The sequence below is a fragment of the Staurois parvus genome, unplaced genomic scaffold (assembly GCF_062004578.1).
Source record: "Staurois parvus isolate SC_StPar_1 unplaced genomic scaffold, SC_StPar_1.0 ptg002002l, whole genome shotgun sequence".
NCBI lineage: Eukaryota > Metazoa > Chordata > Amphibia > Anura > Ranidae > Staurois > Staurois parvus.
This window is the reverse complement of record NW_028319798.1, coordinates 30,488-102,576: the sequence shown is the minus strand read 5'-3', so window position 1 is coordinate 102,576 and position 72,089 is coordinate 30,488. Positions and strand designations below refer to the sequence as shown.

Genomic DNA, 72,089 nt, shown 5'->3' with positions numbered 1-72,089 from the left:
CTTTCTCACATTTAAGGGTTGTCCTAGCCACCATGCCAGACCTCCTGCCTGGGGATTGGCCAGGTTCCCTCAAACATGCAAATCTAGGCCTCCTTCCCTCTTTCTAGAAAGTGGCAGATGCTTCTAGAAGAGTGGAAGTGCTCCAGAAGCCAGGACCTGTAGAGCCTTCCAGCCTGTCCTGAAGTGACCTCGCTTACTAACTCCCTGGCTGACTCATACCCAGGCTTCTAATGAACCACAAAAAAAAAGCTAAGCTAGAGGGCGCTACATAAGTTCATCCTGATCGCCTGGACAAATGTCCCAGAACACTCTTACTAAACACTATGGGGTCTATTTATTAAAAAAAATAAATGTTAGGCAAATACCACAAGAATTCATCTATCTGGAACAATTGTTTCCGGTATTTTGTCCAGTAGGTTTAGTTCCTATGACCGTCAGTTCCATCTAGTGGCCATAATGCAGTATTTTCCTGATTGAGGCACTTCAGGTAAAAACCGCATTATTGATCGCTAGACGTTACTGACAATCATAGGAAATAAACATACAAGACAAAATATGGGGAAAATTTGTTACGGCTGGGCGCATGCTTATGACATTCATCCAGAGAGTATTTTACAAATGGAATCCCTTAAGCTCTGCAAACACCTAAATGGGCCTGTAACCCTTATCTATCCAAGGTCCACCTACAATTGTCCTGGTCCTGGTATTCAAGAGGTTAAAGCAAACTTAGCTGTGAGCTTTCTATTGATTTCTTTAAAGCTGGTGAAGGACTTTCAGGTAAAAGTGATCGGGGTGGATCTAGAGCCGCTCAGTCACTTTTACTTTCGTTCCCTGACTCCTTCTGCAATTGATGAGCCTGGAACCAGTGTTGGGACAAGGTAATCTAGCACTCAGGGCAAAAACGACAAATTATGCCGCCCCCCCCCCAAGATGTGAGTCTCATCAAACCCCCCGCCCCAATAAAAAAAAAAAGAAAGCCATTATTTTCACATATAAAAATGAAAAAATTCCCCTCCTCCCAACTCATATCCCACCCAACCCCTTCCCAATTTCCTCTTACAGCGCAGATCCCCTCCAATACCCACCCCGCCTAGCACAAATCCTCTACCTTTTAAATTCCCCTCCCAGCACAAATCCTCCCCCTCCTAATACAAACTGACTTGTCACTGCTGTCAAACACCTCAAAACCAACCCCCCTCCCCATTGTGTCCTCATTATAATCCCCCTTCCCTCCCTGAAACATACAGACTTAAGATGCTACAGGGGTTCCGGGAACTCGCCATGCGGCTCCCCCTTCCCCCACATGAGTTCACTGTGCCAGCCGCCCCTCCTGCCCACCCCTTGTCCCGGCCCTGCCTGGAATCGCCATGTAATACATCTGTATTTGATTGGCTGCAGTAGAGACATTGGAGGTCTAATACACTCCTGACGTCTCCATAAAGAATATCTGAGCAACACTATGACATAGTAGGCTTGTTAGCCCCCTTGTGATAGCAATAAAGTTAAAAAAAAAATTGCAAAAAAAATTCAATTGTATTAAAAAAAAAAAAAAAGAAAAAGAAAAAGGAAAGCAACCTGCATACATGTGAATGCAAATATGGACATGGGTCACACCTATATACAGGTGAAACTTGAAAAATGAGAATATGGTGCAAAAGTTCATTTATTTCAGTGCAGCAACTTAAAAGGTGAAACTAATATATGAGACTCATTCCATGCAAAGCAAGATAGTTCCAGCCGTGATTTGTCATCATTGTGATGATTATGGCTTACAGCTCATGAAAACCCCAAATCCACAATCTCAGAAAATGAGAATATTCCATGCAATCAATAAAACACGGATTGTACATAGAACAATATCGCACCTCTGAGAAGTAGAAGCTGCATATGTACTCAGTACTTGGTTGGGGCCCCTTTTGCAGCAATTACTGCCTCAATGTGGTGTGGCATGGAAGCTATCAGCCTGTGGCACTGCTGAGGTGTTATGGAAGACCAGGATGCTTCAATAGCGGCCTTCAGCTCTTCTACATTGTTCGGTCTCATGTCTCTCATCTTTCTCTTGGCAATGCCCCATAGATTCTCTATGGGGTTCAGCTCAGGCCAGTTTGCTGGCCAATCAAGCACAGTAATCCCACGGTCATGGAACTAGGTTTTGGTGCTTTTGGCAGTGTGAGCGGGTGCCAACGTTTCACCTGTATGTAAACAGCAATTGCGGCACACGTTAGTTACATAGTTAGTTTGGCTGAACAAAGACAAAAGTCCATCCAGTTCAACCATTAAAAAAAAAAAAAGTTATAATCCTCCACCCACAGTTAGGTATTGCCACGAACGTCGGAGTGACAGCGATAATTCTGGAGCCACGATTTACTTTAGTGTCGCCTATGGAGAATTCTGGCTAGAGAAATTTTCCGCCAGTTTCAAGGCTTGACGCGTCTGGTATCTATTTACTCTACATAAACCTATCATTTACATTACACCAAAAAAATGGGTAATATAACTTCAGAGTATTTTTTTTCCCTAAAAATTTGTGTTTTGATAAACATTAGCGCCAACATCGTGCGAAATAAAAAAAAAATTGAAACTGCCCCCATTTTATTCTCCAGGGTCCCTGCCTTCAGACAACCTATCATTGTTTAAAGGTTTAAAGTGATTTTCTAGCAAAAAAAAAAAACTGCTGATTTTAACAATTAGATAGACGAGGGATTAAACCAGATCTGATGATTGTTGATACACACATGCATAGAAAGATCTAGAAATCGATAATGATTTGGAGAGGAAATTCTAGAAATTGTAATAACCCCGGATTTGTTTTTTTGCTTTGGTTTTTTTTTCTAGCCTGGTTTGTGATCAGTTCCATCCCCCACTTTGCTCGTCTTTCTATTATCAGGAATAATATTTGCTCTGCTCCGTGTGATCTGCGTTCAGACACGTTTCAGGTCCTCGGCCAATGAGGAAGTGCTCAGGTTTTAATGTGATCGTTCAAAATTAATTATTTTTTTAGTCCAGGATATAGTGAATGCGGGGTCCAGAGAGAGCGGATATAGTGAATGCGGGGTCCAGAGAGAGCGGATATAGTGAATGCGGGGTCCGGGGAGAGCGGATATAGTGAATGCGGGGTCCGGGGAGAGCGGATATAGTGAATGCGGGGTCCGGGGAGAGCGGATATAGTGAATGCGGGGTCCGGGGAGAGCGGATATAGTGAATGCGGGGTCCGGGGAGAGCGGATATAGTGAATGCGGGGTCCGGGGAGAGCGGATATAGTGAATGCGGGGTCCGGGGAGAGCGGATATAGTGAATGCGGGGTCCGGGGAGAGCGGATATAGTGAATGCGGGGTCCGGGGAGAGCGGATATAGTGAATGCGGGGTCCGGGGAGAGCGGATATAGTGAATGCGGGGTCCAGGGAGAGCGGATATAGTGAATGCGGGGTCCGGGGAGAGCGGATATAGTGAATGCGGGGTCCGGGGAGAGCGGATATAGTGAATGCGGGGTCCGGGGAGAGCGGATATAGTGAATGCGGGGTCCAGAGAGAGCGGATATAGTGAATGCGGGGTCCGGGGAGAGCGGATATAGTGAATGCGGGGTCCGGGGAGAGCGGATATAGTGAATGCGGGGTCCGGGGAGAGCGGATATAGTGAATGCGGGGTCCGGGGAGAGCGGATATAGTGAATGCGGGGTCCGGAGAGAGCGGATATAGTGAATGCGGGGTCCGGGGAGAGCGGATATAGTGAATGCGGGGTCCGGGGAGAGCGGATATAGTGAATGCGGGGTCCGGGGAGAGCGGATATAGTGAATGCGGGGTCCGGGGAGAGCGGATATAGTGAATGCGGGGTCCGGGGAGAGCGGATATAGTGAATGCGGGGTCCGGGGAGAGCGGACATAGTGAATGCGGGGTCCGGGGAGAGCGGACATAGTGAATGCGGGGTCCGGGGAGAGCGGACATAGTGAATGCGGGGTCCGGGGAGAGCGGACATAGTGAATGCGGGGTCCGGGGAGAGCGGACATAGTGAATGCGGGGTCCGGGGAGAGCGGATATAGTGAATGCGGGGTCCGGGGAGAGCGGACATAGTGAATGCGGGGTCCGGGGAGAGCGGATATAGTGAATGCGGGGTCCGGGGAGAGCGGATATAGCGAATGCGGGGCCCGGGGAGAGCGGATATAGCGAATGCGGGGTCTGGGGAGAGCGGATACAGTGAATGCGGGGTCCGGGGAGAGCGGATATAGCAAATGCGGGGCCCGGGGAGAGCGGATATAGCGAATGCGGGGTCCGGGGAGACCGGATATAGCGAATGCGGGGTCCGGGGAGACCGGATATAGCGAATGCGGGGTCCTGGGAGAGCGGATATAGTGAATGCGGGGTCCGGGGAAAGCGGATATAGTGAATGCGGGGCCCGGGGAGAGCGGATATAGTGAATGCGGGGTCCGGGGAGACCAGATATAGTGAATGCGGGGTCCGGGGAGACCGGATATAGTGAATGCGGGGTCCGGGGAGACCGGATATAGTGAATGCGGGGTCCGGGGAGAGCGGATATAGTGAATGCGGGGTCCGGGGAGAGCGGATATAGTGAATGCGGGGTCCGGGGAGAGCGGATATAGTGAATGCGGGGTCCGGGGAGAGCGGATATAGTGAATGCGGGGTCCGGGGAGAGCGGATATAGTGAATGCGGGGTCCGGGGAGAGCGGATATAGTGAATGCGGGGTCCGGGGAGAGCGGATATAGTGAATGCGGGGTCCGGGGAGAGCGGATATAGTGAATGCGGGGTCCGGGGAGAGCGGATATAGTGAATGCGGGGTCCAGGGAGAGCGGATATAGTGAATGCGGGGTCCGGGGAGAGCGGATATAGTGAATGCGGGGTCCGGGGAGAGCGGATATAGTGAATGCGGGGTCCGGGGAGAGCGGATATAGTGAATGCGGGGTCCAGAGAGAGCGGATATAGTGAATGCGGGGTCCGGGGAGAGCGGATATAGTGAATGCGGGGTCCGGGGAGAGCGGATATAGTGAATGCGGGGTCCGGGGAGAGCGGATATAGTGAATGCGGGGTCCGGGGAGAGCGGATATAGTGAATGCGGGGTCCGGAGAGAGCGGATATAGTGAATGCGGGGTCCGGGGAGAGCGGATATAGTGAATGCGGGGTCCGGGGAGAGCGGATATAGTGAATGCGGGGTCCGGGGAGAGCGGATATAGTGAATGCGGGGTCCGGGGAGAGCGGATATAGTGAATGCGGGGTCCGGGGAGAGCGGATATAGTGAATGCGGGGTCCGGGGAGAGCGGATATAGTGAATGCGGGGTCCGGGGAGAGCGGACATAGTGAATGCGGGGTCCGGGGAGAGCGGACATAGTGAATGCGGGGTCCGGGGAGAGCGGACATAGTGAATGCGGGGTCCGGGGAGAGCGGACATAGTGAATGCGGGGTCCGGGGAGAGCGGACATAGTGAATGCGGGGTCCGGGGAGAGCGGACATAGTGAATGCGGGGTCCGGGGAGAGCGGACATAGTGAATGCGGGGTCCGGGGAGAGCGGATATAGTGAATGCGGGGTCCGGGGAGAGCGGATATAGCGAATGCGGGGCCCGGGGAGAGCGGATATAGCGAATGCGGGGTCTGGGGAGAGCGGATACAGCGAATGCGGGGTCCGGGGAGAGCGGATATAGCAAATGCGGGGCCCGGGGAGAGCGGATATAGCGAATGCGGGGTCCGGGGAGACCGGATATAGCGAATGCGGGGTCCGGGGAGACCGGATATAGCGAATGCGGGGTCCTGGGAGAGCGGATATAGTGAATGCGGGGTCCGGGGAAAGCGGATATAGTGAATGCGGGGCCCGGGGAGAGCGGATATAGTGAATGCGGGGTCCGGGGAGACCAGATATAGTGAATGCGGGGTCCGGGGAGACCGGATATAGTGAATGCGGGGTCCGGGGAGACCGGATATAGTGAATGCGGGGTCCGGGGAGACCGGATATAGTGAATGCGGGGTCCGGGGAGACCGGATATAGTGAATGCGGGGTCCGGGGAGACCGGATATAGTGAATGCGGGGTCCGGGGAGACCGGATATAGTGAATGCGGGGTCCGGGGAGACCGGATATAGTGAATGCGGGGTCCGGGGAGACCGGATATAGTGAATGCGGGGTCCGGGGAGAGCGGATATAGTGAATGCGGGGCCCGGGGAGAGCGGATATAGTGAATGCGGGACCCGGGGAGAGCGGATATAGTGAATGCGGGACCCGGGGAGAGCGGATATAGTGAATGCGGGGTCCGGGGAGAGCGGATATAGTGAATGCGGGGTCCGGGGAGAGCGGATATAGTGAATGCGGGGTCCGGGGAGAGCGGATATAGTGAATGCGGGGTCCAGGGAGAGCGGATATAGTGAATGCGGGGTCCGGGGAGAGCGGATATAGTGAATGCGGGGCAGGGGCGGACTGACAACTCATGGGGCCCCCGGGCAATAGGGGATCATGGGGTCCCTGTGCCCTTGCCCAAACTCAAAAAAGCCTATGAAAAAGGTACCAGGGGCATCTCATGGGGCCCCCTACTGACCCCGAGCCCTCGGGCAGTGCCTGAGTTTCCAAATGGTCAGTCCGCCCCTGATGCAGGGTCTGGGGAGAGCAGATATAGTGAATGTGGGGTCCGTGGTTTAGTAGCTTGTAGCTCTAAATGCCCAGCGAGGCAAATCCCATTCATTTCAATAGACCCTGTTCACACCTGAGCGATTTTCTGCTTGAGGCTTGTAGCTTTAATGCGCTCAGCGAAGCAAATCCCATTAATTTTAATGGCCCTTGTTCACACCTCAGCATTGTCACCAGAAGCAAAACACCTAAAAAAAAGCACATGAGCTTCTTTTAGGCAGATTGGCGTATTTTTGGCCCAGTGGACTTCAATGGGAACACCCGAAAAATGTGTGACATGAGAGTTTTGTCACTTGTTTTCTGGCCAAATTGAAGCTCTCCACCCCTCGTCTCCTCCCCCTAGTGCTTTCTATTGGTGAAAATAACACCTGAAACATGAATACACATTAGAGCGCCTGGAATACATTTAGAGAACATTTGTATACAGCTGCAAAACTCTGAAATGAAAGGGAAAAAAAAGCCTGAAAAATTGCGCTGCCGCAGCCTAAAGGTGATCAGACTCGCTCCAATCTCATCATACAATCTCTGTACAATACTTCGTATGGATCGTATATGACATGTAATTGTTATACAGAAAAGGACAGTGCAAAGGTATACTGTGAAATATTATGGATACATCGCATACAATACTGCCCGCTGTGCGCACACTTATATATATATAGGGAGAGAGAGATCATTGAATCATTACTCGTTAACCATTAATTGAATCATTACAGATCTGTTGAATACTCCCAGCTGTTTACAATCATATATATAGATAGATATACACACATAGGGAGAACTATTACAGATATATGTGTATATATATATATAGCTAGGAGCACTGTATACACATATATCTGTAATTGTTCTCCCTAGAGAGAGAAAAAGAGAATGAATTGATACATTGTATTCAGTATTAGTCTTGGTTCACACCAGGGGCGGACTGACAACTCATGGGGCCCCCGGGCAATAGGGGATCATGGGGCCTGTGTCCTTGCCCACACTCAAAAAAGCCTATGAAAAAGGTGGCAGGGGCATTTCATGGGGCCCCCCTACTGCCCCCGGGCCCTCAGGCAGTGCCCGAGTTTCCAAATGGTCAGTCCGCCCCTGGTTCACACTACCGCGACCTGAAAGTCGCGCAACTTTGCCAGACGACTTGAGTACTGCTTTGTAGCAACTTTTAAGGAATGCTGGGTAATCTTCCTGTAATGTTGGATCCAAATCACAATACTGATGAGGATCCGACTCGGAGGCGACTTCCTTTAAATTCTATGGGCACAAGTTGGATAGAAGTCGCTTTGAAGGAGTACGGGAACCTTCAGGAGTGCTAATTAAGATGGATCTCATTGACTAACATGGGATTTCACAGGTCATGTGACTTGGGGTCTCACAAGTCGGATCCCAAGTCCCGACAGTGTGAACTGAGCCTTATAAGTACATTGTAGTCGGTATTACATAGATACATTGTAGTCGGTATTATATAGATACATTGTAGTCGGTATTACATAGATACATTGTATTCAGTATTACATAGATACATTGTAGTCGGTATTATATAGATACATTGTATTCAGTATTATATAGATACATTGTAGTCGGTATTACATAGATACATTGTATTCAGTATTATATAGATACATTGTAGTCGGTATTACATAGATACATTGTATTCAGTATTACATAGATACATTGTAGTCGGTATTATATAGATACATTGTATTCAGTATTATATAGATACATTGTATTCAGTATTATATAGATACATTGTAGTCGGTATTATAGATTCATTGTAGTCGGTATTACATAGATACATTGTAGTCGGTATTATATAGATACATTGTAGTCGGTATTATATAGATACATTGTAGTCGGTATTATATAGATACATTGTAGTCGGTATTATATAGATACATTGTAGTCGGTATTATATAGATACATTGTAGTCGGTATTATATAGATACATTGTAGTCAGTATTACATAGATACATTGTAGTCAGTATTATATAGCTACATTGTCAGTATTGTAGATACATTGTAGTCGGTATTATATAGATACATTGTAGTCGGTATTATATAGATACATTGTAGTCGGTGTTATATAGATACATTGTAGTCAGTATTGATGCATTGCAGTTGGTATTATAGATACATTGTAGTCTGTAATATGTAGATACCAGGGGCAGACTGACTATTTGGAAACGTGGGCACTGCCCGAGGGCCCGGGGTCAGTAGGGGGCCCCATGAGATGCCCCTGGTACCTTTTTCATAGGCTTTTTTGAGTTTGGGCAAGGACACAGGGGCCCCATGAGTTGTCAGTCCGCCCCTGATAGATACATTGTAGTCGGTATTATATAGATACATTGTAGTCAGTAATATTGATACATTGTAGTCGGTATTATATAGATACATTGTAGTCGGTATTAATGATACATTGTAGTCGGTATTATATAGATACATTGTAGTCGGTATTGATGCATTGTAGTTGGTATTATAGATACATTGTAGTCCGTAATATGTAGATACCAGGGGCAGACTGACTATTTGGAAACGCGGGCACTGCCCGAGGGCCCGGGGTCAGTAGGGGGCCCCATGAGATGCCCCTGGTACCTTTTTCATAGGCTTTTTTGAGTTTGGGCAAGGACACAGGGGCCCCATGACCCCCTATTGCCCAGGGGCCCCATGAGTTGTCAGTCCGCCCCTGATAGATACATTGTAGTCGGCATTATATAGATACATTGTAGTCAGTAATATTGATACATTGTAGTCAGTATTATTGATACATTGTAGTCGGTATTATATAGATACATTGTAGTCGGTATTAATGATACATTGTAGTCGGTATTAATGATACATTGTAGTCAGTATTGTTGATAAATTGTAGTCGGTATTATATAGATACATTGTAGTCAGTATTGTTGATACATTGTAGTCGGTATTATATAGATACATTGTAGTCGGTATTAATGATACATTGTAGTCGGTATTAATGATACATTGTAGTCAGTATTGTTGATAAATTGTAGTCGGTATTATATAGATACATTGTAGTCAGTATTGTTGATACATTGTAGTCGGTATTATATAGATACATTGTAGTCGGTATTGTTGATAAATTGTAGTCGGTATTATATAGATACATTGTAGTCAGTATTGTTGATACATTGTAGTCGGTATTATATAGATACATTGTAGTCAGTATTGTTGATACATTGTAGTCGGTATTATATAGATACATTGTAGTCGGTATTGTTGATAAATTGTAGTCGGTATTATATAGATACATTGTAGTCAGTATTGTTGATACATTGTAGTCGGTATTATATAGATACATTGTAGTCGGTATTGTTGATACATTGTAGTCAGTATTGTTGATACATTGTAGTCGGTATTATATAGACACTAGGTATTCAGTACTCACATTCAGTCGCAGACATGGGTTCTGCACACTCTGAACTCATGTGGGGGGAGGAGGAGGAAGTGGAATTGTCCAATCAGCTGTCTCCACCCTGTATGGAGGCGGGGCTCTTCAGATTACAGATCAGCTGACTGGGTGACAATGACAGTTCTAGGATATGGAGGGCTCAGCCCCGCCCCCATCAGTGACATTATTAGACTTCTCTTCCTCCCCAGACAAGGATGAGATCTCTGCTTGTTTGTTTGTTTGTTTGTTTGTTTGTTTGTTTGTTTGTTTTCTCTGGATGGACTCATGTTGTATGCTGTGTCTGGTATTGGTTGTTCAGTATTTTGTATATTATTGCTGTGGGTGGAGTGATGATGTTGTGCATACAATGTAAGGAAGATGCAGAGCACAGTCCTAGTGCCCAGGTAGCAGCATGCAGCCAGTGTGGAACTACCAGTCCCAGCAGTCCTAGTGCCCAGGTGGCAGCATGCAGCCAGTGTGGAACTACCAGTCCCAGCAGTCCTAGTGCCCAGGTGGCAGCATGCAGCCAGTGTGGAACTACAAGTCCCAGCAGTCCCAGTGCCCAGGTGGCAGCATGCAGCCAGTGTGGAACTACCAGTCCCAGCAGTCCCAGTGCCCAGGTGGCAGCATGCAGCCAGTGTGGAACTACCAGTCCCAGCAGTCCCAGTGCCCAGGTGGCAGCATGCAGCCAGTGTGGAACTACAAGTCCCAGCAGTCCCAATGCCCAGGCGGCAGCATGCAGCCAGTGTGGATCTACAAGTCCCAGTGCCCAGACAGCAGCATGCCGTCAGTGTGGAACTACAAGTCCCAGCAGTCCCAGTGCCCAGATAGCAGAATGCAGCTGATGTGGAACTACAAGTCCCAGCAGTTCAAGTGTCGATACCAGCATGCAGCTGATGTGGAACTACAAGTCCCAGTGTCCAGAGAGAAGCATGCAGCCAATGTAGAACTAAAAGTCCCAGCAGTTCAAGTTTCCAGATAGCAGAATGTAGTCAATGTGGAACTACAGGTCCCAACAGTCACAGTGTCCAGATAGCAGCATGCAGCTAATACATGTAGAGGGGAGTAATGTCACAGAGCTTCCACTAGAGGTCACCCTCAGGGAGGTAAAGACCTGGGAATGGGATCATGTCTGTGCATTGGCAGATACCAGCATTTAGGTAATATGGAACTATTATCCCCCTCAGCTCCTCCTGTACCACTACCCCCTCCCTCCTAGATTGTAAGCTCCAAGGAGCGGGGCCCTCGATCCCCTCATGTATTGTATTGTTATTGTACTGTCGCATGTACTGTCTCCCATTGTAATGTACAGCACTGAGCGAACTATTGGCGCTTTATAAATCCTGTATAATAATAATAATATGGAACTACAAGTCCCAGCAATCCCGACGTCTAGATATCAGCACTTAGCTAATGTGGAACTACAAGTCCCAGCGATCCCAGCCTCCAGATAGCAGTGTGCACCCAACACTTGTAGGGGAGTGTAGGATGCATTAATAAATACAAAGTAATCTGGTGGTGATAGTCCTGGTCCTGCACTAGATGTCGCCTGAAGATGGCAATGTCCTGGGCATTAGTAGGGTAGGGAGCCCTCCCCCCCCCCCCATGTATTACAGTTTGGGGTCATGTGTGCATCCGGTATAAAACCGTAGGTTAGATTTGGATCCAGACAGGCCTGGAATGGGATAAAAAATAGGCCCGGGCGGGAGGCAAGGCCATTCGTGGGGGCAGTTGGTGATGGAATATTCATGCAGCCAGTCCTCCGCACTGTAATATAAAGGGGCACTGTGATATAAAGGGGACTGCACTGTAATGGGGCACTGTATTGATTACAGTACCCCTTTATATCACAGTGCCCCTTTACATTACAGTGCCCCTAGAGATCTAATCACAGTGCCCCCTATATATTCAAAGAGATGGCCCAATCCAACAAAGAGACATCCCCATATAGCAAAGACGGAATGCCTCTTTGCTGGACAGGGATGCCTCTTTGCTGGATGGGGATGTCCCTTCTTGCACTTGGCTGTCTCTTTGCTGGATTGAAATGTCTTTGCTGGACAGGGATGTCTCTTTGTTGGATGGAGATGTCCCTTCTTGGACTGGGCTGTATCTTTGCTGGATTGGGATGTCTCTTTGCTGGACCCAACTGGGGAAAGAGATAGCCCAGTCCAGCAAAGAGACAGATCGTCCAGCAAAGAGACAGCCCATCCAGCAAAGAGACACCCCCATATAGCAAAGACAGGATGTCTCTTTGCTGGACAGGGATGTCTCTTTGCTGGATGGGGCTGTCCCTTCTTGGACTTGGCTGTCTTATGCTGGATTGGAATGTCTCTTTGCTGGACAGGGATGTCTCTTTGTTGGATGGGGATGTCCCTTCTTGGACTGGGCTGTCTCTTTGCTGGATTGCTATGTCTCTTTGCTGGACCCAACTGTGCAAAAAGACAGCCCAGTCTGGAAAGAGACAGCCCATCCAGCAAAGAGACAGCCCATCCAGCAGAGACAGCCATCCAGCAAAGAGACAGCCTATCCAGTAAAGAGACAGCTCATCCAGCAAAGAGACAGCCCATCCAGCAGAGACAGCCCCATCCACCGCTGCAACAGACCTGTCACAGTATGCCGGCAGCCACGGGTGAAGAAGAGTGGCTGCCGTTCTCCATTCAGTGCAGCAGCCGGCCGAGGAGGTATCCCTGTGCCTGCTTGTCTTCAGGAGCTGTCACTGCCGCTCCACCTGTAGGCCCTGCTTTGGACATAGCTGCACAGCGGGTGGTGAGCGGCAGCCGCGATCTGTATTAGCCTCATCAATACTGCGGTTGCCGCTTACCTACCGCTGTGTGGCCCGGTCATCTTAAGCACGGTTGCCCTGGCCCACTGGGCAAATGCCTGGTGTGCCCCATGGCCAGTCCGGGCCTGGAGCCAGAAGTTAGTAGTTGGGTCAATAGATGGTCCCTTGAGACGGGACACTATTCTCTGGGTCAAGGACCCCTATTCAGGAGAATGTAGTCAGCGGGACATTGCATGTAGACGTTCCTCCTAGAGAAAGATGGGAGTCTGGAGTCTGGAGGAATGCAGGGACTGGGTGCAGGTCTCAGCTCTGCTCTTGCATTGCTGAATTTATAGATTTTGTCATCTTCAACAAGCTGTGTGTCACCATACATGCAGGGCCGGCGCTACCACTAGGCAAAAGAGGCAGTCGCCTACGGCGCAGCCGCCCTCAGGGCCACCAATAGGGTAGTACGGCCGGCCCTGCTGTAACATTACCCAGTTGCCCGACACCCTATAGCATAAATTATGTTACAGAGCGGCAGGTCTGTGCAAACTCACATATATATACTTGATTTGCATCTCCGGGTAGGGGGTGCCCTACCCACGCCGTCATTAGCGGCTACGGATGTCAAGCACCGGGTCCCGGCCAGGGATTTTCAGCCGGTCCCCGGCAATCGCTGAGTAATACTGACAGGGGAGAGACCTGTGTGTGAACGCATGTCTCTCTCCTGCCAGCAAGGACATGCTGCTGTGTATTTCTCTACACAGCACAGTGATACAAAGCAGCATGTCTCCCTAGTAAAACAGCACACAGTTAACCCTTTGATTGCCCAAACGTTAACCCCTTACTGCCCAGTGCCATTAGTACAGTGTCAGTGCTTTTTATTAGCACTGATCACTGTATTGGTGTCACTGGGGATGCCAGTGACACCAAGTCAGTTCCCCCTCCCAGTGTCAAATTGCCCGCCACAGTCCTGCAGTCCTGTAGTCCTGTAATAAGTCGCTGATCAACGTCATTACTAGAATAAAGAATAAATAAAAATCCCAGTATATATATATATATATATACTGCCATTTGTAGACGCTATAACTTTCACGTAAACCGATTAATTTACACGTTTTGGGTTTTTTTTTTAAGCAAAGACACGGAGCAGAATACATTTTGGCCTAATTTTATGACAAAATTTGACTTTTACATTTTTTTGCTGGACATGTTTAATAGCAAAAAGTAAAAAAAAAAAAAATATATATATATATATATATATACAGTCAGGTCCATAAATATTGGGAGTGACAGCTCTTTGGATCTCATCTTGAGAGTTGACAGCAACAGATTCCAAATGCAAATAGCACACTTGAAATGAACTCTGGACCTTTTATCTGCTCATTGTAATTGGGATAATGAGGGAATAACACACACCTGGCCATGGAACAGCTGAGAAGCCAATTGTCCCATTGCTTTTGGTCCCTTAACAAGTGGGAGGCACATATGCAAACTGTTGTAATTCCTACACTGTTCACCTGATTTGGATGTAAATACCCTGAAATTAAAGCTGACAGTCTGCAGTTAAAGCACATCTTGTTCGTTTCATTTCAAATCCATTGTGGTGTATAGAGCCAAAAATGTTAGAATTGTGTCCATGTCCCAATATTTATGGACCTGACTGTATATATATATATATATATATATTTTTAATTGTCTGTTTTTTTTTTATAGTGCAAAAAATAAAATACGCACAGGTGATCAAATACCACCGAAAGAAAGCTCAATTCGTGGGAAAAAAAGGATGTAAATGTCATTTGGGTGCAGTGTTGCATGACCGCGCAATTGTCAGTTAAAGTAACACAGCGCCGTATCGCAAAAAATGGCCTGGTCAGGAAGGGGGGTAAATCCTCAAGAGGGCGAGGGGTAATTATATTTTCCTTGGGCCCCATCAGTTCACCAGGGGGGCCCAAGAGGTGGGGAGCAGAGAGGGACTCTTTCTTCTTTTTTTTAATTTCGGGAGCTGCGATTTGCAATGCCGTACATTGGCGGCCGGCCGTAGCTGCTCTCATCCTTTCACTGGCGGAGTGACTATCTCCTCCTCCGCTGAGGATGTTAGTGTTGCCTGGGGAAGCAGAAGGGGTAAATACCCCACTGCCCCCCATTTGCCCTGCCATGCTTCCCAGGCTCTGCGCTCCCATCGGCGGACCTGGGACCTGCATAGCGGAGGGGAGAGAGATCAGCGAACTCCTGTTTACTGATCTCCCCTTCCTGTTAATGACGTGTAAAACGTCACTTCTGGGTCCCGGTGTCACCGTCCCCAGATGGGATTGGATGATGTTTGCTGGCGACAAAGCCGTCTCCTGCAATCTTCAGCCAATCCATGAAGAAGAGGTCTTGAGATGATGCGCAAGCTGCGCTTCCCAGTCAGTCTTTTTGGCAAGGATCAGCTCCGTGTGGAGTTTTATTCTTTTTTATTTATTTTAGGTGCAGGGGGTGCAAGTAGCTGGTCTTACCCAGGGGGCACAAAATCGTCTAGCGCCGGCCCTGCATACATGCCAAGATGGTCGTTTGCTCCATTTACCAATAAAGAAAAGTAATTTTTTGTGAGGATGAATGATTCTGCTTCACTGGGGACTCTCCTGGACATGGATCATTGCAGGGGAGAGCAAGGCAGGCATAGAAAGGGGCCAGCATAGGCAGGGGAAGGAACTGGACTCTGGCTATGCTGGGTTACCCCCCACAGGGTCCCTTACAGCCGAACTTCACTTCGCAGATTGTCTTCAGGTCCATCCCCGGCTGAGTCTGGCGCAGGGGTGGACTGACAACTCATGGGGCCCCTGGGCAACAGGGGATCATGAGGCTCCTGTGTCCTCGCCCACACTCAAACCACACCCAAAAAAGCCTATGAAAAGGTACCAGGGGCATCTCATGGGGCCCCCTACTGACCCCGGGCCCTCGGGCAGTGCCCAAGTTCCCAAATGGTCAGTCCGCCCCTGGTCTGGCCTCTTCATTTTGACCTGGGATGGACCTGAGGACCAGGAATGCCCAAACTACACGATCAAAACATTTTCTTTTGTTACATTATGTATTTGTTTTGTTTCAGCGTGTTCATTATGCTATGATAATTCGTTTTTGGAATTCGTTTTGTTTATTCGTTATTTTCAGATCAATTAAAAAAGACGGCTATATACATTCTATTTGTTCTGTTCTATTCTTTACAATTCTGCTCTCATTTTCTATTCTATTCAATTCCATTCTTTTCTTTTCTATCATATTGTATTGTTTTCTTTTCTAATCTATTCTTTTATATTCTATTCCTTTCTATTCTAATCTATTATTTTATATTCAATTCCTTTCTATTGTAATCTATTCTTTTATATTCTATTCAATTCCATTCTTTTCTATTCTATTGTATTGTATCGTTTTCTTTTCTAATCTATTCTTTTATATTGTATTCCTTTCTATTCTAATCTATTCTTTAATATATTATAGTCCTTTCTATTCTAATCTATTCTTTTATATTCTATTCAATTCCATTCTTTTCTATTCTATTGTATTGTATTGTTTTCTTTTCTAATCTATTCTTTTATATTGTATTCCTTTCTATTCTAATCTATTCTTTAATATATTATAGTCCTTTCTATTCTAATCTATTCTTTTATATTCTATTCAATTCCATTCTTTTCTTTTCTATCATATTGTATTGTTTTCTTTTCTAATCTATTATTTTATATTCTATTCCTTTCTATTCTAATCTATTCTTTTCTATTCTATTCAATTCCATTCTTTTCTATTCTATTGTATTGTATCGTTTTCTTTTCTAATCTATTCTTTTATCTTGTATTCCTTTCTATTCTTCTGGAGGAAAAGAAATGTAATCTCCAAACACGGAAAGGTTTCTTCACAGTAAGAGCTGTGAGAATGTGGAATAGACTCCCTCCAGAGTTGGTTGTGGCCGGCTCAGTGGATTGCTGTAGGAAAGTCCTGGATTCTTTCTTGGATACACAGAATATAACTGGATATAACATTTATAGGGAACGTTGATCCAGGGAATATCCGATTGCCTCTCGGGGGATCAGGAAGGATTTTTTTTCCCTGCAGGAGCAGATTGGATCGTGCTTTGCTGGGTTTTTTGCCTTCCTCTGGATCAACTGTGGGTGGAGGATTATAACTTTTTTTTTTAATGGTTGAACTGGATGGACTTTTGTCTTTTTTCAGCCAGACTAACTATGTAACTATGTAACTAATTTATCTTTTGAGTCTAAAACCCAAGGTGCTTAAAGCGCAGTTCATGTAGATGGGTGTTCCAGTGTTTAGCACTGGGAACATTAACCCCTAAGACCCTGTTCACACCTGAGCGATTTTCTGCTTAAAGTGTTACTAAACCCACAACAGTACAATCAGTCTGTAGATGCAGCAAAGCATGCTTGTTATACTCACTGTGGAACCTAAGGGGTTAATCCTCTGCATTGTGTAAAAAGGCCATTTGATCCTGTCTTCTCTGATCCTCCCCTTCTTCAAGTGACCACCTCCTATCTCCTGATAAGACAAACTGAACTGTAGGCATTTTACACATACTCGGTTTACTGTTTATTGCTAGAGAGTTTTTTTCCTTGGGAGAGTGCATGTGATCAGCACAGGGCCAATAAGCACTGTCCAGACAGAGGTCAGGGGTCCTGCATTTTCCTAAAGCAGAATGAAAACTCCTACAAATTTGAGCTAGTGCTGGACTGGACACTTTTGCATTTCCATGTTCTGTGTCCTGTGGGAGACCAGATATAGTGAATGCGGGGTCTGGGGAGAGCGGATATAGTGAATGCGGGGTCCGGAGAGAGCGGATATAGTGAATGCGGGGTCCAGGGAAACCAGATATAGTGAATGCAGGGTCCGTGGAGAGCAGATATAGTGCATGCGGGGTCCGGGGAGAGCGGATATAGTGAATGCGGGGTCCGGGGAGAGCGGATATAGTGAATGCGGGGTCCAGGGAAACCAGATATAGTGAATGCAGGGTCCGTGGAGAGCAGATATAGTGCATGCGGGGTCTGGGGAGAGCGGATATAGTGAATGCGGGGTCCGGGGAGAGCAGATATAGTGAATGCGGGGTCCGGGGAGAGCGGATATAGTGAATGCGGGGTCCGGGGAGAGCAGATATAGTGAATGCGGGGTCCGGGGAGAGCGGATATAGTGAATGCAGGGTCCGGGGAGAGCGGATATAGTGAATGCGGGGTCCGGGGAGAGCGGATATAGTGAATGTAGGGTCCGGGGAGAGCGGATATAGTGAATGCGGGGTCCGGGGAGAGCGGATATAGTGAATGCGGGGTCCGGGGAGAGCGGATATAGTGAATGCGGGGTCCGGGGAGAGCGGATATAGTGAATGCGGGTTCCGGGGAGAACGGATATAGTGAATGCAGGGTCCGGGGAGAGCGGATATAGTGAATGCAGGGTCCGGCGAGAGCACATATAGTGAATGCGGGGTCCGGGGAGAGCGGATATAGTGAATGCGGGGTCTGGGGAGAGCGGATATAGTGAATGCGGGGTCCGGGGAGAGCGGATATAGTGAATGCGGGGTCCAGGGAAACCAGATATAGTGAATGCGGGGTCCGGGGAGAGTGGATATAGTGAATGCGGGGTCTGGGGAGAGCGGATATAGTGAATGCGGGGTCCGGAGAGAGCGGATATAGTGAATGCGGGGTCCAGGGAAACCAGATATAGTGAATGCAGGGTCCGTGGAGAGCAGATATAGTGCATGCGGGGTCCGGGGAGAGCGGATATAGTGAATGCGGGGTCCGGGGAGAGCGGATATAGTGAATGCGGGGTCCAGGGAAACCAGATATAGTGAATGCAGGGTCCGTGGAGAGCAGATATAGTGCATGCGGGGTCCGGGGAGAGCGGATATAGTGAATGCGGGGTCCGGGGAGAGCAGATATAGTGAATGCGGGGTCCGGGGAGAGCGGATATAGTGAATGCAGGGTCCGGGGAGAGCGGATATAGTGAATGCGGGGTCCGGGGAGAGCGGATATAGTGAATGTAGGGTCCGGGGAGAGCGGATATAGTGAATGCGGGGTCCGGGGAGAGCGGATATAGTGAATGCGGGGTCCGGGGAGAGCGGATATAGTGAATGCGGGGTCCGGGGAGAGCGGATATAGTGAATGCGGGTTCCGGGGAGAACGGATATAGTGAATGCAGGGTCCGGGGAGAGCGGATATAGTGAATGCAGGGTCCGGCGAGAGCACATATAGTGAATGCGGGGTCCGGGGAGAGCGGATATAGTGAATGCGGGGTCCGAGGAGAGCGGATATAGTGAATGTAGGGTCTGGGGAGGGCGGATATAGTGAATGCGGGGTCCGGGGAGAGCGGATATAGTGAATGCGGGGTCCGGGGAGAGCGGATATAGTGAATGCGGAGTCCGGGGAGAGAGGATATAGTGAATGCGGGGTCCGGGGAGAGCGGATATAGTGAATGCGGGGTCCGGGGAGAGAGGATATAGTGAATGCGGGGTCCAGGAAGAGCGGATATAGTGAATGCAGGGTCCGGGGAGAGCGGATATAGTGAATGCGGGGTCCGGGGAGAGCGGATATAGTGAATGCGGGGTCCGGGGAGAGCGGATATAGTGAATGCGGGGTCCGCGGAGAGCGGATATAGTGAATGCGGGGTCCGTGGAGAGCGGATATAGTGAATGCGGGGTCCGGGGAGAGCGGATATAGTGAATGCGGGGTCCGGGGAGAGCGGATATAGTGAATGCGGGGTCCAGGGAAACCAGATATAGTGAATGCAGGGTCCGTGGAGAGCAGATATAGTGCATGCGGGGTCCGGGGAGAGCGGATATAGTGAATGCGGGGTCCGGGGAGAGCAGATATAGTGAATGCGGGGTCCGGGGAGAGCGGATATAGTGAATGCAGGGTCCGGGGAGAGCGGATATAGTGAATGCGGGGTCCGGGGAGAGCGGATATAGTGAATGTAGGGTCCGGGGAGAGCGGATATAGTGAATGCGGGGTCCGGGGAGAGCGGATATAGTGAATGCGGGGTCCGGGGAGAGCGGATATAGTGAATGCGGGGTCCGGGGAGAGCGGATATAGTGAATGCGGGTTCCGGGGAGAACGGATATAGTGAATGCAGGGTCCGGGGAGAGCGGATATAGTGAATGCAGGGTCCGGCGAGAGCACATATAGTGAATGCGGGGTCCGGGGAGAGCGGATATAGTGAATGCGGGGTCCGAGGAGAGCGGATATAGTGAATGTAGGGTCTGGGGAGGGCGGATATAGTGAATGCGGGGTCCGGGGAGAGCGGATATAGTGAATGCGGGGTCCGGGGAGAGGGGATATAGTGAATGCGGAGTCCGGGGAGAGAGGATATAGTGAATGCGGGGTCCGGGGAGAGCGGATATAGTGAATGCGGGGTCCGGGGAGAGAGGATATAGTGAATGCGGGGTCCGGGAAGAGCGGATATAGTGAATGCAGGGTCCGGGGAGAGCGGATATAGTGAATGCGGGGTCCGGGGAGAGCGGATATAGTGAATGCGGGGTCCGGGGAGAGCGGATATAGTGAATGCGGGGTCCGCGGAGAGCGGATATAGTGAATGCGGGGTCCGTGGAGAGCGGATATAGTGAATGCGGGGTCCGGGGAGAGCGGATATAGTGAATGCGGGGTCCGGGGAGAGCGGATATAGTGAATGCGGGTTCCGGGGAGAACGGATATAGTGAATGCAGGGTCCGGGGAGAGCGGATATAGTGAATGCAGGGTCCGGCGAGAGCACATATAGTGAATGCGGGGTCCGGGGAGAGCGGATATAGTGAATGCGGGGTCCGAGGAGAGCGGATATAGTGAATGTAGGGTCTGGGGAGGGCGGATATAGTGAATGCGGGGTCCGGGGAGAGCGGATATAGTGAATGCGGGGTCCGGGGAGAGCGGATATAGTGAATGCGGAGTCCGGGGAGAGAGGATATAGTGAATGCGGGGTCCGGGGAGAGCGGATATAGTGAATGCGGGGTCCGGGGAGAGAGGATATAGTGAATGCGGGGTCCGGGAAGAGCGGATATAGTGAATGCAGGGTCCGGGGAGAGCGGATATAGTGAATGCGGGGTCCGGGGAGAGCGGATATAGTGAATGCGGGGTCCGGGGAGAGCGGATATAGTGAATGCGGGGTCCGCGGAGAGCGGATATAGTGAATGCGGGGTCCGTGGAGAGCGGATATAGTGAATGCGGGGTCCGGGGAGAGCGGATATAGTGAATGCGGGGTCCGCGGAGAGCGGATATAGTGAATGCGGGGTCCGTGGAGAGCGGATATAGTGAATGCGGGGTCCGGGGAGAGCGGATATAGTGAATGCGGGATCCGAGGAGAGCGGATATAGTGAATGCGGGGTCCGGGGAGAGCGGATATAGTGAATGCAGGGTCCGGCGAGAGCGGATATAGTGAATGCGGGGTCCGGGGAGAGCGGATATAGTGAATGCAGGGTCCGGGGAGAGCGGATATAGTGAATGCGGAGTCCGGGGAGAGAGGATATAGTGAATGCGGGGACCGGGGAGAGCGGATATAGTGAATGCGGGGTCCGTGGAGAGCGGATATAGTGAATGCGGGGTCCGGGGAGAGCGGATATAGTGAATGCGGGGTCCGGGGAGAGCGGATATAGTGAATGCGGGTTCCGGGGAGAACGGATATAGTGAATGCAGGGTCCGGCGAGAGCACATATAGTGAATGCGGGGTCCGGGGAGAGCGGATATAGTGAATGCGGGGTCCGAGGAGAGCGGATATAGTGAATGTAGGGTCTGGGGAGGGCGGATATAGTGAATGCGGGGTCCGGGGAGAGCGGATATAGTGAATGCGGGGTCCGGGGAGAGCGGATATAGTGAATGCGGAGTCCGGGGAGAGAGGATATAGTGAATGCGGGGTCCGGGGAGAGCGGATATAGTGAATGCGGGGTCCGGGGAGAGAGGATATAGTGAATGCGGGGTCCGGGAAGAGCGGATATAGTGAATGCAGGGTCCGGGGAGAGCGGATATAGTGAATGCGGGGTCCGGGGAGAGCGGATATAGTGAATGCGGGGTCCGGGGAGAGCGGATATAGTGAATGCGGGGTCCGCGGAGAGCGGATATAGTGAATGCGGGGTCCGTGGAGAGCGGATATAGTGAATGCGGGGTCCGGGGAGAGCGGATATAGTGAATGCGGGGTCCGCGGAGAGCGGATATAGTGAATGCGGGGTCCGTGGAGAGCGGATATAGTGAATGCGGGGTCCGGGGAGAGCGGATATAGTGAATGCGGGATCCGAGGAGAGCGGATATAGTGAATGCGGGGTCCGGGGAGAGCGGATATAGTGAATGCAGGGTCCGGCGAGAGCGGATATAGTGAATGCGGGGTCCGGGGAGAGCGGATATAGTGAATGCAGGGTCCGGGGAGAGCGGATATAGTGAATGCGGAGTCCGGGGAGAGAGGATATAGTGAATGCGGGGACCGGGGAGAGCGGATATAGTGAATGCGGGGTCCGGGGAGAGCGGATATAGTGCATGCGGGGTCTGGGGAGAGCGGATATAGTGAATGCGGGGTCCGGGGAGAGCGGATATAGTGAATGCGGGGTCCAGGGAAACCAGATATAGTGAATGCAGGGTCCGTGGAGAGCAGGTATAGTGAATGCGGGGTCCGGGGAGAGCGGATATAGTGAATGCAGGGTCCAGGGAAACCAGATATAGTGAATGCGGGGTCCGGCGAGAGCGGATATAGTGAATGCGGGGTCCGGGGAGAGCGGATATAGTGAATGTGGAGTTAGAGGAGAGTGGACATAGTGAATGCGGGGTCCGGGGAGAGCGGATATAGTGAATGCGGGGTCCAGGGAAACCAGATATAGTGAATGCAGGGTCCGTGGAGAGCAGGTATAGTGAATGCGGGGTCCGGGGAGAGCGGATATAGTGAATGCAGGGTCCGGCGAGAGCGGATATAGTGAATGCGGGGTCCGGGGAGAGCGGATATAGTGAATGTGGAGTTAGAGGAGAGTGGACATAGTGAATGCGGGGTCCGGGGAGAGCGGATATAGTGAATGCGGGGTCCGGGGAGAGCGGATATAGTGAATGCAGGGTCCGGGGAGACTGGATATAGTGAATGCGGGGTCCGGGGAGAGCGGATATAGTGAATGCAGGGTCCGGGGAGAGCGGATATAGTGAATGCGGGGTCCGGGGAGAGCGGATATAGTGAATGCAGGGTCGGGGGAGAGCGGATATAGTGAATGTGGAGTTAGAGGAGAGTGGACATAGTGAATGCGGGGTCCGGGGAGAGCGGATATAGTGAATGCGGGGTCCGGGGAGAGCAGATATAGTGAATGCAGGGTCCGGGGAGACCAGATATAGTGAATGCGGGGTCCGGGGAGAGCGGATATAGTGAATGCAGGGTGTGGCAAGAGCGGATATAGTGAATGCGGGGTCCGGGGAGAATGGATATAGTGAATGCAGGGTCCGGGGAGAGCGGATATAGTGAATGCGGAGTCCGGGGAGAGAGGATATAGTGAATGCGGGGACCGGGGAGAGCGGATATAGTGAATGCGGGGTCCGGGGAGAGAGGATATAGTGAATGCGGGGTCCGGGGAGAGCGGATATAGTGAATGCGGGGTCCGGGGAGAGCGGATATAGTGCATGCGGGGTCCAGGGAAACCAGATATAGTGAATGCGGGGTCCGGGGAGAGCGGATATAGTGAATGCGGGGTCCGTGGAAAGCAGATATAGTGCATGCGGGGTCCGGGAAGAGCGGATATAGTGAATGCAGGGTCCGGGGAGAGCGGATATAGTGAATGTGGGGTCCGGGGAGAGCGGATATAGTGAATGCGGGGTCCGCGGAGAGCGGATATAGTGAATGCGGGGTCCGGGGAGAGAGGATATAGTGAATGCGGGGTCCGGGGAGAGCGGATATAGTGAATGCAGGGTCCGGCGAGAGCGGATATAGTGAATGCGGGGTCCGGGGAGAGCGGATATAGTGAATGCGGGGTCCGGGGAGAGCGGATATAGTGAATGCAGGGTCCGCAGAGAGCGGATATAGTGAATGCGGAGTCCGGGGAGAGCGGATATAGTGAATGCAGGGTCCGGGGAGAGCGGATACAGTGAATGCAGGGTCCGGGGAGAGGGGATATAGTGAATGCGGGGTCCGCAGAGAGCGGATATAGTGAATGCGGAGTCCGGGGAGAGCGGATATAGTGAATGCGGGGACCGGGGAGAGCGGATATAGTGAATGCGGGGTCCGGCGAGAGCAGATATAGTGAATGCAGGGTCCGGGGAGAGCGGATATAGTGAATGCGGGGTCCGGGGAGAGCGGATATAGTGAATGCGGAGTCCGGGGAGAGCAGATATAGTGAATGCGGGGACCGGGGAGAGCGGATATAGTGAATGCGGGGTCCAGGGAAACCAGATATAGTGATTGCAGGGTCCGTGGAGAGCGGATATAGTAAATGCGAGGTCTGGGGAGAGCGGATATAGTGAATGCGGGGTCCGGGGAGAGCGGATATAGTGAATGCGGGGTCCAGGGAAACCAGATATAGTGATTGCAGGGTCCGTGGAGAGCGGATATAGTAAATGCGAGGTCTGGGGAGAGCGGATATAGTGAATGTGGGGTCCGGGGAGAACGGATATAGTGAATGCAGGGTCCGGGGAGAGCGGATATAGTGAATGCGGGGTCCGGGGAGAACGGATATAGTGAATGTGGGGTCTGTGGAGAGCGGATATAGTGAATGCGGGGTCCGGGGAGAGCGGATATAGTGAATGCGGGGTCCGGGGAGAGCGGATATAGTGAATGCGGGGTCCGGGGAGACCAGATATAGTGAATGTGGGGTCTGTGGAGAGCGGATATAGTGAATGCGGGGTTCGAGGAGAACGGATATAGTGAATGCAGGGTCTGGGGTTTATTAACACTTTAAAGTGGAGTTATGCCCCCCCCCACAAAATAACACCCCCTATGATTATGTGCGGTTAGCACAAAACGCGTCAAGGAGAGCTAAAGCGTTCTGATGTCACGCCGCCGGCACCACGTGGGTCCCGGTGGCCATCTTGCAATTTATCTTATAGTCAATGATTCTGTCTTTTCCCTTATTTTACTGCTTTACTGGAATCAATATACACCTTATGCAAAACGGTATCACGCTATTGGCCTCCTCTTTCTTGTACTCCTTGTGAGCTATCGCCAACCCACAGAGCTGCATGTAAGGGGAGACTGAGCCACAATACCAGTAGGAGAGAGCAGAGAGGGGTATACCTGACCAGACCTGATCCATCCATACAGGAGTCTTCAGAGATTATTGGCTCTAAATGCGCAGATAAATTGTGCATCTGGTGAGTGCGCAGCTTTTACACACTATTGGGCATTTCACCACAGTTTGGATGGAGCACTTTTTATTTGAGATAATTTGATCTCCCATACTCTTCATTGGGACTATTACTCTAGCATTGTATTATCACCATTGGTCACTCTAACAGTGGACTACATGAGATCACGAAAGTCACAGTGTATATATATGTAATTTTGGTACTCGGTCACAAGTCACTTTATTCTTATGATGAATTTTTGGTTTTATTTGGCATATTTTATATAATGCGTATAATAATTAATTGAACCATTTAGCGCTGCACCTTATACAGTGGGGCAAAAAAGTATTTAGTCCCCACCAATTGTACAAGTTCTCCCACTTACAAAGATGAGAGAGGCCTGTAATTGGCATCATAGGGAGACCTCAACTATGAGAGACAAAATGAGAAAACAAATCCAGACAATCACATTGGCTGATCTGGAAAGAATTTATTTGCAAATTATGGTGGAAAATAAGTATTTGGTGAATATGAAAAGTTCATGTCAATACTTTGTTATATATCCTTTGTTGGCAATGACAGAGGTCAGATGTTTCCTGGAAGTCTTCACAAGGTTGGCACACACTGTTGCTGGTATGTTGGCCCATCCTCCATGCAGATCTCCTCCTCCATGCAGATCTCCTCTAGAGCAGTGATGTTTTGGGGCTGTCGCTGGACAACACGGACTTTCAACTCCCTCCAAAGGTTTTCTATGGGGTTGAGATCTGGAGACTGGCTAGGCCACTCCAGGACCTTGAAATGCTTCTTACGAAGCCACTCCTTCGTTGCCCGGGCGGTATGTTTGGGATCATTGTCATGTTGGAAGACCCAGCCACGTTTCATCTTCAATGCCCTTGCTGATGGAAGGAGGTTTGCACTCAAAATCTCACGATACATGGCCCCATTTATTCTGTCCTGTACATGGATCAGTCGTCCTGGTCCCTTTGTGGAGAAACAGCCCCAAAGCATGATGTTGCCACCCCCATGCTTCACAGTAGGTATGGTGTTCCTTGGATGCAACTAAGCATTCTCTCTCCTCCAAACACGACGAGTTGTGTTTCTACAAAACAGTTCTATTTTGGTTTCATCTGACCATATGACATTCTCCCAATCCTCTTCTGGATCATCCAAATGCTCTCTAGCAAACTTCAGAGGGGCCCCGACATGTACTGGCTTAAGCAGGGGGACACGTCTGGCACTGCAGGATCTGAGTCCCTGGCGGCGTAGTGTGTTACTGATGGTAGCCTTTGTTACGTTGGTCCCAGCTCTCTGCAGGTCATTCACTAGGTCCCCCCGTGTGGTCCTGGGATTTTTGCTCACCGTTCTTGTGATCATTTTGACCCCAGGGGGTGAGATCTTGCGTGGAGCCCCAGATCCAGGGAGATTATCAGTGGTCTTGTATGTCTTCCATTTTCTAATTATTGCTCCCACAGTTGATTTGTTCACACCAAGCTGCTTGCCTATTGCAGATTCAGTCTTCCCAGCCTGGTGCAGGTCTACAATTTTGTTTCTGGTGTCCTTGGACAGCTCTTTGGTCTTCACCATAGTGGAGTTTGGAGTGTGACTGTTTGAGGTTGTGGACAGGTGTCTTTTATACTGATAACAAGTTCAAACAGGTGCCATTGATACAGGTAATGAGTGCAGGACAGAGGAGCCTCTTAAAGAAGAAGGTCCAGGTCTGTGAGAGCCAGAAATCTTGCTTGTTTGTAGGTGACCAAATACTTATTTTCCACCATAATTTGCAAATAAATTCTTTCCAGATCAGCCAATGTGATTGTCTGGATTTGTTTCCTCATTTTGTCTCTCATAGTTGAGGTCTCCCTATGATGCCAATTACAGGCCTCTCTCATCTTTGTAAGTGGGAGAACTTGCACAATTGGTGGCTGACTACATACTTTTTTGCCCCACTGTATATATATATTTGGTTTTGAGAAGCCAAATTTTAGTTGACACTTTATAATCAGTTACAGCAAACCATTTTTTTTTTAAGTTTTTACATAAATAAATAAAAGCTGATCATGGTAAGCACCCCTGTCAGTGGTAAATGGTTTGTCTCATCCCTGTAAACTGTTACATTCTACTGGAGAGCTCCAACAGTTCCATTGACACAATAGGCTGGCCTTTGGGCACAAAGGAATAATTAGAACGGGAACACACTGGGGTTGATTTTCTACACCTGGAGGGTGCAAAATCTGGTGCAGTTCTGCATAGAAACCAATCAGCTTCCAGGTTTTATTGTCGAAGCTTCATTGAACAAGCTGAAGGTAGATGCTGATTGGCTGCCATGCACAGCTGCCCCAGATTTTGCACTCTCCGGTTTTAGTAAATTTCCCTCGTTGCTGGCAGATGAGGCTCTGAGGTCGGGGGGATAACGACCCGTAGTTTGTAAATGAATAGCAGACAGCAGAGTTCTTCATCAGATTTATTATTATATGCAGCATTCAGATCATTACATTGTCATGCAGAGTTGTTACATTGTAATACAGTATTGGGAACACCAGCAAGGCGCTCATACCTTTGTACATGTCATGTGTACGGCTTCCTATGCACAGAAATACAATATAATATTAATTAATATAATGATTACTGAATTATTTATTTGGGACATTGTAAAGAGCCGCATGAACGTGGTTTTGCATTATAATTTGCACCCGCAATTATTATTGATTTAAAGCGGTATTAAACCCAAAACCAAACATGTTATATATTGCAGCTTACCGGTCATTAGACGTGGTGGCTGCATTAGTTTTCTTTTCTTTTGGCTTTTTTTCGCTGTTTGTACCTGGTGTTCTGACTGGTAACAGACATCCTGTATTAGAGCTCCCCCCACTCTGAAGGATTGGGCATAGGAGGCACAGCAGACAGCAGAATGCTCAGTCTGGGAGGGGGGGAGGGGAGTGTTAGATGGACTAGCAGATTTAGATACACTAACAAATTGAAGCCAAACTCCAGCTCACACTTTATAATCAGTTACAGCAAACCATTTTTTTTTCCTTTTCGGATAAAGGTTTTGTATGAATAAATACAAGCTGGACATTGCAATCACATCTGCCAGCTTCAGGTGGTTTGTCTCAACGCTGTAAACCAGGGGTCTCCAAACTTTCCAAGCAAAGGGCCAGTTTGCTCTCCTCTGGACTTGGGGTGGGCCGGACTATGTTCAGTGGAAGCAAGCAATTCCCACTCATTGGTTTTAATAGGCAAATAGTGCCCCTTTTTGGTATCAGTGGGAGGAATGGTGTCTCATTATTGGGGTCAGCTGGAGGAGTAGAGCACCAAGGGCTGGAAAGGTAAGAAAAGGGCCACATCCGGCCCCCTCAGGCTGCAGTTTGGAGACCACTGATGTAAACTGATACATTCTGCTGGAGAGCTTGTGTTTTTGAAACAACAGACTTGCTGGCTGGTTCACCAGGTAAAAATAGAAGAAAGAAAGCTTAAAAAAACACTAATGCAGCCATCCCATCTAAGAATTGGTAAGCTGCAATATAATAAATGTTTGCTTTTGGGTTTAATACCACTTCAAAGGGGCATTGAAACATGTTTTTCACCTTTATTGATATGGGGCAGGAGTCCCATCTAGACTATTAGCCTGATCACAGCTGGGACTTCTGTCCTACTCCACTAGAAAGTCTGAAATGATTAATCAACCCCTTTCTTTTGCCCTGTGGATGTTTAGAAGATTGATAAATGCCTGGTAAATGTTGGGGGCCATAAAGGGAACCCATGGCAGTCCCATCTAGACAATTAGTATAATCACAGCTTACACCCCTATCCTATGCCCCTAGAAAGTCTGAAAAGATTCCTCAACCATTTTCTTTTTGCCCTGTAGATGCTTAATGCCTGGTAAATGCTGGGGCAGTAAAGGGAACCCATGGCAGCCCCATCTAGACAATTAGTCTGATCAGAGCTGACACCCCTGTCCTATGCCCCTAGAAAGTCTGAAAAGATTCCTCAACCCTTTTCTTTTGCCCTGTGGATGTTTAGAAGATTGATAAATGCCTGGTAAATGCTGAGGGCAGTAAAGGGAACCCATGGCGGTCCCATCTAAACAATTAGTCTGATCACAGCTGACACCCCTGTCCTATGCCCCTAGAAAGTCTGAAAAGTTTCATCAACCCTTTTCTTTTTGCCCTGTAGATGCTTAGAAGATTGCTAAATGCCTGGTAAATGCTGGGGCAGTAAAGGGAACCCATGGCAGTCCCATCTAAACAATTAGTCTGATCACAGCTGACACCCCTGTCCTATGCCCCTAGAAAGTCTGAAATGATTCATCAACCCTTTTCTTTTTGCCCTGTAGATGCTTAGAAGATTGCTAAATGCCTGGTAAATGCTGGGGCAGTAAAGGGAACCCATGGCAGTCCCATCTGGACAATTTGTCTAATCAGAGCTGACACCCCTGCCCTATGCTCCTAGAAAGTCTAAAAAGATTCCTCAACTCCTTTATTTTTGCCCTGTAGATGCTTAGAACATTGCTAAATGTCTGGTAAATGTTGTGGCGGTAAAGGGAACCCATGGCAGTCCCATCTAGACAATTAGCCTGATCACAGCTGACACCCCTGTCCTATGCCCCTAGACAGTCTGAAAAGATTCCTCAACTCCTTTATTTTTGCTCTGTAGATGCTTAGAAGATTGCTAAATGTCTGATAAATGTTGGGGCAGTAAAGGGAACCCATGGCAGTCCCATCTAGACAATTAGCCCGATCACGGCTGTGACTGCTGTCCTGCAGCACTAGGATGTCTGGAAAAGATTCCCCAACTCCTTATAAAATTGCTGAATGCCAGCCATATGCTATAAGCATCCAACAACCCATAAAAATGCTCATCTGTACAAAGTCTTGCACAGACCTTGGAAGACAATGACACGCAGGAACTGCAACAAAACCAGTAGAATGTCAACATTTTATGATCAGAATACTGTTCAATACTTTTTTTAAATTATTGATGCCTGCGTAATCAAGTCGCTTAAGTTATTCCCCATAACATGAGTTACTTCATCATATCATTGTGGGTTTGATTTATATCATTTTATACGTTGTGTTTGTTTAAACAAAATGAGGTGAACCTGTGATTTGCCCAAAAGGATCACTTTAAAGGCGTCCCTAGCAGCAGCACATACTTTCATTGGCTCTCCCACCATTGTGTTTAGCCACTGAGAGTGAAGAGGAATACTTCCAGATATGGGGTATCAAGACTGATTCTCCAGAAGGACATAAAGAGAACATGGAACAGGGCAAGACCACATTTCCAAGTATTTTATGCAAATGTTGACTTTAAATTTGCAGCAGGAGGTGGATCCAGGGTCAAAATTCTCTTCCATTGGCCCTTAAAGTGGAACTGAAGGCATTTCACAAAAACATGCAGGCAGACTGTTGCAGAGGAGACACCTACCTGTCCACTCACAGCATTCTGCGGCATGTAAACTGAGCTGCACATGTAGCTAAGCTTACATTGCCAGCATGGTCCCAGTGTTCCGGGGATTACTGACTCCTGCGCATGCACAGAAATGATGTCATCCTCCTCCAGCCAATGAAAATTCCCCAAGACCGTCACTCGGGGAAAGGAAGCCAGCTAGCTTTGTTCACACTAGTGCAACTCCAAAGTTGGCTTTGGAGCGCGACTTTGATTGGATTTCAAGACCTTACATTCTCTGCCCTTCAAGGTGCTTCGAAGGCGCATCAAACTAATGCAGGAACCTTCTCGACTTTAAGTCGCATAGATCGGAAAGGGTGCCATTAAGATCAATGGGCTACGACTTGTCATGCAACTTTACCTGTTCAAAGCCGCATGACAAGTTGCACTAGTGGAAACGGTGCCTGAGAAGGAGTTAGATCAATACCCCTTACTGTTATCACCAGCCCAAAAATGAATTCGAAGCTGAGTTCCAGCCCCCCCCCCCCTAAAAAAAAATGAAAAGTCAGCAGCTACAAATCCTGTAGCTGGTGACTTTTTATATTTGGGCACTTACCTGTCCAGGGATCCAATGGTTTCCTCAGCCTCAGCCAATTCTTCAATCGGCTATAGGGTGCAGGCACTGCCATCTTGACTAAGGAAACCAGCAGTGAAGCATTCCAGCTTCACAGCCGGTTTCCTACTGTGCATGCACGAATCGCTCTGCGATTTGTGAATGGGCAGCAGTTTTTTGGGACCTATGAAGTGTCCCAGAGGGCTGCAAGGGGAAGGGGGGGCGAACTTCCATCTCAGTTCACCACAGCAAACTGTGGTGGAAGTGAAAGCAGGTACCTGTCAAAACCAGGTACCCACTTTCCCCTCCCCCCCAAAAGGTGCCAAATGTGGCAGGGGAGGGGGGGGGGGTGAGGCAGCTAAGCGGAGCCTTTGGAGGTTCCAAATTTTGCACACAAAGGTCATCCAACCTGTTGAAAGATCTCTGTGTGAGATACATGTGGGATACACTGATCTTTCCCTTCAGTATAAATAAAAGGGAAGGGAGTGTTATGACCACGGCTGGAGGTGGGGCAGTGTCAGGCTGGAGGTGGGGCAGTATGAGGCTGGAGGTGGGGCAGTGTCAGGCTGAAGGTGGGGCAATGTCAGGCTTGAGGTGGGGCAGTGTCAGGCTGAAGGTGGGGCAATGACAGGCTGGAGGTGGGGCAGTGTCAGGCTGGAGGTGGGGCAGTGTCAGGCTGGAGGTGGGGCAATGTCAGGCTGAAGGTGGGGCAATGTCAGGCTGATGGTGGGGCAATGTCAGACTGGAGGTGGGGCAATGTCGGACTGGAGGTGGGGCAATGTCAGGCTGGAGGTGGGGCTGTGTCAGGTTGGAGGTGGGGCAGTGTCAGGCTGAAGGTGGGGAAATGTCAGGCTGGAGGTGGGGCAGTGTCAGACTGGAGGTGGGGCAATGTCAGGCTGGAGGTGGGGCAGTGTCAGGCTGAAGGTGGGGCAATGACAGGCTGGAGGTGGGGCAGTGTCAGGCTGGAGGTGGGGCAATATCAGGCTGAAGGTGGGGCAATGTCAGGCTGATGGTGGGGCAATGTCAGACTGGAGGTGGGGCAATGTCAGGCTGGAGGTGGGGCAATGTCAGGCTGGAGATGGGGCTGTGTCAGGTTGGAGGTGGGGCTGTGTCAGGTTGGAGGTGGGGCAGTGTCAGGCTGAAGGTGAGGAAATGTCAGGCTGGAGGTGGGGCAGTGTCAGACTGGAGGTGGGGCAGTGTCAGGCTGAAGGTGGGGCAATGACAGGCTGGAGGTGAAGCAGTGTCAGGCTGGAGGTGGGGCAATGTCAGGCTGAAGGTGGGGCAATGTCAGGCTGATGGTGGGGCAATGTCGGACTGGAGGTGGGGCAATATCAGGCTGGAGGTGGGGCTGTGTCAGGTTGGAGGTGGGGCAATGTCAGGCTGAAGGTGGGGAAATGTCAGGCTGGAGGTGGGGCAGTGTCAGGCTGGAGGTGGGGCAATGTCAGGCTGAAGGTGGGGCAGTGTCAGGCTGGAGGTGGGGCAATGTCAGGCTGAAGGTGGGGCAGTGTCAGGCTGAAGGTGGGGCAGTGTCAGGCTGGAGGTGGGGCAGTGTCAGGCTGAAGGTGGGACAGTGTCAGGCTGGAAGTGGGGCAATGTCAGGCTGGAGGTGAGGCAATGTCAGGCTGAAGGTGGGGCAATGTCAGATTGGATGTGGGGCAATGTCAGACTGGAGGTGGGGCAATGTCAGGCTGGAGGTGGGGCAATGTCAGACTGGAGGTGGGGCAATGTCAGAGTGGAGGTGGGGAAATGTCAGGCTGGAGGTGGGGCCGTGTCAGGTTGGAGGTGGGGCAATGTAAGGCTGAAGGTGGGGAAATGTCCGGCTGGAGGTGGGGCAGTGTCAGGCTGGAGGTGGGGCAGTGTCAGGCTGAAGGTGGGGCAGTGTCAGGCTGGAGGTGGGGCAATGTCAGGCTGGAGGTGGGGAAATATCAGGCTGGAGGTGGGGAAATGTCAGGCTGAATGTGGGGCAGTGTCAGGTTGGAGGTGGGGCAATGTCAGGCTGAAGGTGGGGAAATGTCAGGCTGGAGGTGGGGCAGTGTCAGGTTGGAGGTGGGGCAATATCAGGATGAACATGGGGAAATGTCAGGCTGGAGGTGGGGCCGTGTCAGGCTGGAGGTGGGGCAGTGTCAGGCTGGAGGTGGGGCAATGTCAGGCTGGAGCTGGAGCTGGGGCCGTGTCAGGCTGGAGGTGGCCAGTGGCTGGAATGGGGTCTGCAGCACTGCAGGCTCTGAAAAGTGTTGGCTTCCTCCATGTACAATGAAGAGCAGAGGTGGAGGATGAGAAATACTATATAGATTAGATTATATATTTTTGTAGATAGAGATTATAAAGAGAATCTAAAGCCAATTTTTTTATTTAAATTTTGGATAAAGTAGGATATGGTTGAACCCCATGCAATGTTTTTTTTTTTTTGCCATGTGACCTATAGGAGAGATTTCCCTTCCCTTTCTGTAGACAAAACAGGAAGTGAGATAAATCTCCTCTTAAGCTGTCACCTTTATTCCTGTTTATGTGTAAAATTTTTAATTTTCTCAAACATCATGGTCACCAGAACAAATAGAGGGTAAGTTTCCCCAAAAGGAATGCAAAGAGTGGTGAAAAGCTGCCAGGGGTTCATACCCCTTACCTCTCCTTTCAAAACTTAAAAAACAAAAATTGACTTTAGATACGCTTTAAATGACAGTTTGGTTGGCGTTGCCCTTAAAGACTCGGGATACTCAGTTTATTTTCTGCTCCGGGATATACTGATAAATTTTGATTTCACAGAACGATATGATCCCCGCATGATTGGCGTGGATAAGCGTCACGTAGCGTCCCTGCATCCCGTTGCAGAAGAAGGTGACGACGGGCTTTGACCGCGAGACGTTTGTGATGACGGTACATCTGTGGGAGAAATATTGTCACTGTTGAGATACATTATAATATATCGCAATATGCTGCCCTATTACAGAATATATCATGGATAGGTCACTTATAGATTGTAAGCTCTTCTGATAAGTTTTTCAACGCTTAATAGTCCACGTGTGCATATTATGAGGATGTTGTAGCCCCTTTATGTACCATAGTTGCCAACATTTCATAATATAAATCCAGGGACCCTGTTTTTTGTGCCGTTTGCACAGGGGCAGTGTTAGCACAAGTGAGGTGTTAGCACAGGAGCAGTATTAGAACAGGAGCGGTGTTAGCACAGGAGTGGTGTTAGCACAGGAGCAGTATTAGCATAGGAGCGGTGTTAGCACAAGTGAGGTGTTAGCACAGAAGCACTGTTAGCAGAATAGGGTTAGGGTTAGGGGGGCGGTGTTAGCACAGCAGCAGTGTTAACACAGAAGAGGTATTAGCACATGGGCGGTGTTAGCACAGGAACAGTACTAGCACAGGAGAGGTGTTAGCACAGGAAAGGCGTTGGCAAAGAAGTGGTATTAGCTCAGAAGTGTTAGCACAAGAGTAGTGTTAGCACAGGAGCGTTGTTAGTACAGGAGCGGTGTTAGCACAGGATCGGTGTTAACACAAGAGAGGTGTTAGCACAAGAGAGGTGTTAGCACAGGAGCGGCATCAACACAGGAGTGGTGTTAGCACGGGAGCGGTGTTAGCACAAGAGAGGTGTTAGCACAGGACTGGTGTTAGCACAGGAGTGGTGTTAGCACAAGAGAGGTGTTAGCACAGGAGTGGTGTCAGCACAAGAGAGTTGTTAATACAGAAGAGGTATTAGCACAGGAGTGGTGTTAGCACAGGAGAGGTGTTAGCACAGGAGAGGTGTTAGCACAAGAGAGGTGTTAGCACAAGAGAGGTGTTAGCTCAGGAAAAGTGTCAGCACAGGATCGGTGTTAGGACAGGAGTGGTGTTAGCACAGGAGCGGTGTTAGCACATGAGTGGTGTTAGCAAAAGAGAGGTGTTAGCACAGGAGCGGTGTTAGCACAGGAGTGGTGTTAGCACAAGAGAGGTGTTAATACAGAAGAGGTATTAGCACAGTAGCGGTGTTAGCACAAGAGAGGTGTTAGCTCAGGAAAAGTGTCAGCACAGGATCGGTGTTAGGACAGGAGTGGTGTTAGCACAGGAGCGGTGTTAGCACATGAGTGGTGTTAGCAAAAGAGAGGTGTTAGCACAGGAGTGGTGTCAGCACAAGAGAGTTGTTAATACAGAAGAGGTATTAGCACAGGAGCGGTGTTAGCACAGGAGAGGTGTTAGCACAGGAGAGGTGTTAGCACAAGAGAGGTGTTAGCTCAGGAAAAGTGTCAGCACAGGATCGGTGTTAGGACAGGAGTGGTGTTAGCACAGGAGTGGTGTTAGCACAGGAGCGGTGTTAGCAAAAGAGAGGTCTTAACAAAAGAGAGGTGTTAGCACAAGAGAGACGTTAGCACAAGAGAGGTATTAGCTCAAGAAAAGTGTCAGCACAGGATCGGTGTTAGCACAGGAGCGGTGTTAGCAAAAGAGAGGTGTTAGCACAAGAGAGGTGTTAGCACAAGAGAGGTGTTAGCACAAGAGAGGTGTTAGCACAGTGGCCGTGTAGCACAAGAGAGGTGTTAGCTCAGGAGCAGTGTTAGTGTTGGTCGTTACATTGGGAGAGCCATTCACATCTTGACCGCTTGGTCCTTTGCAATGGAAGAGACGGCAACAATGATGCAGAGGAGGAAGAGGCTCCCACCCCAGCTGTAACTATCTCTCTTGTAAAGCATCCAAAGCGGGAGCCTCTCTTGCCTCTTCCATAGCCTATCACTGGATGCCATCAATGGCTTTCTATGATTTAGGCTACAAAAAAAGTCATATGTAGTTGTAGGGAACCTTAAGCCTGAGTGTCTCTAGCCTAAATCTAGTGCTTGCAGGCGGCCTGAGCTTTGTTTATGTTATCTGATTTTGTTGGGTTTCTCCTAAACCCGGGGCATTGGTTGCTTCTGTTTGCTGCTGTTGAGTCTTCTCCAGTAGTTGGAATTGCCTTTCTTAACAAGAGTTCCAACAAACCTCGTAGGGTTCCGTAGGGTTCTTCCTACATCACAGTAATGTACTGCCAGCTACAGATATAGTAATTATTAGAAAAGGTTCCTTGAGACCAGGAAGGTATTTCAAGGGTTCATCTGTGTTAAAAAGGCAGAGTTAGAAGTTACAATGTATTGGGTCCTGAATATTTGTTCTTCCTCGGCTAATCAGTGAGGGGTTTATTTCAAAGATGTCTGAGAAAAGGATAAATATGTGAACTGACTTTTCGAAAGGATCTTCCCTCCTATGCTCTGAACCTAGTCCTACCTAGACCAAGAGCAGGGGTCTCCAAACTTTTCAGGATGAGGGCCACATTGTATATTTTACATATACTTGCAGGCCCAGCAGAGTGCCATCAGAGCTCACTTTCCATCCAGGGGTGGACTGACCATTGGGAAATTCGGGCACTGCCCGAGGGCCCGGGGTCAGTAGGGGGCCCCATGAGATGCCCCTGGTACCTTTTTCATAGGCTTGTTTGAGTTTGGGCAAGGACACAGGGGCCCCATGATCCCCTATTGCCCAGGGGCCCCATGAGTTGTCAGTCCGCCCCTGCTTCCATCCAGGAGTGCCCAGCAGAGCCTCCTCTCTTACATCCAGGAGCACCTGCCTAACTGGCAGAGGATGCACAGGTCCCCATATTACATGTACGCCCCTCTAGATAGCTAGGGTGAGCTAGTTCCTGATACCTCCCCTTGCTCTAAAATCTTGAGAAGTTTCTAGAAGGCAGTGGGTGGGGGTGAGGAGGGGCTGATACTCAGGGGACTCTGACCAATCCCCAAGCAGGAGATTCAATATGGTGTCAGGGCAGCACTTATGTATGGGAGCCTGAGCAGGAAGTAGACAGTGTCAGGTGGAAGATGATGTGAGAAGGCTGGAGTGTGGAGCCTTGGAGGGGGCCCAGGAAGGGGTCCACCTGCAGGTAGGATCTTTGAAAGAGAATCTCTCTGCCTCAGCCATCCCCTAAGAGAGGACAGCCTGGGATGCAGGGAAGGAGCAAGCCCAGCGCAAGGCCTGAAGGCAGCCAGGAACCCACAAGCTTGTAGGAGAGACTGAGTGAGTAGTCCTGCACCCCCTGGGCTAGATAAGGGGAGAGGGTAGTCAGGAGGTAAACCCAACTTGCTCCTCGTTTGGGGCTGCTCTACTACTGTGGCAGTTTCTGGGTCACCTTGCTCAGGGATTCCCTCAGGCAGCTGGGTGAAGAGGAGGATTCATCCGGGGTCTGAGGAGGTACACCAGAAGGGCTGGAGAGCTCTTCAGAGGAAAGACTTTCATTCTCTTTATCCACGTCAGTACATAGTTGCTAAGGAGTTTGTCCTCAAGTTTCTACAGTTCCTTGTGCATCTCATACACTCCTCAACCCCATCCAACTTCAATAACCCTTAATAATATCACAAAAAAACAAGCTCAAGGACTGTTTACTGTCTCTAGTGTGCAAGTGTTGAAGAAAATCATGTTGCCTGGCTGAGCAGGACTATAGAGGAACCCAAATCTTCAGCAGCTTTTAAGGGGGTAGTGCTACATACAATACACAGACTGGCTCATCCACTGCCAGCCAGCCAGGATTGCCCCAGGCCAAAATAAACTCTTGTTGGTCTGGATGTGGCCCACATGCCTTAGTTTGGAGACCCCTGGACTAGAGTGTCCTAAACTAGCCTGTTGCAGAGGATGAAGAAACTAGAAGGTAGCCACCCTTCTGGGCCAACAGAATCTACAATACGCTTTGGCAAAGGAAGAAAGAGTCCTTAAGCAGACGTGTGGCAGAGGTGAAAAGACACTGGAAGTGAGTAGCCCTATTGTGCACTGGGATTTTTACTGCTGTCTTTGGGTACCCTATACCTCTGACCCTTCCTTCTTAAGGCAATTGAACCAATGAATTGCAAGAAAAGGATCAAAGTATCTGAAGTCTGTCTTTCACCATTGGTTAGTCGGTGAGTTCCATGGGTGCAGCTACAAGACCCATCACCATTAGGAAGGTAGGAGGGCCCATTAAAAATCCAAGATCACCCAGCACACCAGTTACCTGAGATTGATCACTACAGTATGCTAATGCTTGTGTGGCTTATAGCATCATATCACTAATGGTGTAAGGGTAATGAAGCTCCTGTACTTTTTCTGAGCTCTACCTCTCTCGCTGTGCCGTAAATAAAAGGGGAGAGGGCTCTGCTGACAGAAGGCATGGGAAGGAGACACCGACAGGACACAGCATGCTATCTCCAGCTATTACATGGGGGACTGCTGGGACTTGCAGTTTGCCCAGAAGACACCAGCATCTGGATTCTGCCACCCTGGACTTTGCCAAGAATGAACTCTTACCTGTGCAGGTATGCTGGGGCAGCCACAGCTATAGTAAGGTAGTAAGTAGTTAGAGAATGACTGTATGCCTTTGTTTCGCTGAGAGTCATCAGTTAGGCCTTTGAAACTTTGCCATTCCTGGTCCGAAGTTATTCAAGGGAGTGAGTGAAAGTAACCAGCACATCACACATTTGCTGCTTGGGTCAGTAAAACACATTTGGGTATGAAGACGGCACTATAAGAGTTAATGTAGTATAGAAAGCAGCAAGTGATTACCAGGGGTAACAGAAGTCTACAGCTAGGACAAGCAGCCTGTCGTGAAGCGTGTACCTGTGACATGTGGGATGTCCTCTAGCAATAGTCAGCACTATCTCTGAGTGGTCCGCCTCCCATAGCAACGGGAGCAGATCAGCAGACAATGGTCATAGGTACGGAAGAGAAAGAGTTGACAGAGCACACATGGAGCCAGTGCTAGGTGCTCAGTGGGACTCCGTTTTGTTACTGGGAGTGAAGTAGCTGAGATATGCTGGACAGGTGGAGGGGGCATCAGCTCAGCATGTCCCTCCAAATTGCAACAACTGAGAGTGAAGGTTTACATTGATTTGGGGCCTGAGAGAGTTAACCGGAGTCCACTTTATCTGTTCAAGTGTACACGGTGTATGGCTATCTCTGAGCTGGAGGTCCGCCTTAAGGTTAAGTCGTCTCTGAAAGTGACCTCCACTCTGGCTCGGGGCATTGGTGAGCACAACACAAGTAGAGGTATCCCATGTGCAAGGTGAATGACCCATTCTAGGTGCCCAGCATAGCCCAGAAGAACCCATCTCAGGTTAGGTCTCCTGTGTGACCACACTTGGTGCCCAACAAGGAGGAGAACATGGAGGAAGTACTACCTAATATCCTACCCCTTCCACGTAGCTTTTCCTAGGGATCCTTTATACCTATGCAGGTATTATCATGTACAGTATGTAATAGTCAATGGGACCTTAGTGGCTGATTGTTACCATTTTTAAGAGTGCAGATGGATTGCAGATAAAGATGTCATGGGCTTACACTGGGTTGTTGTGGTCTGGAGAATCACCAATTCGGACCTGGACGTTATTCATACAATCCCTGCAGTCGTCCGTTCTCAGCACAAGAATCACTGTACCAATAAAGTAACTTTCTTCCATGTCCAGACACCAATAGGGTTCACGCTGCAGGTTAGTAATAACACAGGGGTACACTGTATGGTTTGGCTGAGAAATGCCATCCACTCCACATTCTGGGCCAGGGCGTGGGACGCTGCTGAAGGTGGAGCTCTGGCAGACCCTCCCGTAAAGTGCCAGATTGATGGCTGAAATGAGAAGAAGTCACAGTAGAACAATTTACAACCACCAATCTCAAAGTTCCTGAAATTATTTTCCCCCCCTGTTTGGTTATACTTTTGTCCAATTGCCTTCCGCTTCCATTTCAGTTCCCCAGCAGGTTCTACTCCATTGACCGTTCCAAGACTTTCAACATGTGTCCCTGGAACTTTTTGACTCTAGAAATGTCCTTGGGTTCTAGGACTGGCAAACTTCAAGAATCCTTTCTACTTCCCCTTCTGGAAATTCAATGGGAAATTAATCTGCCTAAAGCGGAACTATACCTTCCCTAACAACTTTCCATAATATTCCTGCCCCCCTCCACTAACAAAATTATAGTGTTTTTTTCTTGGGGTGGGGGGCACTACCTCAGCACTACCTTATTTTTGGGTTAGGCCATAATGACATGAACAATTGAATTGCCTGCAGCCCCCTGCCCTGGGATACCCACATTAGGGGTCCTAATGGGTACACTATGGTGCATTCGCTGTGTCATGTGATTTAATGGGGCTTTTATTTATAGTGTAACACCCTCTAGGTTAGCCAGATAGAGTTTATTGTTTTCTTTTTTTAGATAGAGGTTGAGTAGCAGTTTGGGAGGGAGGTAGGAGTTCACATCCCCCATCATCACATCCACCAAGCCAGGCATGTAGGGATAAGGTTCTTGCCTCTATAAACATTGATGGGGGGGGGGTCGCACTTTTGATGCTGGATAAGGGTTTGGTAATTGATTTTGGGTGGAGACCCCTCCAGACCCTGACACTTTTTTTTTTTGCATGGGATCTCCCTTAAATATCTAAACCAGACCCTTATCCAGACACGCAACATGGGTAGCACCATACCAAGCCTCATGACCTGCAGAAGTAAAAAAAACTACATGGAGTCCCTCCTAGAACCCATACCAGACCTTTATCTTAGATAGGGGACTAGTATACATTTTTAAGGGGGACCTCATGCAAAACAAAAAAAAAGGCATGGAGTCCCCCCCCCCCCCTCTAAAATCCATATCAGATTTTTGGGGTATCCACCTAAAAATCCAGCGGGCCAAGAGGGAGGGGGTAGAGAAAGTGTACCCCTCTCCTAAACCATACCATGGTCACATGTGCCCAACACTGCATCCCAACACTGGGATGGTACCTTGTCGGGGAAAGAGGTTGCAAAGCTTCTCCCACTTTCCTGCATGGCATCTTGTCTTCATGTTGATGGAGGAAGGAGGAAGAAGCAGAACCTGTACATGTAATGAATGAATATGGCTGCCCCCAAGCACAAATAAAAACTGAAAATTAAACCTGAACCCAGGCATAAGTAAATATTGTCTACTTGAATCTCTGTACTCTTTGTGTACTACGTCCAGATCTGTGCAGTCATCCAGGGTGAGACTTCCTGCAATAAAGGCCGCTCACTGCTGCTCTCTCTCTTTGTGTCTTTTCTCCGCCCCTTCCTGTAGATTTCTGCCAGCAGCCTAAAGAGGGTGGAGGGTGAGTGGGTAGGTGGAGGGATTGGTAGGTAGTGGAGTGGGTAGGTGGAGGGATTGGTAGGTGAGGTGGTGTGTAGGTGGAGAGATTGGTAGGCGGAGGGGTGAGTATGTGGAGAGATTGGTAGGTGGAGGGGTGGGTAGGTGGAGAGATTGGTAGGTGGAGGGGTGGGTAGGTGGAGAGGTGGACAGGTGGAGGGGTGGGTAGGTGGAAGAGGTGGATAAGTGGAGGGTTAGGTAGGCGGAGGAGTGGGTAAGTGGAGGGATTGTTAGGTGGTGGAGTGGGTAGCTGGAGGGATTGGTAGGCAGAGTGGTGGGTAGGTGGAGAGATTGGTAGGTGAAGAGATTGGTAGGCAGAGGGGTGGGTAGGTGAAGAGATTGGTAGGTGGAGGGGTGAGTAGGTGGAGAGATTGGTAGGTGGAGGGGTGCTTAGGCAGAGGGGTGGGTAAGTGGAGGGGTGGGTAGGTAGAGGGATTGGTAGGCGGAGGGGTGGGTAGGTGGAGGGATTGGTAGGTGGATAGGTGGAGGGGTAGGTAAGTGGAGGGGTGGGTAGGTGGAGGGATTGGTAGGTAGTGGAGTGGGTAGGTGGAGGGATTGGTAGGTGAGGTGGTGTGTAGGTGGAGAGATTGGTAGGCGGAGGGGTGAGTATGTGGAGAGATTGGTAGGTGGAGGGGTGGGTAGGTGGAGAGATTGGTAGGTGGAGGGGTGGGTAGGTGGAGAGGTGGACAGGTGGAGGGGTGGGTAGGTGAAAGAGGTGGATAAGTGGAGGGTTAGGTAGGCGGAGGAGTGGGTAAGTGGAGGGATTGTTAGGTGGTGGAGTGGGTAGCTGGAGGGATTGGTAGGCAGAGTGGTGGGTAGGTGGAGAGATTGGTAGGTGAAGAGATTGGTAGGCAGAGGGGTGGGTAGGTGGAGGGATTGTTAGGTGGTGGAGTGGGTAGCTGGAGGGATTGGTAGGCAGAGTGGTGGGTAGGTGGAGAGATTGGTAGGTGAAGAGATTGGTAGGCAGAGGGGTGGGTAGGTGAAGAGATTGGTAGGTGGAGGGGTGAGTAGGTGGAGAGATTGGTAGGTGGAGGGGTGCTTAGGCAGAGGGGTGGGTAAGTGGAGGGGTGGGTAGGTAGAGGGATTGGTAGGCGGAGGGGTGGGTAGGTGGAGGGATTGGTAGGTGGATAGGTGGAGGGGTAGGTAAGTGGAGGGGTGGGTAGGTGGAGGGATTGGTAGGTGGAGAGGTGGGTAGGCAAAGGGGTGGGTAAGTGGAGGGGTGGGTAGATGGAGAGATTGGTAGGTGGAGGGGTGGGAAGACGGAGGGAATGGTAGGTGGAGGGGTGGGTAGGCGGAGGGGTAGGTAAGTGGAGGGGTGGGTAGATGGAGAGATTGGTAGGTGGAGGGGTGGGTAGGCGGAGGGATGGGTAAGTGGAGGGGTGGGTAGATGGAGAGATTGGTAGGTGGAGGGGTGGGTAGGCGGAGGGGTGGGTAAGTGGAGGGGTGGGTAGATGGAGAGATTGGTAGGTGGAGGGGTGGGTAGATGGAGGGAATGGTAGGTGGGTAAGTGGAGGGGTGGGTAGGCGGAGGGGTGGGTAAGTGGAGAGATTGGTAGGTGGAGGGGTGGGTAGGCGGAGGGATGGGTAAGTGGAGGGGTGGGTAGATGGAGAGATTGGTAGGTGGAGGGGTGGGTAGGCGGAGGGGTGGGTAAGTGGAGGGGTGGGTAGATGGAGAGATTGGTAGGTGGAGGGGTGGGTAGATGGAGGGAATGGTAGGTGGGTAAGTGGAGGGGTGGGTAGGCGGAGGGGTGGGTAAGCGGAGAGGTGGGTAGGCGGAGAGGTGGATAGGTGGAGGGATTGGTAGGTGGAGAGGTGGATAGGTGGAGAGGTGGGTAAGTTGTACTTACAGTTCGGGTTCACAACGCAGTCCTCAGAACATATAACGTCTATCAGTCCACAGATGAAGAGGATAATTAGAACCTTCATTCTGCTAATAACAGACAGTAAAAAGCAGATGTAAATCAAATCACTAAAATCTCATACATATCAGGTTTAAAATGTCATTTCAAAAGTTACTTCCATCTTTCTAGAATCCGTGGCATTGCTATTTGGGGTCCACATACAAAAGGTTTGCTGAATGAACGTGACACACATCCGCACATCTCCAATGAAACTTGCCGTGTTCTGTGTAATACATTTATCTCCTATGACCGTGAGCCCCATCTACTGGCCATAATGCGGAATCTCTTTTTAAATACCTCATTCAGGGAATAAAAAAAAACTCATCCTGGCCACTAGCTGGCGCTCACAGTCATAGATAATACCTAGATAATCATAGAGATCATTGCATTACACAGAATACGGCAAGTTACATTGTAGCTTTGTGAGCGCCACATCCATTCAGCAAACTGTTTATACATAGACCCCATTGTGTCACCTTTCCATTGAGCAGATCTCAGAGCAATACAGGCAGCTCTGCATGAAAATATCAGAGAATTTAAAAAAATGACAGAATTACAGATCTTCCCGATTCCATCCCCTGTGATTGTTACTTCTTCCTCCCCGATATAACGCCCCAATTTCTAAAAAATCGATTTAATTGCCGCATACAGATGTCAGTCCTGCTGGGGGCGGAGGGATGACACACTCACCTCTCGCTCGCTCTTCGCGTCACTTAAAAGGCTGTGATGACCAGTTAGGTGTTGGCTTCAAATCTTCACCAAAATGGCTAATAGACACAGAGACAATGTTTTATATTAGTTTCCTTCTGGTGATACCATAGAACATGCAGAGGTTGTGGCTTGTTAAATCAAAATAATATTTGGGAACAGGAAAAGGTAACAAGACGAAAACCTTTCCAACAAGTGACACTTGGGGGTCTATGTACAAAACATTTGTTGTGCGAATGTGACAAACGTCTGCGCATTTACAATGAAAATCACTGTATTTTCTCTAATATATGTGGTTCCTGTATTGTCAGCACCACCTAGTGGCCATAATGGGTTTCCCCCCCATATATATCTTACTGGACATCATCCTTCACCTGGATCTCTCCCCTCACCTGGATCTCTCCTCTCACCTGGATCTCTCCTCTCACCTGGATCTCTCCCCTCACCTGGATCTATCCTCTCACCTGGATCTCTCCCCTCACCTGGATCGCTCCTCTCACCTGGATCTCTCCCCTACCTGGATCTCTCCTCTCACCTGGATCTCTCCCCTCACCTGGATCTCTCCTCTCACCTGGATCTCTCCCCTCACCTGGATCTATCCTCTCACTTGGATCTCTCCCCTCACCTGGATCGCTCCTCTCACCTGGATCTCTCCCCTACCTGGATCTCTCCTCTCACCTGGATCTCTCCCCTCACCTGGATCTCTCCCCTCACCTGGATCTTTCCCCTCTCCTGGATATCTCCTCTCACCTGGCTCTCTCCCCTCACCTGGATATCTCCCCTCACCTGGATCTCTCCTTTCACCTGGATATCTCCCCTCACCTGGATCTCTCCCCTCACCTGGATCTCTCCTCTCACCTGGATATCTCCCTTCACCTGGATCTCTCCCCTCACCTGGATATCTCCTCTCACCTGGATATCTCCTCTTACCTGGATATCTTCTCCCACCTGAATATCTTCCCTCATCTGGATATTGCCTTTCACCTGGATATCTCCCCTCAAATGGATATCTCCCATCACCTACATATCTCCTCCCACCTGGATATCTCCTCTCACCAGATATGTCATCTCACCTGGATATCTCCCCTCACCTGGATCTCTCCTCTCACTTGGATCTCTCCCCTCACCTGGATCTCTCCCCTCACCTGGATATCTCCTCTCACCTGGATCTCTCCTTTCACCTGGATATCTCCCCTCACCTGGATCTCTCCCCTCACCTGGATCTCTCCTCTCACCTGGATATCTCCCTTCACCTGGATCTCTCCCCTCACCTGGATATCTCCTCTTACCTGGATATCTTCTCCCACCTGAAAATCTTCCCTCATCTGGATATTGCCTTTCACCTGGATATCTCCCCTCAAATGGATATCTCCCATCACCTACATATCTCCTCCCACCTGGATATCTCCTCTCACCAGATATGTAATCTCACCTGGATATCTCCCCTCACCTGGATCTCTCCTCTCACTTGGATCTCTCCCCTCACCTGGATCTCTCCCCTCACCTGGATATCTCCCCTCACCTGGATCTCTCCTTTCACCTGGATATCTCCCCTCACCTGGATCTCTCCCCTCACCTGGATCTCTCCTCTCACCTGGATATCTCCCTTCACCTGGATCTCTCCCCTCACCTGGATATCTCCTCTTACCTGGATATCTTCTCCCACCTGAAAATCTTCCCTCATCTGGATATTGCCTTTCACCTGGATATCTCCCCTCAAATGGATATCTCCCATCACCTACATATCTCCTCCCACCTGGATATCTCCTCTCACCAGATATGTCATCTCACCTGGATATCTCCCCTCACCTGGATCTCTCCTCTCACTTGGATCTCTCCCCTCACCTGGATCTATCCTCTCACCTGGATATCTCCCCTCACCTGGATCTCTCCTCTCACCTGGATATCTCCCCTCACCTGGATCTCTCCTCTCACCTGGATCTCTCCCCTCACCTGGATCTATCCTCTCACCTGGATATCTCCTCTCACCTGGATCTCTCCTCTCACCTGGATATCTCCCCTCACCTGGATCTCTCCCCTCACCTGGATCTCTCCTCTCACCTGGATCTCTCCCCTCACCTGGATCTATCCTCTCACCTGGATCTCTCCCCTCACCTGGATTGCTCCTCTCACCTGGATCTCTCCCCTACCTGGATCTCTCCTCTCACCTGGATCTCTCCCCTCACCTGGATCTCTCCCCTCACCTGGATCTTTCCCCTCTCCTGGATATCTCCTCTCACCTGGATCTCTCCTCTCACCTGGATATCTCCTCTCACCTGGATCTCTCCCCTCACCTGGATCTATCCTCTCACCTGGATCTCTCCCCTTACCTGGATCGCTCCTCTCACCTGGATCTCTCCCCTACCTGGATCTCTCCTCTCACCTGGATCTCTCCCCTCACCTGGATCTCTCCCCTCACCTGGATCTTTCCCCTCTCCTGGATATCTCCTCTCACCTGGATCTCTCCCCTCACCTGGATATCTCCTCTCACCTGGATCTCTCCCCTCACCTGGATCTATCCTCTCACCTGGATATCTCCCCTCACCTGGATCTCTCCTCTCACCTGGATATCTCCCCTCACCTGGATCTCTCCCCTCACCTGGATCTCTCCTCTCACCTGGATCTCTCCCCTCACCTGGATCTATCCTCTCACCTGGATCTCTCCCCTCACCTGGATTGCTCCTCTCACTTGGATCTCTCCCCTACCTTGATCTCTCCTCTCACCTGGATCTCTCCCCTCACCTGGATCTCTCCCCTCACTTGGATCTTTCCCCTCTCCTGGATATCTCCTCTCACCTGGATCTCTCCCCTCACCTGGATCTATCCTCTCACCTGGATATCTCCCCTCACCTGGATCTCTCCTCTCACCTGGATATCTCCCCTCACCTGGATCTCTCCCCTCACCTGGATCTCTCCTCTCACCTGGATCTCTCCCCTCACCTGGATCTATCCTCTCACTTGGATCTCTCCCCTCACCTGGATCTCTCCTCTCACCTGGATCTCTCCCCTCACCTGGATCTATCCTCTCACCTGGATCTCTCCCCTACCTGGATCTCTCCTCTCACCTGGATCTCTCCCCTCACCTGGATCTTTCCCCTCTCCTGGATATCTCCTCTCACCTGGATCTCTCCCCTCACCTGGATATCTCCTCTCACCTGGATCTCTCCCCTCACCTGGATCTATCCTCTCACCTGGATCTCTCCCCTTACCTGGATCGCTCCTCTCACCTGGATCTCTCCCCTACCTGGATCTCTCCTCTCACCTGGATCTCTCCCCTCACCTGGATCTCTCCCCTCACCTGGATCTTTCCCCTCTCCTGGATATCTCCTCTCACCTGGATCTCTCCCCTCACCTGGATATCTCCCCTCACCTGGATCTCTCCTCTCACCTGGATATCTCCCCTCACCTGGATCTCTCCTCTCACCTGGATATCTCCCTTCACCTGGATCTCTCCCCTCACCTGGATATCTCCTCTCACCTGGATATCTCCTCTTACCTGGATATCTTCTCCCACCTGAATATCTTCCCTCATCTGGATATTGCCTTTCACCTGGATATCTCCCCTCAAATGGATATCTCCCATCACCTACATATCTCCTCCCACCTGGATATCTCCTCTCACCAGATATGTCATCTCACCTGGATATCTCCCCTCACCTGGATCTCTCCTCTCACTTGGATCTCTCCCCTCACCTGGATCTATCCTCTCACCTGGATATCTCCCCTCACCTGGATCTCTCCTCTCACCTGGATATCTCCCCTCACCTGGATCTCTCCTCTCACCTTGATCTCTCCCCTCACCTGGATCTATCCTCTCACCTGGATATCTCCCCTCACCTGGATCTCTCCCCTCACCTGGATCTCTCCTCTCACCTGGATATCTCCTCTTACCTGGATATCTTCTCCCACCTGAATATCTTCCCTCATCTGGATATCGCCTTTCACCTGGATATCTACCCTCAAATGGATATCTCCCATCACCTACATATCTCCTCCCACCTGGATATCTCCCCTTACCTACATATCTCCTCTCACCATAATATATCTCCTCACCTGGATATCTCCCCTCACTGGATATGTCATCTCACCAGGATATCACCCCTCACTTGGATATGTCCTTTCAACTGGATATATCTCCTCACCTATATATCTCCCCTCACCTACATATCTCCTCTCACCTGGATTTATTTCCTCACCTATATATTTTCCCTCACCTACATATCTCCTCTCACCTGAATATCTCCTCTTACTTTGATATCTGCCCTCACCTGGATATCTCCCTTCACCTACATATCTCCTCTCACCTGGATATAAGTTATAATCCTACACCTACAGTTGACCCAGAGGAAGGCAAAAACCCAGCAAAGCACGATCCAATCTGCTACTGCAGGGGAAAAAATTCCTTCCTGATCCCCCGAGAGGCAATCGGATATTCCCTGGATCAACTTTCCCTATAATGTTATATCCAGTTATATTCTGTGTATCCAAGAAAGAATCCAGGACTTTCCTACAGCAATCCACTGAGCTGGCCACAACCAACTCTGGAGGGAGTCTATTCCACATTCTCACAGCTCTTACTGTGAAGAAACCTTTCCGTGTTTGGTGATTACATTTATTTTCCTCCAGACATAAAGAGCACCCCCTCGTCCTCAGTGATGACCTCAGGGGGAATAATTACACCGAGTTCACTATATGAACCACTGATGTATTTATACATGGAGATCATATCCCCCCCTTATGTATTATACATGGAGATCATACCCCCCCCTTATGTATTATACATGGAGATCATATCCCCCCTTATGTATTATACATGGAGATCATATCCCCCTTATGTATTATACATGGAGATCATATCCCCCCTTATGTATTATACATGGTGATCATATCCCCCCCTTATGTATTATACATGGAGATCATATCCCCCTTATGTATTATACATGGAGATCATATTCCCCCTTATGTATTATACATGGAGATCATATCCCCCTTATGTATTATACATGGAGATCATATCCCCCCCTTATGTATTATACATGGAGATCATATCCCCCCTTATGTATTATACATGGAGATCATATCCCCCCTTATGTATTATACATGGAGATCATATCCCCCCTTATGTATTATACATGGAGATCATATCCCCCTTATGTATTATACATGGAGATCATATCCCCCCTTATGTATTATACATGGTGATCATATCCCCCCCTTATGTATTATACATGGAGATCATATCCCCCTTATGTATTATACATGGAGATCATATTCCCCCTTATGTATTATACATGGAGATCATATCCCCCTTATGTATTATACATGGAGATCATATCCCCCCCTTATGTATTATACATGGAGATCATATCCCCCTTATGTATTATACATGGAGATCATATCCCCCCTTATGTATTATACATGGAGATCATATCCCCCTTATGTATTATACATGGAGATCATATCCCCCCTTATGTATTATACACGGAGATCATATCCCCCCTTATGTATTATACATGGAGATCATATCCCCCCATATGTATTATACATGGATATCATATCCCCCCTTATGTATTATACATGGAGATCATATCCCCCCTTATGTATTATACATGGAGATCATATCCCCCTTATGTATTATACATGGAGATCATATCCCCCCTTATGTATTATACATGGAGATCATATCCCCCTTATGTATTATACATGGAGATCATACCCCCCCCCCTTATGTATTATACATGGAGATCATATCCCCCCTTATGTATTATACATGGAGATCATATCCCCCCTTATGTATTATACATGGTGATCATATCCCCCCTTATGTATTATACATGGAGATCATATCCCCCCCTTATGTATTATACATGGAGATCATATCCCCCCTTATGTATTATACATGGAGATCATACCCCCCCCTTATGTATTGTACATGGAGATCATATCCCCCTTATGTATTATACATGGAGATCATATCCCCCCTTATGTATTATACATGGAGATCATATCCCCCTTATGTATTATACATGGTGATCATATCCCCCTTATGTATTATACATGGAGATCATATCCCCCCTTATGTATTATACATGGAGATCATATCCCCCCTTATGTATTATACATGGAGATCATATCCCCCCTTATGTATTATACATGGTGATCATATCTCCCCCTTATGTATTATACATGGAGATCATATCCCCCCTTATGTATTATACATGGAGATCATATCCCCCTTATGTATTATACATGGAGATCATATCCCCCTTATGTATTATACATGGAGATCATATCCCCCTTATGTATTATACATGGAGATCATATCCCCCTTATGTATTATACATGGAGATCATATCCCCCTTATGTATTATACATGGTGATCATATCTCCCCTTATGTATTATACATGGAGATCATATCCCCCTTATGTATTATACATGGAGATCATATCCCCCCTTATGTATTATACATGGAGATCATATCCTCCTTATGTATTATACATGGAGATCATATCCCCCCTTTATATTATACATGGTGATCATATCCCCCCTTATGTATTTTACATGGAGATCATATCCCCTTATGTATTATACATGCAGATCATATCCCCCCCTATGTATTATACATGGAGATCATATCCCCCCTTATGTATTATACATGGTGATCATATCCCCCTTATGTATTATACATGGAGATCATATCCCCCCTTATGTATTATACATGGTGATCATATCCCCCCTTATGTATTATACATGGAGGTCATATCCCCCCTTATGTATTATACATGGAGATCATATCCCCCCTTATGTATTATACATGGAGATCATATCCCCCCTTATGTATTATACATGGAGATCATATCCCCCCTTATGTATTATACATGGAGATCATATCCCCCCTTATGTATTATACATGGTGATCATATCCCCCCTTATGTATTATACATGGAGATCATACCCCCCCTTATGTATTATACATGGAGATCATATCCCCCCTTATTTATTATACATGGAGATCATATCCCCCTTATGTATTATACATGGAGATCATATCCCCCCCCCCCTTATGTATTATACATGGAGATCATATCCCCCCTTATGTATTATACATGGAGATCATATCCCCCCTTATGTATTATACATGGAGATCATCCCCCCCCCCCTTATGTATTATACATGGAGATCATATCCCCCCTTATGTATTATACATGGAGATCATATCCCCCCTTATGTATTATACATGGAGATCATATCCCCCCTTATGTCTTATACATGGAGATCATCCCCCCCCTTATGTATTATACATGGAGATCATATCCCCCCCCCCCTTATGTATTATACATGGAGATCATATCCCCCTTATGTATTATACATGGAGATCATATCCCCCTTATGTATTATACATGGAGATCATATCCCCCCTTATGTATTATACAAGGAGATCATATCCCCCCCAGGGGCGGACTGACAACTCATGGGGCCCCCGGGCAATAAGGGATGATGGGGCCCCTGTGTCCTTGCCCAAACTTAAAAAAGCCTATGAAAAAGGTACCAGGGGCATCTCATGTGGCCCCCTACTGACCCCGGCCCTCAGGCAGTGCCCGAGTTTCCAAATGGTCAGTCCGCCCCTGATCTCCCCTTATGTATTATACATGGAGATCATATCCCCCCCCCCCTTATGTATTATACATGGAGATCATATCCCCCCTCATGTATTATACATGGAGATCATATCCCCCCTTATGTATTATACATGGAGATCATATCCCCCCCCCTTATGTATTATACGTGGAGATCATATCCCCCCTTATGTATTATACATGGAGATCATATCCCCCCTTATGTATTATACATGGAGATCATATCCCCCCCCTTATGTATTATACGTGGAGATCATATCCCCCCCTTATGTATTATACATGGAGATCATATCCCCCCCTTATGTATTATACATGGAGATCATATCCCCCCTTATGTATTATACATGGAGATCATATCCCCCCTTATGTACTATACATGGAGATCATATCCCCCTTATGTATTATACATGGAGATCATATCCCCCTTATGTATTATACATGGAGATCATATCCCCCCTTATGTATTATACATGGAGATCATATCCCCCCCCCTTATGTATTATACGTGGAGATCATATCCCCCCTTATGTATTATACATGGAGATCATATCCCCCCCTTATGTATTATACATGGAGATCATATCCCCCCCTTATGTATTATACATGGAGATCATATCCCCCTTATGTATTATACATGGAGATCATATCCCCCCTTATGTATTATACATGGAGATCATATCCCCCTTATGTATTATACATGGTGATCATATCCCCCCTTATGTATTATACATGGAGATCATATCCCCCTTATGTATTATACATGGTGATCATATCCCCCCTTATGTATTATACATGGAGATCATATCCCCCCTTATGTATTATACATGGAGATCATATCCCCCCTTATGTATTATACATGGAGATCATATCCCCCCCCTTATGTATTATACATGGAGATCATATCCCCCCTTATGTATTATACATGGAGATCATATCCCCCCCTTATGTATTATACATGGAGATCATGTCCCCCCCTTATGTATTATACATGGAGATCATATCCCCCCTTATGTATTATACATGGAGATCATATCCCCCCTTATGTATTATACATGGAGATCATATCCCCCCTTATGTATTATACATGGAGATCATATCCCCCCCTTATGTATTATACATGGAGATCATATCCCCCCTTATGTATTATACATGGAGATCATATCCCCCCCTTATGTATTATACATGGAGATCATATCTCCCCTTATGTATTATACATGGAGATCATATCCCCCTTATGTATTTCACATGGAGATCATATCCCCCCTTATGTATTATACATGGTGATCATATCCCCCCTTATGTATTATACATGGAGATCATATCCCCCCTTATGTATTATACATGGAGATCATATCCCCCCTTATGTATTATACATGGAGATCATATCTCCCCTTATGTATTTCACATGGAGATCATATCCCCCCTTATGTATTATACATGGTGATCATATCCCCCCTTATGTATTATACATGGAGATCATATCCCCCCTTAATCTCCTCTTCTCAGTAGAGAATACATTCAGTTCCTCCAATCTTTCCCCATAGTTGATCTCCTCCATGCCTCGTATCAGTTTGGTTGCCCTTCTCTGTACTTTCTCCAGTTCCCCAATGTTCTTTTTGTGAATTGGAGCACAAAACTGAACTGCATATTCCAGATGAAGTATTACTAATGATTTTTACACTGGGGGGGGGGGATGATATCTCTCTCTGGAGTCTATACCTCTCCTAATACAAGAGAGGATTTTGTTCGCTTTAGAACCCGCAGCTCGGCTTTGCTGCCTTTATTAAGCTTGTGATCTACCAGAACCCCCAGATCCTTCTCCACCATTGACCCCCCCAGATTCTTCTCCATCATTGACCCCCCCAGATCCTTCTCCATCATTGACCCCCCCATATCCTTCTCCACCATTGACCTCCCCAGTTGTACCCCCCCCCCCCCAGTATGTATGATGTATGCATATTGTTAGCCCCCAAGTGCAGAACCTTACATTTACCAACATTAGCCCTCATTGGCCCCATAGTCCCCCAATTACACAGAGCATTGAGGTCGGCTTGTATGTTGGAGATATTTTATTGAAATAAAATCTTGCAACCAGCTTACATTTTATACAAAAATACAAAAGAATAAATAAGAAAACTTCATACAGTGTTCAAATGACAGAAAACAAACAAAAAAAGAACTAGCTATATCTCCATACAATTAAATTACACCACTAAAGATAGGAAAAGAACGTAGGCCTTTATAGCCACTATAACTGGAAACAGCAATTTTTGTGTATAAGGCCTTTCTGACCTGGCTTCAAAAAATCAAAACAAAATACTACAATAGTAAAATTAAGGAAAACCTGAGGCTTCTACAGCCCCATACATATACCTATTTTTTGTTATGCTCCCTATGGCCACCATCAGCCGTCAAAGGAACACATATAACAACCAAGAAAAAAAAGGAACATACCAGGGCCTTGATGGCCCAAAAGAAACTTCTACATATCTACACAACCAAAGCTAAGAAACATAGACCTTCTTGTGCACATAGCCTTTCTTCAAAAAGACTTCTAACCAAAATCTAGGGGAGTGAAGGAAGAGGAAAAACAGGAACGGCTTGTATGTTGGAAATATTTTATTGAAATAAAATCTTGCAACCAGCTTTCATTTTATACAAAAATACAAAAAATAAATAAATACATACAGTATTCAATAAACTGGAAACATAAACAAAAACAAGAACAGGACACATCTCCCTAAATCAGATATATACTTTCTACTGAATAATAACAGCCTGTATGGCTTTACTAACTGGGCAGGTAAGAAGCAGAAAAAAAAAAAGTAAAAAAACATCACCAAGACCTTTATGGCCTACTTATCAAGCATTAAATTCATCCTCCCCTTGTAGGGGAAGCAACTTCCTCTAAACAACAACAGCCTTTATGGCTTTAAAAAAACACTACTTGTCTACTCAACCAAAGCTAAGGAACATAGACCTTCAGGTGCACATAGCCTTTCTTCAAAAAGACTTCTAACCAAAATCTAGGGGAGTGAAGGAAGAGGAAAAACAGGAACGGCTTGTATGTTGGAGACATCCTGTAAGGACGTTATTCCCCGGCACAGCTTGGTGTCATCTGCAGAGACTGAGATGGGATTTATAATCTCACACCCCATATTGTTTATAAATATATTAAAAAGTAAGGGTCCCAACACTGAACCTTGGGGTACCCCACTAACACTGAACATTGGGGTACACCACTAATAACACCAAACCTTGGGGTCCCCCACTAATAACACTGAACCCTGGGGTACACCACTAATAACACTGACCCTTGGGGTACCCCACTAATCACACTGAACCTTGGGGTACACCACCAATAACACTGACCCTTGGGGTACACCACTAATAACACTGACCCTTGGGGTCCCCCACTAATAACACTGAACCTTGGGGTACACCACTAATAACACTGACCATTGGGGTACACCACTAATAACACTGACCATTGGGGTACACCACTAATCACACTGACCCTTGGGGTACACCACTAATAACACTGACCATTGGGGTACACCACTAATCACACTGACCCTTGGGGTACCCCACTAATCACACTGACCCTTGGGGTACCCCACTAATAACACTGACCCTTGGGGTCCCCCACTAATAACACTGACCCTTGGGGTACACCACTAATCACACTGAACCTTGGGGTACCCCACTAATCACACTGACCCTTGGGGTACCCCACTAATAACACTGAACCTTGGGGTACACCACTGACACCCCTAGACCATTCAGAGTCTGAATCATTAACCACTACTCTCTGAATACCATCTTTTAGCCAGTTTTCTGTTTACATACGGATTTTTCCAGCCTGTAGACTTTATCTTACACATTATCCATGTGTCAAACGCTTTAGCAAAATCCAAGTATACCACGTCCACAGCCACCTCTCTGACCAAGTATACCACGTCCACCGCCACCCCTTTGTCCAGGTATACCACGTCCATTGCCACCTCTCTGTCCAAGTATACCACATCCACCGCCACCCCTCTGTCCAAGTATACCACGTCTACAGCCACTCCTCTGTCCAAGTATACCACGTCCATTGCCACCTCTCTGACCAAGTATATCATGTCCACCACCACCCCTCTGTCCAAGTATACCACGTCCACCACCACCCCTCTGTCCAAGTATACCACGTCCATTGCCACCTCTCTGACCAAGTATATCATGTCCACCACCACCCCTCTGTCCAAGTATACCACGTCCACCACCACCCCTCTGTCCAAGTATACCACATCCATTGCCACCTCTCTGTCCAAGTATACCACATCCACCGCCACCCCTCTGTCCAAGTATACCACGTCCACCACCACCCCTCTGTCCAAGTATACCACATCCATTGCCACCTCTCTGTCCAAGTATACCACATCCACCGCCACCCCTCTGTCCAAGTATACCACGTCCACCACCACCCCTCTGTCCAAGTATACCACGTCCACTGCCACCTCTCTGTCCAAGTATACCACGTCCATCGCCACTCCTCTGTCCAAGTATACCACGTCTACAGCCACTCCTCTGTCCAAGTATACCACGTCCATCGCCACTCCTCTGTCCAAGTATATCACGTCCACCGCCACCCCTCTGTCCAAGTATACCACGTCCACCACCACCCCTCTGTCCAAGTATACCACATCCACTGCCACCACTCTGTCCAAGTATACCACGTCTACCACCACCCCTCTGTCCAAGTATACCACGTCCACCCCCACCCCTCTGTCCAAGTATACCACGTCCACAGTCACCCCTCTGTCCAAGGTTTTGCTCACCTTCCTCATTAAAAGAAATCAGATTTGTTTGACAACTTCTGTCTTTCATGAATCCATGCTGTCTGTTGTTTAAAATATTTTTTTCCAGCAAGAACTCCTCTCTGTGGTCTTTTATTAAACTCTCCAGTATCTTCCCAACTATAGAAGTTACACTAACAGGTCTGTAATTACTTGGGAAAGATTTTGACCCCTTTTTAAATATTGGCCCCACATTGGCCTTACGCCAATCCAGCGGTACTATGCCAGTCATTAAAGAGTCCCTAAAAATGAGAAACAATGGCTGTGAGATGACAGAGCTGAATTCTTTAAGGCCCCCGTGGGTGTCTGCCATCCGGTCCACGGGCTTTATTCACCTTTATTCTATTCTATAATATTTCTGGATCATATCAATTGTGAGCCAATGTGGATCATCTGGAGCTGTGTCAGTACCACCCCCCATTATGGACAAGAGCCCCCCCATACTCCCTTGTATATCTCCTCTCACAAGGATATCTCCCCTCAACCGGATGTCATCCCTGACATGCATGTCTCCTCTCACCTAATTATCACCCTTCACATGAATGTTTAATTTCACCTGGATATCACCCCTCACCTACATATCGCCTGTCACCTGGATATCACCCCTCACCTACATATCTCCTTTTGCCTGGATATCACCCCTCACCTACATATCTCCTCTCACCTGGATATCACCCCTGACATGGATATCTAAGCTCACCTGGATATCACCCCTCACCTACATATCTCCTCTCACCTGGATATCACCCCTCACCTACATATCTCCTCTCACCTGGATATCACCCCTCACCTACATATCTCCTTTTGCCTGGATATCACCCCTCACCTACATATCTCCTCTCACCTGGATATCACCCTTCACCTACATATCTCCTTTTGCCTGGATATCACCCCTCACCTACATATCTCCTCTCACCTGGATATCACCCCTCACCTACATATCTCCTTTCACCTGGATATCACCCCTCACCTACATATCTCCTCTCACCTGAATATCACCCCTCACCTACATATCTCCTCTCACCTGGATATAACCCCTCACCTACATATGTCCTCTCACCTGGATATCACCCCTCACCTACATATCGCCTCTCACCTGGATATCACCCCTCACCTACATATCTCCTCTCACCTGGATATCACCCCTCACCTACATATGTCCTCTCACCTGGATATCACCCCTCACCTACATATGTCCTCTCACCTGGATATCACCCCTCACCTACATATCTCCTCTCACCTGGAAATCACCCCTCACCTACATATCTCCTCTCACCTGGATATCACCCCACACCTACATATCTCCTCTCACCTGGATATCACCCCTCACCTACATATCGCCTCTCACCTGGATATCACCCCTCACCTACATATCTCCTCTCACCTGGAAATCACCCCTCACCTACATATCTCCTCTCACCTGGATATCACCCCTCACCTACATATGTCCTCTCACCTGGATATCACCCCTCACCTACATATCGCCTCTCACCTGGATATCACCCCTCACCTACATATCTCCTCTCACCTGGAAATCACCCCTCACCTACATATGTCCTCTCACCTGGATATCACCCCTCACCTACATATCTCCTCTCACCTGGAAATCACCCCTCACCTACATATGTCCTCTCACCTGGATATCACCCCTCACCTACATATCTCCTCTCACCTGGATATCACCCCTCACCTACATATCGCCTCTCACCTGGATATCACCCCTCACCTACATATCGCCTCTCACCTGGATATCACCCCTCACCTGAATATCTCTCATCACCTGGATATCACCCCTCACCTGAATATCTCTCATCACCTGGACATCTCCCTTCATCTAGATTTCACCCCTCACATGCATATCTCCTCTCACCTGGACATCTCCCCCTGCATAGACATCTACTCTTACCTGGATTTCCACTCTCAGTTGGATTTCACCTCTGACTTGGACCAACGGGGAAGGTTTGCCATTTATATGATGCATGCTTGGCTTTGTCTACATGTCTGGATTGCTGCCATCAATGTCCTCTATTGAAATATTTGTTCTGGGGAGTTATCCATCATTCTCATCCTTCCCCGTACTTGTCACTTACCCAGAATCCAGCAAAACCTACGTAATCATTTGTTAATATAATGCACCGAATGATGCATATGTAACACTTGTATAAAAAAAACAAAACATACAGCGAAGTATTCATTTAGTGAGAAAGTGATACAATGTGACATATACTATAATGTAACATACAGTATATTCAGCCGTGTATTTACCACGAGGCAAACAAGGCGTTTGCCTAGGGCGGCAATTTTAAGGGGGGCAAAAGAAGGGACCTGTTGAGCAGTGGCAGACTGATTCATGCAGGGCCACCATCACTGGGGTACCACCGGTACTCCTGTAGGTGGCCCTGACAGCAGGGGGATCGAGGTGGTGGGGGAGTGCAGTTGCAGAAGGATGCCCTGTGTATCTCTCCCTCCAGAAGCTGAAAGCCGGTTTCTCCTCCTCTCCCTCCCTCCTGCTTTCTGCTGCTGGAGGGAGAGACAGATCTGGCCGGATTCAGGGGGTACCCTGGTGTTCCTAGTGGCCACTGAGCTCCTTCACCTGCCCGCATTCAGAACCAGGACAAGGGGAAAGCCTGGAGCAGAAAGAGGAGAAGTGGCAGAGAGGAAAGAGCCAGGAGGAGGTGCAGGCTGTGTTGTGCTCTCCCTCCTGTCAGAACAGCGCTCACCCATGCAGCACATGAGACAGGATCACTGATAGATCGTATGGGACTGTACAGAGACACACAGTATGATTACCGCCCCCTACCCACATTTCCTGCTGCCCGGAGATGAGCAGCCCTTGGAGGAGGTAGGGGCGGTAATCATACTGTGTGTGCGTGTGTGTACAGTCCCATACGATCTATCAGTGATCCTGTCTCATGTGCTGCATGGACGATCGCTGTTCTGACAGGGAGGAGAGCACAACACAGCGCACCCCCCGGCTCTTTCCTCTACACCTTTTCTAGGAAGTGTAATAGGGATTTGGGGGGGTGGTATTTGCTAGAAGGAGGAATGGGGGGAATATGTGCTAGTAGGAGGGTTTAGGGGATTTGAGCCAGGAGGGGGGATTGGGAGGAATGTTTGTGCTAGGAGGGGGGTGGAGGATGGGTGCTAAGAGGGGGGAATGGGGGGAATTTGTGCTGGGGAAGGGGGATTACAGTAGGGTGGAAACATTTGTGCTGGGAATGTTAATTGGGAGGGGGGTGTGGATTTGTGGAGGGATTAGGGGAATTTTGTATGATAGGAGGAGGAACTGGGGAGATTTGTGCTGGGAGAGGGGTTGGGGGGGATTTGTGCTAGGAGTGGGGATTGGGGGATTTGTGCTAGGAGGGGGTTGGGTGGCATTTGTGCTAGGAGGCGGAACTGGGGAGATTTGTGCTGGGAGAGGAGTTGGGGGGATTTGTGCTGGAAGGGGAGTTTGGGGGAATTTGTGCTGGAAGGGGAGTTTGGGGGAATTTGTGCTAGGAGGCAGGACTAGGTTGGGATTTGTGTTGGGAGGGAGGATTGGGGTGGGGGTTGTGCTAGGAGGAAGGATTGGGGGATTTGTGCTGGGAGGGGGGTTGGGGGGGATTTGTGCTAGGAGGAGGGACTAGGGTGGGATTTGTGCTTGGAGGAGGGTGTTAGGGGGGATTTGTGTTGAGAGGGAGGATTGGGGAGGGTTGTGCTGGGATGGGGGATTGGGGGGGAATTGTGCTAGGAGGAGGGATTGGGGGATTTGTGCTGGGAGGGGGTTGGGTGGGATTTGTGCTAGGAGGAAGGACTAGGGTGGGATTTGTGCTGGGAGGAAGGTGTTAGGGGGGATTTGTGTTGGAAGGGGGGTTGGGTGGGATTTGTGCTAGGAGGAAGGACTAGGGTGGGATTTGTGCTGGGAGGGGGGTGTCAGGGGGGATTTGTGTTGGGAGGGAGGATTGGGGGGGGTTGTGCTGGGAGGGGGGATTTGTGCTAGGAGGAAGGACTAGGGTGGGATTTGTGCTGGGAGGAGGGTGTTAGGGGGAATTTGTGTTGGAAGGGGGGTTGGGTGGGATTTGTGCTAGGAGGAGGGACTAGGGTGGGATTTGTGCTGGGAGGGGGGTGTTAGGGGGGATTTGTGTTGGGAGGGAGGATTGGGGGGGTTGTGCTGGGAGGGGGGATTTGTGCTAGGAGGAGGGATTGGGGGGGTTGTGCTGGGAGGGAGGATTGGGGGGGTTGTTCTGGGAGGGGGGATTGGAGGGGATTTGTGCTAGGAGGAGGGATTTGTGCTGAGAGGGGGGTTGGCTGGGATTTGTGCTAGGAGGAGGGACTAGGGTGGAATCTGTGCTGGGAGGAGGGTGTTAGGGGGGATTTGTGTTGGGAGGGAGGATTGGGGGGTTGTGGTGGGAGGGGAGTTTGGGTAGATTTGTGCTGGGAGGGGGCCTTGGGGGGATTTGTGCTAGGAGAGTTTTATTTATATAGTTTTATCTTCTAGATTTATCATGTTGTGAGTTATGTTATATCTTTGACTGCTAATAATGATTTTTTGTGTATTTTTAGTGATAATATAATTTTCCTATTTTCGCGGTGGGGGGGGGGGGGGCGGGGGTCCCTGTCAGGTACACTGTACTGGGGCCCAGTGGTGTATTTAGTTGTGGTGCCCCAGACAGCACTGCAATTGTGTGTACCCCAACCCCCCCCCCCCCCCCTGGTCCCTATCAGGGCCACTCTCTGCCTGCCAGCCTCCCTCCTGGCCTCACCACTGCCACTCTCTGACACAACCCCCCCTGGCCCCGCCACCGCCACTCTCTGACAACCAGCCCCCCAGGCCCCACCGCTGCCATCCTCTGCCAAACACCCATTCTCTCACTGGTTCTGGAAGTGTCCTCCTGCTTCCTGTACTCTCTCAGTCTCTCTCTCTCTCCTCTCAGGACTGGACCCGCTTACTCTATCCTCCACCCTTCCAGGAGCCTCTCATGGGTCTAGGGCTGCCACTAGAATCCAGGGGCCCCACTAGAATCCAGGGGCCCCACCAGAGATTATTTTAATGAAATCTGCAGATTTGAAAAGTAACTTTTTAGATCACCTTAAAGTGTCCTTGTTACTGGGATGAAAGCGTTCAAGCCCAGAGCACCCTGTAAAAGAAGATGTTGCTGTAACATTGAAACATGTGGATCCCTGTGATTACCATGGAACATGCTGGCAAGAGGATAATTATAATTTTTAGGCAGGTAGGGTGTTAAATCATGAGGATGGGCTCGGCTGCCAAGGTACATTTCCTGATAGAAGAGATATAACTCATATTAAGTCGTAGTTTAAATATATTTACAGTTTGATGGAAGTTAATGATAAATACGACAATTTCAAGTCTCATCAGTCACTGTCACAATTAGGAAGCTTGCTCTTATTTACAGTGATAATTACTTTTTGGCCTTTATTAGCCTCATCTTTACTTGGATGGTCCTCACAGAGGTCAGCTAAGATTCCCTTGGCCTGAAGGTGGTCTCCAGAACAATCTTGGCAAATTTCATGGAGCTCTCAGAACAGCTGAGCAAAAGGGACCTTCCATTAGGGAGATGAAGTCCTTCTACTTGGAAAGATGAAGTTCTTCAGTCTGGGAGATGGAGCCCTTCCATATGGGAGATAAAGTCCTTCTGTCTGGGAGGTGAAGTCTTTCCATCAGAAAGATATAGTCCTACCATCTGAGAAATTAAACACTTCCATTTGGGAGATGACATCCTCACATCTGGGAAATGGAGCTCTACCACTTAGGAGATGAAGTCCGCTGTCCAGGAGATGTAGCCCTTCCATTTGGGAGATGAAGTCCTTCCATCTGGGAGATGGAGTTTTTCCATCAGGGAGATATAGTCCTACCACCTGGAAGATTAAACCCTTCCATTTGGGGATGACGTCCTCACATCTGGGAGATGAAACCCTTCCATTTGGGAATGACATCCTCACATCTGGGAGTTGGAGCTCTACCACTTAGGACAGTGGTTCTCAACCTGTGGGTCGCGACCCCTTTGAGGGTCGAACGACCCTTTCACAGGGGTCGCCTAAGACCATCGGAAAACACATATTTCCGATGTGTAAAGAGCAGCTACTGTGTAGAAAGCAGCTGCTGTGTTGAAAGCAGCTACTCTCTTAAAAGCAGCTACTATGTTGAAAGCAGCAGTATTGGAGGTAAAACGACCTTATGAATTATAATTACTGGGTAAATAATTTTATGGTTGGGGGTCACCACAACATGAGGAACTGTATTAAAGGGTCGCGGCATTAGGAAGGTTGAGAACCACTGACTTAAGAGATGAAGTCCGCCATCCGAAAGATGGAGCCCTTCCATTTGGGAGATGAAGTCCTTCTGTCTGGGAGATGAAGTCTTTCCATCAGAGAGATATACAGTTGTGTCCAAAATTATTCAACCCCCACTGAAATTGAGTGTTTTGGCCAGTTTGACATTGCTTTTGATCATTCAGTCATCTTGCTTACATTTACATTAAAGAGGCACTTGTAGGTCAGACAAATATAACATAACAGTTATAATGAAATAACCACAAATGTCTTTTCTGTGCTCACAGCATTATCAGTTTTATTCAACCCCCAAGTGACATTCAATCTTAGTACTTAGTACAGCATCCTTTTACAGTTATAACAGCTTTTAAACGTGAAGCATAGCTTGACACAAGTGTCTTGCAGCGATCTACGGGTATCTTCGCCCATTCTTCATGGGCAAAGGCCTCCAGTTCAGTCACATTCTTAGGCTTGCGCACTGCAACTGCTTTCTTTAAGTCCCACCAGAGGTTCTCAATCGGATTTAAGTCTGGTGACTGCGATGGCCACTCCAAAATGTTCCAGCCTTTCCTCTGCAACCATGCTCTAGTGGACTTGGAGGTATGCTTGGGATCATTGTCCTGTTGAAAGGTCCAACGTCTCCCAAGCCTCAGGTGTGTGACGGACTGCATCACGTTTCCATCCAATATCTCCTGGTACTGAAGAGAATTCATGGTACCTTGCACACGCTGAAGCTTCCCTGTACCTGCAGAAGCAAAACAGCCCCAAAGCATGATTGACCCTCCACCATGCTTCACAGTAGGCAAGGTGTTCTTTTCATCATAGGCCTTGTTCTTCCTCCTCCAAACATAGCGTTGATCCATGGGCCCAAACAGTTCTAATTTTGTTTCATCAGTCCACAGAACACTATCCCACAACTTTTGTGGTTTGTCCACATGGCTTTTGGCATACTGCAGTCGACTCTTCTTATTCTTTGGAGACAGCAAGGGGGTACGCCTGGGAGTTCTGGCACGGAGGCCTTCATTACGCAGTGTGCGTCTTATTGTCTGGGCTGAAACTTCTGTACCCACATCTGACAAATCTTTTCTCAGTTCCTCAGCAGTCACACGGGGACTTCTCTCCACTCTACGCTTCAGGTAGCGCACAGCAGTCGAAGTCAGCATCTTCTTTCTGCCACGACCAGGTAGCGTTTCAACAGTGCCCTTTGCCTTGAATTTGCGAATGATGCTTCCTAAGGTGTCTCTTGGTATGTTTAACATCTTTGCAATCTTCTTATAGCCATTGCCCTTCCTGTGAAGAGAAATCACCTCTTCTCTTGTCTTCCTGGACCATTCTCTTGCCTTCACCATGTTTGTAACCACACCAGTAAATGTCTAGAAGGAGCTGAGTATCACAGTCATTTTAAAGCTGCCTAATTGGTGCTTATTATGCTTGATTGCTGCTCGGTGACATCCACAGGTGTTTTCAATACCTGATGGAAAGCACCTGTATGAACCTCTGTTCTTCAGAGTGGTAGTCTTTAAGGGGTTGAATAATTGTGGCAATGAAGAAACCACATAAGAACCATTTACTACTGTATTACATAAACAATTGATGTCATTTTAGTTGCATTTGGGTAGTTACAACGTCCTTGTAGGATTTGATTCTGAATACAATTCCAAATGTACACTATAGTCCCTAAACCCCTTTACAGCATTGGGGGTTGAATAATTTTGGACACAACTGTAGTCCTACCACCTGGGAGATTAAACCCTTCCATTTGGGGATGACATCCTCACATCTGGGAGATGAACCCCTTCCATTTGGGAATGACGTCCTCACATCTGGGAGTTGGAGCTCTACCACTTAGGAGATGAAGACCGCCGTCCGGAAGATGGAGCCCTTCCATTTGGGAGATGAAGTCTTTCCATCGGGGAGATATAGTCCTACCATCTGTGAGATGAAACCCTTCCATTTGGGGATGATGTCCTCACATCTGGGAGATGGAGCTCTACCACTTAGAAGATGAAGTCCTTCCAGTTGGGAGATGAAGTTCTTCCAATTGACAGATGGAGCCCTTCTATTTGGGAGATAAATCCCGTTCATTTAGGACAGCTTTTCTCAACCTTTTCAACTCTTAAAATAACTTTCCATTCTCAAGGAACCCATTCTAATAATTACTATATCTACAACTCCTGATACACTAGTGTGGGGGTCAGTGGGAAGAACGCTCCTTACACTTGTGGACAATCGGAAGAATGACCCCCTTACAGATAGCTAGAAAAAAATCAATGATGTCATTGGGAACTTAGCTATGAGGCAAAAATTGCTCATTGCTCAAAGCACCCCTAGCAACCTCTGGGAGAACCCTGGCGTTCCATGGAGCCCTGGTTGAGAAACCCTGATGTATGAAACGAAGCCCTTGTATTTAGAAGATAAACACCTTCCCTCAGATAGTGAGAGTGAGCCTTTCCATCAGGGAGGTGGAGTAAATCAGGTGGGGGGGTGGAGTCCTTCTGCTAGGAACCCCTCATAATGGGCACAGCGGGTGTACAGACCTGGGAACTCAGCACAGGGATGGTGGGAACCCCTTATAATGGGCACAGCGGGTGTACAGACCCGGGAACTCAGCACAGGGATGGCGGGAACCCCTCATAATGGGCCTTCATCAGACACTGACAGATCAGACATGGCTGTCCCTTTAAGACACTCTGTACAGAAAAGGATTATTAGCTTTGTAACCCAAAAGCATCAACAAAGAAGACAAAACTTCCTGGAAGAACTCACTTCCTCAATTAAAGAGAATAAATAAAGCTGTCACAATGCACTGAATACAATCTACATTTTTATGAGGCAAAAAAAGAAGCATGCTGAGAACATTAACCCTTCGTTTCATTGGTTACGGAGGCCGGGGGGGCCCTGCTTCACCCCAAGGTGGCCACAATGGAGAGGCAACCGAAAAATAGAAACCTGCTTTCCGGCAAAGAAAGTCAAACTCCTGATCAGGATTGATTTTTTTTTTTTTCATTAAAGTGAAACTCAACGACATCCTTATTCTCCAGAAATAATCCAACCCATCCACTACCTCACCCCTTCCAGTCCGGACATTCCCCCCCCCTTCCAGTCCGGACACTTTCCCCCCCCCTTCCAGTCCGGACACTTTCCCCCCCCCCCTTCCAGTCCGGACACTTTCACCCCCTTCCAGTCCGGACACTTTGCCCCCTTCCAGTCCGGACACTTTCCCCCCCTTCCAGTCCGGACACTTTGCCCCCTTCCAGTCCGGACACTTTCACCCCCTTCCAGTCCGGACACTTTGCCCCCTTCCAGTCCGGACACTTTCACCCCCTTCCAGTCCGGACACTTTCCCCCCCCCCTTCCAGTCCGGACACTTTTCCCCCCCCTTCCAGTCCTGACACTTTCACCCCCTTCCAGTCTGGACACTTTCCCCCCCTTCCAGTCCGGACACTTTCTTCCCCTTCCAGTCCGGACACTTTCACCCCCTTCTAGTCCGGACACTTTCACCCCCTTCCAGTCCGGACACTTTCACCCCCTTCCAGTCCGGACACTTTCACCCCCTTCTAGTCCGGACACTTTCACCCCCTTCCAGTCCGGACACTTTCCCCCCCTTCCAGTCCGGACACTTTCTTCCCCTTCCAGTCCGGACACTTTCACCCCCTTCCAGTCCGGACACTTTCCCCCCCCCCTTCCAGTCCGGACACTTTTCCCCCCCCCTTCCAGTCCTGACACTTTCACCCCCTTCCAGTCTGGACACTTTCCCCCCCTTCCAGTCCGGACACTTTCTTCCCCTTCCAGTCCGGACACTTTCACCCCCTTCTAGTCCGGACACTTTCACCCCCTTCCAGTCCGGACACTTTCACCCCCTTCCAGTCCGGACACTTTCACCCCCTTCTAGTCCGGACACTTTCACCCCCTTCCAGTCCGGACACTTTCCCCCCCCTTCCAGTCTGGACACTTTGCCCCCTTTCCAGTCCGGACACTTTCCCCTCCTTCCAGTCCAGACACTTTCCCCCCCTTCCAGTCCGGACACTTTCACCCCCTTCCTGTCGGGACGCTTTCCCCCCCCTTCCAGTCTGGACACTTTCCCCCCTTCCAGTCCGGACACTTTCCCCCCTTCCAGTCCGGACACTTTGCCCCCCTTCCAGTCCGGACACTTTCCCCCCTTCCAGTACGGACACTTTCCCCCCCTTCCAGTCCGGACACTTTCCCCCCTTCCAGTCCGGACACTTTCACCCCCTTCCAGTCCGGACACTTTCACCCGCTTCCAGTCCGGACACTTTCCCCCCTTCCAGTCTGGACACTTTCCCCTCCTTCCAGTCCGGACACTTTCCCCCCCCCCTTCCAGTCCGGACACTTTCACCCCCTTCCAGTCCGGACACTTTGCCCCCTTCCAGTCCGGACACTTTCACCCCCTTCCAGTCCGGACACTTTCACCCCCTTCCAGTCCGGACACTTTCACCCCCTTCCAGTCCGGACACTTTTCCCCCCTTCCAGTCCGGACACTTTCTCCCCCTTCCAGTCCGGACACTTTCCCCCCCTTCCAGTCCGGACACTTTCCCCCCCTTCCAGTCCGGACACTTCCCCCCCCCCTTCCAGTCTGGACACTTTCCCCCCTTTCCAGTCCGGACACTTTCCCCCCCTTCCAGTCCGGACACTTTCCCCCCTTCCAGTCCGGACACTTTCTCCCCCTTCCAGTCCGGACGCTTTCCCCCCCTTCCAGTCCGGACACTTTCCCCCCCTTCCAGTCCGGACACTTTCCCCCCTTCCAGTCCGGACACTTTCTCCCCCTTCCTGTCGGGACGCTTTCCCCCCCTTCCAGTCCGGACACTTTCTCCCCCTTCCACTCCGGACACTTTCCCCCCTTCCTGTCGGGACGCTTTCCCCCCTTCCACTCCGGACGCTTTCCCTCCCTTCCAGTCCGGACACTTTCACCCCCTTCCAGTCTAGACACTTTCCCCCCCCCCCTTCCAGTCCGGACACTTTCACCCCCTTCCAGTCCGGACACTTTCCCCCCTTTCCAGTCCGGACACTTTCCCCCCCTTCCAGTCCGGACACTTTCCCTCCTTCCAGTCCAGACACTTTCCCCCCCCTTCCAGTCCGGACACTTTCACCCCCTTCCAGTCTAGACACTTCCCCCCCCCTTCCAGTCCGGACACTTTCACCCCCTTCCAGTCCGGACACTTTCCCCCCTTTCCAGTCCGGACACTTTCCCCCCCTTCCAGTCCGGACACTTTCCCCCCCTTCCAGACCGGACACTTTCCCCCCCTTCCAGTCCGGACACTTTCCCCCCCTTCCAGTCCAGACACTTTCACCCCCTTCCAGTCCGGACACTTTCCCCCCTTTCCAGTCCAGACACTTTCCCCCCCTTCCAGTCCGGACACTTTCACCCCCTTCCTGTCCGGACACTTTCCCCCCCTTCCAGTCTGGACACTTTCCCCTCCTTCCAGTCCGGACACTTTCCCCCCCCCTTCCAGTCCGGACACTTTCACCCCCTTCCAGTCCAGACACTTTGCCCCCTTCCAGTCCAGACACTTTGCCCCCTTCCAGTCCAGACACTTTCACCCCCTTCCAGTCCAGACACTTTCACCCCCTTCCAGTCCGGACACTTTCACCCCCTTCCAGTCCGGACACTTTTCCCCCCTTCCAGTCCGGACACTTTCTCCCCCTTCCAGTCCGGACACATTCCCCCCCTTCCAGTCCGGACACTTTCCCCCCCCTTCCAGTCCGGACACTTCCCCCCCCTTCCAGTCCGGACACTTTCCCCCCTTTCCAGTCCGGACACTTTCCCCCCTTCCAGTCCGGACACTTTCCCCCCCTTCCAGTCCGGACACTTTCCCCCCTTCCAGTCCGGACACTTTCACCCCCTTCCTGTCGGGACGCTTTCCCCCCCTTCCAGTCCAGACACTTTCTCCCCCTTCCACTCCGGACGCTTTCCCTCCCTTCCAGTCCGGACACTTTCCCCCCCTTCCACTCCGGACGCTTTCCCTCCCTTCCATTCCGGACACTTTCACCCCCTTCCAGTCCGGACACTTTCCCCCCCCCCCCTTCCAGTCCGGACACTTTCACCCCCTTCCAGTCCGGACACTTTCCCCCCTTTCCAGTCCGGACACTTTCCCCCCCTTCCAGTCCGGACACTTTCCCCCCCTTCCAGTCCAGACACTTTCCCCCCCCTTCCAGTCCGGACACTTTCACCCCCTTCCAGTCTAGACACTTCCCCCCCCCCCTTCCAGTCCGGACACTTTCACCCCCTTCCAGTCCGGACACTTTCCCCCCTTTCCAGTTCGGACACTTTCCCCCCCTTCCAGTCCGGACACTTTCACCCCCTTCCAGTCTGGACACTTTCCCCCCCTTCCAGTCCGGACACTTTCTTCCCCTTCCAGTCCAGGCCAATTTTCAGCTTTCAGCGCTATCACACTTTGAATGACAATTGCGCGGTCATGCAACACTGTACCCATATGAATTTGTTAGAATTTTTTTGAGACAGATAAAACTTTATTTTGGTGGTACTTATTCACCGCTGGGATTTTTTATTTTTTTGCTATATAAATGAAAAAGTCCAAAAATTTTGAAAATTGTTATTCTTATAAAATTTTGCAAATAAATAATCTTTCTTCATAAATCTTGACCAAAGTGTATTTTAGTAGAAAAAAAAATAACCCAAATTAGTTTATAACCAAAAATTATAATTTTTCAAAACATTTTTTTACATTTTTATTTTTTTATATTATTATTTATGTTTTTTTTTAACATACTATCACCCTAGCAGTAGGGTCACCATGGCGACACTGTACTACTTGTGGGGGGTGATGAAGATTTTCTTTTTTTTACACTGATTGCTTTTACACCCATAAAGGCTGTAAAAGCAATCATTTCTCCTTCTCTCTGTCTGCATTCCTGCAGCCATTGAGAAACACTGTGAGAGCTGTGATTGGTCACAGCTTGTCACATGGTACAAGGCTGTTGTGAATAGCCCTGTACCATGTGACCTCTGTGATCATTCACAGATTTCACATGCAGTAAGCAATGATGTCAGAAGTGACATCTTGCTTACACCTATTTATATGATCACTGATTGGCCAATCAGAGATCACATGATCGGGACCTCACTCAGAGGTCCCGTACAGCGATCGGTGTGTCCGGAGCTGTAAGCACACCATAGCATTCTTCAGGATTGAGAATGGGGAAAGGGTCCAGTAAATATGTTGCATTTACCAGCCCCTTCCTTTCCGGAACGAACACAATGAGCAATCAGTAACGATCACTCACTGTGTTCATTCATAACTGAAGCATAGTAAACTGTTTTTTTGGGGGGTCTGTATGGAGTCCCGTGCTTTTTAACAGCAGCCCTGACTGTACCTCCCGGGATGTGCACCTCACATATCTCAGAAGGCATAGCTTTCCATTCAGGAGAGGGGGAGGGGGCAGGCCTATCAGGGACATCATATTGTTGCCTTGAGGTGTTTAACCAGTTGCCGACCGCAGATAGCCGAATGACGGCTAAACTGCGGTCGGGCAGTTCTGAGTGGACATCATATGACGTCCCCCCAGAACGCGCTCTCCTGCGCGCCCCAGGGGGCGCGCACCCGGCGATCTCCGTGATCGCTGTGTCCTACGGACACAGCTGATCACGAGATGTGGTAAAAGGCCAATCATACCGGCCTTTTACCATGTGATCAGCGGTGTCCAATGACACGCTGATCACAGGGAAATGCAAGTGCCGGTTCTCGGCTGCACTTTCCTCACGCTGTCAGATCGTGAGGAAAGTATTGCCGAGAACCGGCAGTTGTCAGAGCGGGGATCGGCACCGATCATCAGGGCCACTGATGATCAGTGCCCTGATGATCGGTGCCCAGCAGTGCCACCCACAAGTTCCGCCCACCTGTGCCCAGCAGTGCGCCCACTAGCTCCGCCCACCTGTGCCCAGCAGTGCACCCACCTGTGCCACTCTGCAGTGTCACACACCTGTGCCCAGAAGTGCCACCCACCTGTGCCCAGCAGTGCCACCCACCTGTGCCCACCCACCAGTGCTGCCCACCAGTGCCACCCACCAGTGCAGCCCAGCAGTGCTGCCAGTCAGTGCCACCAGTCAGTGCCCAGCGGTTGTGCCAGTCAGTGCCGCCAGTCAGTGCCCAGCAGTGATGCCAGTCAGTGCCATCTATCAGTACCCATCATCAGTGCCGCCTATCAGTGCTGCATATTAGTGCCGCCTATCCGTGACACCTCATTTGTACTGCCTATCAGTGCCCTTTAGTGCTGCCTATCAGTGCCCTTTAGTGCTGCCTATCAGTGCCCATCAGTGCCGCCTATCAGTGCCCATCAGTGCTGCCTCATCAACGCACATCAGTGAAGGAGGAAAAATACCTGTTTGAAAAATTTTATAATAGAAACAAAGAAACTTTTTTTTTTTTTTCAAATTTTTTGCACTTTTTTTACTTATAGCGCAAAAAGTAAAGCGCCCAGTGGCGATTAAATACCACCAAAAGAAAGCTCTATTTGTGAGAAAAAATGATCAAAATTTCATATGGGTACAATGTTGCATGACCGCGCAATTGTCAATCAAAGTGCGGCAGCGCTGAAAGCTGAAAATTGGCCTGGTAAATAAGGGGGTATAAGTGCCCGGTAGGCAAGGGGTTAAGGGAGCCACCTATAGGTGTGCCAGGCAGTTGCTGCTAGGATCGTGGAGTTTTTCATGCTGTATTGACCTCTTATCAGGGGCGGACTGACCATTTGGAAACTCGGGCACAGCCCGAGGGCCCGGGCTCAGTAGGGGGCCCCATGAGATGTCCCTGGTACCTTTTTCATAGGCTTTTTTGAGTTTGGGCAAGGACACAGGGGCCCCATGATCCCCTATTGCTCGGGGGCCCCATGCGTTGTCAGTTCACCCCTGCCTCTTATATATATATATATATTATTTATATATAACTTAAAGAGACAGCGTGACTGTTGTTGGTTAACGTTCCATTGAACTTTGCCAAAATTGGGAATTACATAGTTAGTCTGGCTGAAAAAAGACAAAAGTCCATCCAGTTCAACCTCAGTTGATCCAGAGGAAGGCAAAAAAAAAACAGCAAAGCACGATCCAATTTGCTCCTGCTGGGGAAAAACTCCTTCCTGATCCCCGAGAGGCAATCGGATATTCCCTGGATCGACTTTCCCTATAAATGAATTGAAAACTTTCAGATTAGCTCACCCATGCTCAGGAGATTTATCTGGATGGGGTGATGCCTTGAAGAAACAAAATCACCAAAGAACCTCTAAAATTTCCAAAATGGTAAATAAATGAATCTCATAGCCTTGTCTGCGTCTATGAAGGAGAAGAGATTCTTCAATGATAGTCGGTGTGATATCGATAAATTGTGATGTTGCATGATGGTGGGATATTTCACAAACATGATCCAAAGGATGGACTTGGCCTTTAATGTAGAGCAAGATACCATTCACAGTGAGAGGTAATCTCTTCAAAGTGCAAAATCCCCGCTTAGGTAGACAGTCACCAATAGAGGTGTTCCCATTGGAAGATTTCCCTCTACCTCTTGTTCCTATGACAGCTGTAACATTTTGGATTGCCCATCACTTTCTG

General features: G+C 48.9%; 2 protein-coding genes across 3 annotated transcripts in view; both read right to left on the bottom strand.

Moving 5' to 3' along the window:
• LOC149433059 (ubiquitin carboxyl-terminal hydrolase CYLD-like) overlaps positions 1–10,113 on the bottom strand; it is a 92,346-nt gene extending 82,233 nt beyond the window's left edge. The window contains exon 1 of the mRNA XM_089664702.1: positions 10,021–10,113. The gene's annotated coding sequence lies outside the window, so the exon portion shown is untranslated. The remainder of the gene's footprint in view (positions 1–10,020) is intronic.
• Positions 10,114–32,834: 22,721 nt separating this feature from the next.
• Positions 32,835–58,174, bottom strand: LOC149433058 (fucolectin-1-like). Of its 2 annotated transcripts, none has more exons than XM_089664699.1 (5): positions 58,146–58,174; positions 43,746–43,822; positions 43,002–43,081; positions 39,350–39,632; positions 32,835–33,919 (listed from the first exon to the last, which is right to left on the bottom strand). In XM_089664699.1, exons 3-5 carry the CDS (start codon positions 43,078–43,080, stop codon positions 33,754–33,756), a joined length of 528 nt encoding a protein of 175 aa, XP_089520825.1. In that variant the 5' UTR covers position 43,081; positions 43,746–43,822; positions 58,146–58,174; the 3' UTR covers positions 32,835–33,753. The 2 variants fall into 2 exon arrangements, with proteins under 2 accessions (XP_089520825.1, XP_089520824.1); XM_089664698.1 differs by having other exon boundaries at positions 32,836–33,919; positions 43,002–43,084.
• Positions 58,175–72,089: the final 13,915 nt, after the last annotated feature.

What these genes read in the sequence shown, in the direction of transcription:
- LOC149433058 (XM_089664699.1), bottom strand. Translation starts at nt 43,080, where the DNA reads ATGAAGGTTCTAATTATCCTCTTCATCTGTGGACTGATAGACGTTATA. An exon ending in CTGCGTTGTGAACCCGAACT is followed by an intron (nt 39,633 to 43,001) that starts GTAAGTACAACT and finishes TTCTCATTTCAG; the next exon opens with CCATCAATCTGGCACTTTAC. An exon ending in CCAGACCACAACAACCCAGT is followed by an intron (nt 33,920 to 39,349) that starts GTAAGCCCATGA and finishes TTTCTCCCACAG; the next exon opens with ATGTACCGTCATCACAAACG.